Source organism: Lactuca sativa, chromosome 1 (assembly GCF_002870075.4).
Source record: "Lactuca sativa cultivar Salinas chromosome 1, Lsat_Salinas_v11, whole genome shotgun sequence".
NCBI classification, from domain to species: Eukaryota; Viridiplantae; Streptophyta; class Magnoliopsida; order Asterales; family Asteraceae; genus Lactuca; species Lactuca sativa.
This window is the reverse complement of record NC_056623.2, coordinates 1,345,406-1,417,494: the sequence shown is the minus strand read 5'-3', so window position 1 is coordinate 1,417,494 and position 72,089 is coordinate 1,345,406.

Below are 72,089 nucleotides of genomic sequence, written 5' to 3'. Positions count from 1 at the left end.
AAAGGTAAAGATGACACCATACCCCACCCGATTCATAAAACAAATATTAATAAGAATAACATGTGGCATCATAGAGAAAGCCCTTGATATGAATAATAACTCTCGGTTTGGTCCTACTTGTGATTCATTTTGGTAAAAATAAATAAATAAATAAAAACAAAGAAACTTAGGACCAATTACCAAATATTTGGCAATCATTGGTAGTTGATAGATAAAAATAACACGACACCCTTTAACCTAAAATATCTATAGATCTTGCAATAATACTTGCTCAACATTCTAGATATTTATGGGATTCCACCTCCAAGATAAGGATATTAAAAAAAATATTGGCAAATATATGTCATCCATTACAAATATTTCTTTAGATCTTATAGAAATTTGTTATGATATCATATCATATCTAATCAGTGTTAAAATATCTTATCTTTGGTGGATTTTTTATGGTGTTTTTTTGTTAATGTACAAATCTCTAATATGATCAGCAAATGGGTCCCTTGTACGACATTATTGGCATTGCAAATACATATAGATATGAGCCTTGTATGGTGGAGGGTTTAGGAGTTCAAACCATACATGATTGGTTTAAGATCGAGTAAAGACAAATACGTACAAAGACGATCATACGAAACTTTCTTTCTATGTGTCTCTTTGTTGGTCGAGGACATGAATATGTGCACAAGAAAATGTTCTGTTAGTGCGTTATATACGAGCTTATATGTTTCTCTGCCTATGAAAAGAATTGTTTTGAGTTTTGAATAATTGATATTTGACTATTAACCTTTTTTCTATTATAAATCCTTCTTTGATGTCTCATTGGCAGAAAGAAAGAAAATATACCATTTTAAGTTTTTAACATATAACTATTGTTGAAAGTTGAGACGTACAACTCGACCATCTCGTTTTCAAAACTAGTTAACATATACCGGTTTTGGACAATGTCTATGGGTTTGAAGTTCATCATTAGCATGGGCCGACTTTAATAAGCTTGGGACTAATTACTTTGTCGTCTCAAGTTTATCAGTGTGACGTCCTAATAACACGCCCCGTAAGTATGTTTAAAGTTCAAAAATCATTATTTGTCATTATCATCGTTTTTTATCATTCTTATCCACTTCTGAGACGGTCTTAGTATAAATATAGACATAATTCACCACTTTTTGGGACTCTTTTTATGTGCGTAAAATTGGAAGTGTCTCTTTGGGATTAACCTATATTTAAATTCGTTAAATGACGTTCAAAGTTCAAAAAATGTTCTCTCAAAATATCAATAGTGATTCGTAATTTACTTACATGTGATGGGTCTTACGTTAGTTTGGCGTGAGCCGTCTAAAGGATATGGCTTATCCTCTGTTAGGATCAAATTATCAGTTAAGAATTCAAAAATATGATCCACCAAGATGACAGGAACAATTTGATTATGAAACTGGCCATATCTTTCTAATCGTATATAACATATTGTTTATTTAGAAATTATAAAATATGAAAAGAATGAGAAAAGAGGGTTGCGTGGGGGGAATTTGTCATCATATATCTGCCTCTTAAAAACAGTAAACAGATTGTCATCCCCATCTATTCCTATTCCTAACACAAAGACAGAATAGCACCGAATCTTTGGTGTTTTCCACCTCCAACACACATTCACACTCTTGTCTCTCCCACAAAAACTCACTCATTATAACTTTTGAGTTTTTTTTTGGCTTTGTTTACGTTCATTTTATCTTTTTATTTTTTGTAATTAATGCGTAATGGGGAATAGTTGTGCGCGTATTTAATTTTTTATCCTAGTTTGTTCAACTAATAGATGGCCTTCACTCTTTCGAGAATTGATAGATCACATGCCGAAAATCAAACCTCAAACCTCGTCATATATATCAGAAACCAAACAAAATGAACCAACTGAAAGTTGCTATTAAAAGAAAATTTATGGCTTTAGGGAAATTAATATGTAACGCCCGTTTTTCCTTAGGCATCAGTTGTAGAAAATGTATTTATGTTGGTCAACAAATATAGCCAAATAAAAGAGAAATATTTGAGTATATGTGATTCCTTTATATATAACACTTACAAAATAACTTAATAAATAGGACTAAAATATACCTTAAGAATAAAAGATTAATCAGGACAAATAATCTAAACAAAAGTTATAGTAATCGTAAAAGCGAACTCGTGCACATAAAAACGCTTAAATCTGACTGCGTATAAAGAAGTTATGATTTTCGAAATTTCAGCATAGTTGTGTTAACACACAAAACCGAATTAAAACCGGTCGATTGTTAGGCAAAACAATCTAAACGAGAGTTGAAGAACTCGTGAATAGGAATACATCGATGTAATGACAGTCGATAACGGAATTCGTATGAAATTTTTTTTATTTTTATACGGATTTTAACGGTCTAAGTCTCTCTAAAAAATAAATTAAAAATAAAGTGAGAATTAGCCGATGAAGTGTAAATGAAAGTTGTAGTACTCGTCGATAGCTACGTATGGATATAAAGAATGCCGAAAACAGAGATCGTATGAGAAAGATACGATTTTAGAAGAACAATAAAAAATCACACGCAACGCGCATACCTTCTAGAAGGGGTGGGTGGGGACGCAGACCATGTAACGTCTCGAAAATACTAAGTAAAAAGTTTCTTTTAGTCAACTCAAAACATTCATTCATTTATTCCAAAAACTATCAAAGTATAAAATGTATCAAATAACCATCAGAGTATAAAGCAATCATAAAATGCAGAACACTGGTGGATGTTCTGTGATCATATCCGGCTCATCTCTTTCGAACCTGAAGTACTTGAAACATTAAACCACAATACCGTAAACACAAAGCTTAATGATTTTCCAAAAATACCACATACCACATACATACAAACGGGCCCCGCCCAAATTACATAACGGGCCCCGCCCATACATAAATGCATAATCGGGCCCCACCCATATAAAATATACAAACACATGCAAGAGTCATAAAGATAGCTAGCATCCTACAAACATATTCCAATTGGTCGGCATTGGTGCCTTCGACCCATAAGTACATTGAAGAGACTCACCTCAATCGGTCAATGAATAAATCTCACACATAGGCCGGTGGTGCTGAAGTCTCTCTCACTAAACATATCCAAACCAAACCCTAATTAGCAATTAGGATAAATCCCCAACTGAAGTCTAAATATTAACATACATCCTCATTTTGGCAAAAGACCATTTTGCCTCTCTAAGTCCTTAACCCTCACAGTTGACTAAAAGTCAACTGGTAAAAAAGTCAGCGGTCAACCCCTCTTTTAACTGACCCTCCCTTTGTGACCAGCTTTCGGTCACGTTGTGAAAACCGATTCCCCTCGAGACCCTAACTCAGTCATGAGTCAACTCAGCTCGGCTTCGACCCTAAACAATATGAACCACTATCACGTCGTGAGGATCAACTCCTCACCTCGTGACAGCGTCAGGCCAAAATAATCGAGGACTTCCTTCCTCATTTTGTGACCTCCAAATGGTTACATAGTTAGTTACACACAGTGACATATTAACGCATTCAACCCTAATACTTTCACTCATTCATTCCAACTTTCCAAAAGGTCATATAACTCCCAAATTAACTTAAACATTTATGCTTTATTGTAACGTCCCAAAAACAGTAATAAAATTTTTCACTTTAAAGTCTATCAAATCATTCATCAATTGTTCAAAATCAACACTGAGTCGATATATTCAAAGAATCAAAGTACAATTATTCATAATGCGGAAATCATGAGGGCAGGATGTTGTGTCATCACGTCAGGCCCTTCCCTTTCGAACCGAAAGTACCTGAAATCATAAATATAAATTGTAAGCACAAAGCTTAGTGAGTTCCCCAAAGTAACACATACCAAAACATTCAAGTTCCATGGGCTACCGCATGGTCTTTCCTTGCAATGTCGAGGGCCAAATCCCGGTCTTACATACAAGTGTCATGGGTTACCCCCATGGTCTTTCCTTGTAATGCCGAGGGCCAAATCCCAGTCTTACATACAAGTGCCATGGGACAAATCCTAGTCTTTCATACAATTTTCATGGGTCAGATCCTGGTCTTTCATGCAAATATCACAAAGACAACTAACATTCCTACATAACAAGGTAATAGGCCGACATTGGTGCCTTCGGCCCACAGATCTAGTAAGGAGACTCACCTCCAAAAGAAGATAACCGAGCCACACACTCGAGCTACTACCAACAGATCTCCTTACACTAATTATAACCCAAAAATAACCCTAATAATTAATCCGGGTTTTTTATCCCATAATAAATAGCCCAACATTCTAATATTCTAATTAGGGCAAAATGGTCTTTTTGCCCTTCCCATTTGGCCCAACCTAGAAAACCCTACATCTAATGGTCCAAAACCCAAAGGAATGTCCCAAATGCTGAAATTGGGCCATACACGCCGCGTACCATCTTGTACACCCTACATACACGTCCGATGTGAAAAGGGATCGGGAGCGAGGTGCAGTACGCGCAACGTACTAGATTCTACGCCCATCATATGCACCCTATGATAAAACTCCCATTAAGGTATTAATTCCTTAAGACCTTACGTCCAAACTTCAGATATGAACTTATTAAAACCTCTAAGGCCATACAGTTGCAAACTTTATGCCTTTGCATGGGTACAAGGAGCCCAACACTAAAAACCTAACTTATTCAATCATTTGCTACACCATAACTCTTGCATCAGGACAAACCAAGATCCAAGCTTGCATTTTTATGACTTAGAATACTCGAAAATGTCTAAAAGGACAGCTTAAAGGTTTTGGAATATCTTATACTCACAAAGGCCTAGGTTTTTGGGACAAAAGGGATAAAAATCTAAGCTTAACCAAGATCTAGAGAAACATGAGTCAAGGTTGGATCTTTATACCTCCAAATGGTGCACAATGAAGAGAAAATGTTGGATCCAAGGCATTTAGAGCAAAGCTACTTCTTTGATGATCTTCCTTCATAAACAATAATGCGCACAACTCACTCAAAAGCTCAAAATGCTCAAAATAGGTCAGGGTTTGCAAGGAGGGATGATATTAGGGGTGGAGGCTAATAAAAGGAAGGGTTTGGGGCTATAATGATGCTTATATAGTGCACAAACCCTAAATGTTAGGGTTTGGACCAAACTATGTACGCACGCGAGACCAGGTACGCCCAATGTACCCATGCAACTCTCAAATTACAAAAATGCCATAAATGGCCACTTTGCAAAATAATTACATACTAGGGAAGAAAGGGTAAATACCTGGAAGAACAAGATGTTACATTTATGAACATGGATGTCCAATACATGTCTTGATCCCATATTGGGTCAAATTGTAGAAAATCTCACTAAAGTTCTCATGCAATGATTCAGAACTCACCATTTACTAGATTTGAACTATATATCACTCTAGGGACCCTTAGAATCCATAAATTTGCCAACTTTATGGTTTAGTTTCATACAAGCTTGCTCAAACATAGAGAAAATGGGACAAAACCTAAATCGAGCAATATAGAACAATAAAATTTGAAGCTTTGGCACTTACTGTGACAACCCGTAATTTCAATCTTGTAAAAGTCAAAATTGGTCAACTAAAGTCAAACTTATCCAATAAAGGTCAAACTTATTTCTTTAATTATCATAAGGTTAGATTAATAGCCTTTACATGTTAAAACACTTAGTTAAAAGTGCTATAGAAATTTTAAATTTAAAACACTTAAAATCCGAGGAGCCTCGCAGGAACCGAAAACCCTTCGTAACTGTAAACGCCTCGCAACCGAGAACCTTGTTCTCAGCTGTGAACTAGCTTCGGACTGTAAACCTTCGGTTTGCGGCCGTGAATTCCTTCGGACCGCAAACTCTACCAGACACACACACACACACACACACACATATATATATATATATATATATATATATATATATATATATATGTATGTTTGACTGAAATATTCCTCACTTCTACACTTCTAGCCGAAAACTCAAGATTTCTCTCTCAAGATCTTCAACCGAAAACCCCTAGTTTTCTCTCAACCATCATCCGAAGATCATTTGTTTCACCTTCGGATCTTACTAAGAACATCTAGTGTTATTCTTTTCATTGGTGAAATACCCTTCATTTTTGGGCTTACAGCCGTAAACCCTTGAATCTCCTTGGTTTCACCAAGAACACCAAGATCACACACTTGAGTTTTGTAATATCCCGGAATATCTGAAGTAGAGTTGAAGGGCTAAAAGTGTAAGTGAGAAAGGGCAACTCGGCGAGTCCACGAGTGGACTCGGCGAGTAGGGTCGTGACTTTGGTCGCGTGTTAAGTGACCAACTCGGCGAGTAGCATGGGTGGACTTGGCGAGTTGGTGCTGAGTGGAGAAAACCCTAATTTCGGAGGTTGAGCCCTATATAAAGAACATGACACTTCTTCCCCAGCCTCTTTACCTTCCCTTTGAGTTCCAGAAACCCTAAATTCGTGTGAGCCTTCCTTGGTGAGAGATTAGAGCCTTGGAGGAGGTAATCTTGGAAGGAAATTGAAGAGCAAGAACAGTGGAGCAAGGGGCTTTGCAGAGAATTGGTTCATTCATCAGTGGGAGCCTTCATTTGAGGTAATAATCTTCTGTTTGAGCTTTTGTGCATCTAGATCTATCATTTGTGGGGGTTTTGGGGCATAAATGAGGTCCATCTCAAGTTTGGTGTAAGATCTGAGGTTGCTACCTCAGATCTAGGTTGTTAATGATCCAGAAAGCCATAAAGTCTATGCTCAAGAGTTTTTGGTGAAGTTCTTTTCTCCTAAACCCGAGCTCTAGAGTGTAAAATGTCTAGATCCCTTTGGATTCATGTAAAGTTTGACACTTTACGTGATGGATGGCTTGCAGAAGGGTAGATCTATGGTTTAGAGCTTCTGCATGGCTTGGAAAGCCTTTGTATGGTTTCAGATCTAGGGGTACTCGGCGAGTCACAAGGGTGTACTCGGCGAGTTGCTTGAAGATAGACTGAAACTCGACGAGTTGGAAGAACAACTCGGCGAGTTGGTTGAAGATGGGCAGGAACTCGGCGAGTTGGAAGAACAACTTGGCGAGTTGGTTGCAGATAGCCTTGGACTCGGCGAGTCTGTTCTTGGACTCGGTGAGTCTGGTCGTGAGGTCCTAACCTTTCTTCTGGTTGAGTTGTGAATCAGTGAGTCAAGGGATGACTCGGTGAGTCGAGTGTGAAAGGACTCAGAGTTGTTGGACTCGGCGAGTCTCGGGGTGACTCGGCGAGTTGAGTCGCGGATTGGGGGAAGTTCTGAGCACGGGGACTCGGAGAGTCATCGGGTTGACTCAGCGAGTAGAGTCAGTCAGGGGTTGACTTTGACTTTGACTTTGACCAAGGCTTGACCAGTTGACTTCCAGGGGCATTTTGGTAATTATTGGATATTGTTTTGAGTTCAGTGTTGGTGTTGGCTAGTGGTGGAGATCGTGTTAGTGGTCGGAGCAGCTTGGGCCTATCTGTTCAGTCGGCAGAGGTGAGTTATCCTCACTATATCAACAGAGTCTACAACACCAAGGCCGGCCCTTTATCGGATTCAAATCCGAGTATCGTTGTTATGTTATTGCTTTGCTATGTTGCATCATGGTAGTTAGGATGGTATAGGTTATAGACCTGGTTAAGGTTGGAATCCTAGTATATAAGATGATGCTATGCTAGTGACCGGTTAGGTCGGTATCCTGGTTAGGACGATGTTATGCTTTGTGATATGCTAGATCAGTTTGATTGGATGCGAATTGTTATATGTTTGAATGTTTATGTGCACATGATTGTTTGGACTGGGGTTGGGTTGAGGCGGGTCCTACTTTGTGCTGTAGGCCAACATATCCAAGGCGGACCGGTTATCCCGAAGGCCCAGCGAGCGATTCGGATAGGCTGTAGGCCCCAAAGAGGGCGGACCAGACGTGCCGAGGCTCGGAGAGTGGACCAGGCTGAATGAAGGCCCAATGCGGGCGGACCAGTCATACTATAGACTCAAGGATTGGACCAGGTGTATTAAAGGCCCGGTGTGGGCGGACCAATCACACTGTATACTCGATGTATGTGGTTAGACTCGGAGGGTGGACCAGGTGGACTGAAGGCCGGTGCGGCGGACCTGTCACCCAGTAGACCCGAAGTGCATGGCTGTTCTGTGTTCTGTTATGATATGGCATGTTGTGCGTGTATGGTATTTGTGGTTGGTATTTTGGGGATATCTCACTAAGCTTTCGGGCTTATAGTTGTGGTTTAATGTTTTTCAGGTTCTTCAAGAGACCGTGGCAAGGCAAAGGCGTGATCGTACCCCTCCTCATGATTATGTTTTGTGATGTGATTCTGGGAAGACTCTGAAATAATTGTATTGAAAACCTTTTTGTAATAATTTTATGAAATCGGGTTGTTTTTGAAAAGTTTAAATTGGTTGGAAATTTATGGTCGTTACAAGTTGGTATCAGAGCCTTCGTTTGAGTGAATTGGAGGAACATTCGTGTGAATCTAGTCTCAAATCGAGGAGGGTTTTCAAAAGAGAATTTAAAATGGTTTTTAAAATGAGTAAAGGAGGACGCGGAGGTACGATCAGCCGGAGCCAGTAAGTAACCCCAAAATACCATACATGATATTTGTTTATGAGCTTTGATAGAACAGCATGCTAGTACTAGGCTAGGGATCTTCGGGATTTCATGATAATGTTGCCTGATTTATGATGCCTGTTAGCCTAGGGTTTCCTTGTGGGAGACTTCCAGTGTTCCTCTAGGAGTGAGGGGTGAGTGCTTGTTATGTATGTTCTTCACTAGGGTGTTGTGGTATAATTGATACAAATATGGGTAGGTGTGGAAGGTAGTATGGGCCCGTACTACTGAAAGCACAGGACCCATACGCGTATCAAAGAAACCATAACCTCTAGGGATGGGTTGGGGGTTGGTTCTCGGGTTAGTGGGAAGTATCTGATATCTTGCGATGTTTTCAGTATGGAGGTTTCGAGGCATGCTAGGAGTGGATCCGGATCGGGATCGAGAGTAGGAGAGGGCGGTCAGGGTGGGTCAGTACCGCCCGAAGTAATTGGTCAGATGAGCACATGCGACTTGGATGCTAGGATTCATGAGATCCTACATGATGAGGTTGTTGCGTTGTTTCTGTTGGATATAGTGTCTAAGTCCATAACTATATTTGGTATATACTTGACCTGACCCGGCATGGTCCATTTGGGTTGCACTTCACCCGAACAATTTATGGATAATATTTGAGAATGGTACAAGTTATGATTTCTTAATATATTATAAGTTCTAATATATTAATATAAGATCATATTATTTAATTAGTAGTGATCTATAATTAATCTAGGATTAATTTAGTGATCAAAGATATTACTAATTAAATATGGGCTTCTATATTTATATAGTGTGGGCTTATGCTTATTTGGAATGGGCTAGGCTTGGATGGAGAAGTCCATGGATACTCCATGGAGCTTTAACCCATGGATCTCATGGAAATGAAGAGACATGGGTATTAGGGTTTACATGGATGTAACCCTAATCCACCACACTATATAAAGGAGGCTTTGGCTCTTGAAATCATACTAGTTGACACATGTTGAGGTGAGGGCCGATTTCAAGAGAAGTGTGACTATTCTCTCAAAGTTCCAAGTTTGTGGTGATTTGTGACTTTCATTTGAGGCATCCACATTATTGGTGCTAGGCTCCAAAACTCCAAGGAATCAACTACAACTACAAGGTAAGTGTTTCTACTAGCTTTATTTGATTCAAGTTCCCCATGCCATGCTAGTTAGGATATAAGCCTTGGAAAAATAATTATTTGCATGTATCTTAGACAAACATAGATCCAAGGTTTATTAGGGTTGCATGTACACTTAGGAAGTGTTAGAATGCTCAAAACCCATCAGTGGTATCAGAGCCTAGGCTTGTTTGTTTGATACTTGTTGCAATATGCTTGAAAAAGTCGAAATCTTGCTGTCTGACTGATGGACTCGCCGAGTCCATGGGGGGACTCGCCGAGTCCACTTGTATCTTCAACCTACTCGCCGAGTAGGTTCATGCACTCGGCGAGTATGGTCGACAGAGTGCAGTTTTTTGACTTTAGTTGCTGGAAATGGATTAGAAACATTACCCTAAACTGTTTTGGTACTTGAAAACTTGTTTTAGAAGGTGTAATGTCTTTTCTAACTCATTTACAACAACTAGTTATCAAAAATTACAAAGATTAAGTGTGATTTTGATATATGAAAGTGTTCATGTTCATGATCTTGTTCTTATGATGTTTAGATGATCATAGGAATTATTTGTAACCTATGTGGTAGATTAATTCTTGATCATAATGTTATTTAATGGAGTCCATAACTTGTCCTCAAGTTATGGAAAACCAAAAGTCTCTTGGATTGAAAACCATTAAAAGAACACAAGAGTTAGAAAAGTGAAGAGTCTTCATTTTATTACTCTATTAAACTCATAAGTTACAAGATATGAAAAGTTTTGAAAGCTTACAAAACTTGCCCTCAAGTTTTGGAACAAGTAAAGTCAAGTTAAAACTTTAGTTCCAACCCTTAGAATTTTAAAAGTTAAAATTCAACCCTTATACTTATATTATCATGATTTAATAATTATATATATATATATATATATATATATATATATATATATATATATATATATATATATATATATATATATATATATATATGTATAAGAACAAAAAGTCGTCTTACCGCTAGTACGCCTCATTCACGAAGCCGGTCTATAAGGTGGGTATAAGGTTGTTGCCTATAAAATGGTGACTTAATGGGTGTCCACTCTCACCAACCGCTTGCTTAACTGGTGGAGGGTCGTTAGCCGAACGGGTAAGACAAGGACTTATAAATTCTCATTCAAAGTATGATGAATATTATAAAGTAACTAAATGTTTTATTAAATTCCCAATCTTAGTTACTTTAGGAAAAATGTGAATAAGGTGCTAATCCATGAAATTACACTTTACACTTTGTTTAAGTCGTTGGTGGAGCGTGTGTGGTTAACCGGCACACTAACTTGGACTTAACAAGGTAGGTAAAGGGTGACTTAGGGTTTATTATAGTATCGATGGAGCGTGTGTGGTTTACCGGCACATCGATTGAGTGATAAACCTTAAGGGTACCAAGTGATTTGCATGGTTACTTCACACCTCGTTTTGTGATCCTCGGCATCCCAGTCACAAAACCTAGAGGGCACACTCGAGATTGAAACATGCCTTTGAAAAGTTCATTGAATCTCAAAGAATCTAGGAATTTCTAAGAACCAATCAAAAACCTAATACTTAAATATTTCGGTTTTCGTGGTGGAAATTGGTGAATCGTCATTCACCTACCTTTCAAATATGGTATAGCTTAGATTACGGCATACCTCTTCTAAGTTATATTATATTGTGATTGGATCCTAGCCTTAATATTACATTTGGGTGTTTTATTAAGGACTCTCTTATATCTAAACTAATCTTGTCCTCTTCTTTCAGATGTCTTCAAACAATGCTGCTTCTGGCTCTAATCCTAATGGCTCCTTTACCCTTATGAACTTGTGTGGGAAAGTCACCTTTGATGGATCCAACTTCAATGAGTGGATCAGGAACATCAGGATGATTACCCGCTACGAGGACAAAGAATATGTCCTTGACAAGGAGCTTAAGGAGATTGATGAGACCACTGCAACTCCTCAGGAGATCGCTGAATTTCGGGCACATGAAAGGGATGCTACGAAAGTGGCTTGCATCATGATGGCCACGATGACAGCGGAACTCCAAAAGTCTTATGAGGATTTCTACCCTTATGAAATGCACCAAGATTTGATGGAAAGATACCATTAAAATGCAAGACAAGAGAGGTATGAAATCATCTGCTCCATGATAACAACCATGATGAAGGACGGGGAATCCGTCACGAGCCACATGCAGAAAATGCAAAGGTATATGGATCGTTTGCTGAAGCTTAATGTGAACTTCCCTGAGGATCTTGCAACAGATATCATTTTGCACTCCTTACCATCGTGCTATGATCAATTCCGCATGACATATCACATGAATAAGGAAGAGGTCACACTCAGCAAATTTCAGGGACTTCTCAAGACCGCAGAATCAGGTCTTAAGGGGAAGTCGGTTGCTATCACTCCTACTCCAAACTCAACTCCAGTTTTGGCAATTGGGAAAAATCGATGGAGGAAGAGAAAGAGATCCTCGAAGGGTACCAAGGCTCGGACCCTTGATGGATCTTCTTCAAGTGGAACCAAGAAAGGTTTCGTCACTCCTTCTTTTGACCCAAAAGAGGCTGAATGCTTCTATTGTCATGAAAAATCTCATTGGAAGCGGAACTGCCCAAAGTACCAGCAGGATGTGAAGGATGGGAAAGTCAAACCCAACCATGCAGGTACTTACACTATCATTTCTAATAACTCACCCCATTCTAAATCTTGGGTCCTTGATACCGGTTGTGGTATTCATATTTGTTGTGACTTGCAGGGACTAAGAAGAAGTGAGAATGTGGAGCAAGGAAGAATAAACTTGATCATGGGGAATATGAAAGCTTCACCTGTTACCAAGATTGGAGTTTATACTTTATCGCTAAGAAGTGGGTTTAATTTAGATTTGAATAAATGTTGTTACTCGCCAGGAATGGCAAGAAATATTATTTCCTTTCATGCTTTGTACAAACAAGGGTTTACCTTTTCATTTAATAATGAAGTTGGTTCTATAGATGTTTTCTATAATAATGTTTTTTATTTTAAAGCATTACCTTGTGATGGTGTGTATGAAGCTGTATCTGTTGTAGATAACTTAGGAAATAATGTTTTGTGTATTGATTCTACTAATAATAATAACTTGGATAAAGCATCATTATGGCATTGTCGTCTTGGACATATAAGCAAGAAACGCATAGGCCAACTCCAAAAGGATGGAGTCTTGGATTCGTTTGACCTAAATTCAGATGATAGTTGCGAATCATGCTTACTTGGAAAAATGACAAAGTCACCCTTCACAGGCTCGTGTGAGAGGGGTGAAGGTTTGTTGGACCTTGTACACACGGATGTGTGTGGACCATTCAAACATGCCACAAGGGATGCTAATCGTTATTATTTGACTTTTACTGATGATTACAGTAGATATGGATATGTCTACTTAATCAAGCATAAGTCAGAGACTTTCGAGAGGTTTAAGGAATTTAAACAGGAAGTCGAGAATCAATTGGGCAGGAACATTAAGATGCTTCGATCCGACCGAGGAGGTGAGTATCTTAGTTCAGAGTTCCTCGACTATCTTAGGGAATGTGGGATTGTCTCACAATTGACACCTCCCAGGACACCACAGTTGAATGGTGTGGCTGAGAGGCGTAATCGAACCTTGTTGGATATGGTTCGTTCCATGATGAGTCGAGCTACGCTACCAATCTCATTATGGGGGTATGCCTTAGAGACTGCCGCCCATATTCTTAATCTTGTCCCTACAAAGAAAGTTGCCAAAACTCCTCACGAGATGTGGACTGGCAAAGTACCTAAGCTAGACCACATCAAGATTTGGGGCTGTGAGGCTTTCGTGAGACGCGAGACTCATGATAAGCTCGAACCTCGAAGCGAGAGGTGTATTTTCATCGGCTACCCACAGCAATCCTTTGCTTATCTCTTCTACAGACCTAGTGACAATGTGGTCTTTGTAGCAAGAAGAGGAGTCTTTCGAGAGAGAGAATTTATAAGCCAAAGAGACAGTGGGAGGCAAATTGATCTTGAAGAAATTCAAGAGTCAAGCGGTGAAGGAACTTCGAACCCTAGCCCTCAACTTGAGGAGGAAACTCCTGTTGAGCCAGTTGATGTGCCTGTACCTCTGAGGTGTTCCACGAGAGTTAGGAATGCACCTGAGCATTATTATGGCTTCCATATTACTGCGGAAGGTGAGACACTTATTAGTGATGAGACACTAGTAGGTCTGGATGAACCTAATAGCTACACGGAAGCCATGGCAGGCCCTGAGGCTGCTAAATGGAAAGAGGCCATGGATAGCGAGATACAATCCATGTATGACAATCAAGTTTGGAACTTGGTTGAGAATGTACCTGGTCGTAAGACTGTAGGGTGCAAATGGGTCTTCAAGAAGAAGACCAACATGGATGGTAAAGTACACACTTATAAGGCGAGACTGGTTGCAAAGGGCTTCTCTCAAATTCCTGGAGTGGACTATGATGAGACCTTTTCTCCAGTAGCCAAGATTAAGTCTATTCGGGTTCTGTTAGCCATATCTGCATTTCATGACTATGAAATATGGCAAATGGATGTCAAAACCGCTTTCCTTAATGGAAAGTTGGCTGAAGATGTTTACATGAGTCAGCCAGAGGGTTTTATCAGCAACGAGTACCCTAATAGAGTGTGTAAGCTCGAGAAATCCATTTATGGATTGAAACAGGCACCTCGCAGGTGGAATCTTTGCTTTGATGAGAAAGTCAAGGAATTTGGCTTTTCGAGGAGTGAAGATGAATCTTGCGTCTATATCAAGGCTAGTGGGAGCATAGTCAGTTTTTTGGTACTGTATGTGGATGACATACTACTCATAGGAAATGACATCCCAACCCTGCAGGAAGTAAAGTCCTGGCTTGGGAAGTGTTTCGCTATGAAGGACCTTGGTGAAGCTGCCTATATCCTAGGGATAAAGATTTTGAGAAACAGGAGTAAAAGACTAATTGGACTTAGTCAAAGTACCTACTTGGACAAAGTGTTGAAAAGATTCAACATGCATAACTCCAAGAAAGGTGAGTTACCCATTCAGTGTAATGCTAGATTGAGTAAGACACAAAGCCCTAGTACTGAGGCTGAGATAGCAGAAATGAGTCGATTTCCTTATGCTTCAGCTGTAGGATCGATCATGTATGATATGACGTGTACTCGACCTGATGTAGCCTTTGCTTTGAGCATGGTTAGCAGGTATCAGGCGAACCCTGAAAAGGAACACTGGACTGCGGTAAAGAATATCCTCAAGTACCTGCGAAGGACTAAGGACTGGGTCCTTACCTTCGGTGGGAGTGATGACTTGAGAGTTGTAGGGTATAGTGATGCTAGCTTCCAGACTGATAGGGATAATTTCCGCTCTCAGTCAGGCTGGGTCTTTACCCTAAACGGAGGAGCAATTTCTTGGAAGAGTTCCAAGCAGGACATAGTGGCTGATTCCACTTGTGAATCAGAGTATATAGCAGAAAGCGAGGCAGCAAAGGAGGCGATATGGCTAAAGAACTTCATCGGAGACCTTGGAGTTATACCAGCTATAAAAGAGCCAATGGAGATTTTCTGTGACAGCAATAGTGCGGTTGCCTTAGCCAAGGAACCAAGGGATCACGGGAGATCCAGACACATCGACAGAAAATACCATTTTATCAGACATCGAATCGAAGAAGGACTCCTCATGGCGAAGAGGGTATCATCGGATGAGAACCCAGCAGATCCCTTCATGAAGGGACTGAGTAGGGTTAAGCATCTCCAGCATGCTCGGAGCATAGGGCTGAAGGATGATATAAGTTTTAGTAGTTAGATAACCCAGAAATTTGTAAAGTGTAATTGACATTTGATGATGAATAAAAGGTGTTTTATATATGAGTAAAGTGTTGCTATCACTTGTGGATCTTTTACTATATTTCTTTTGCATGTTTTGACTTCCAGAATAATTATGTTTGGTATATCATATTATTCAAACCTCCACAGTTGGTCATATGTCGGAAGTAGGTATGAATCAAGACTGTCATGGTTGGTTGCAGAGGTCTAAGGTGTTGGACATGGCTACAACAATCATGAGTGCTCATAAGTTCTAAGCATTGGACTCAACCCACGCTCACTGGAATCACTTCATGGAATTTTATCTTGAGTGATCGTGAGACGGTAATATCATATAAGTCTTCAAACCTAGAGATATGATTTGTTACTTACGAGTTGGTTATGCATTGATTGTACGTAAACGCATTGGTAACTCGATGTTATAAAACGTGCCTTTGTGTGTAATTCAATGAGTGGTAGAACAAACATATGAGTCGAAGTTTATCTGTTGCTTCTTGGATTAGAAGCTGATATCTGGGCCCCTCGATGATTTTGTTTTGACCTATGTACCGGGCCCGGTCAGAACTAAATTGATGTGTTCAGTTGATTTCTATGTCAAACAAATCGGAAATCGGGAAACAAATGCTGGACAATAAGCAAGACAATGTTCCATGTATTTGTCCGGCTGATATCTAGAACAGAGGATTATATGATCACTTATCTAAATGGCGCGTTCTAGTTCAACAGAGTTTGAAGAGCTACGATTGCTGATCGGTTCCTGAAGTTATACTTGCAAATATAGTTACTAGACTTATCCAAGTGGGAGACTGTTGGATATAGTGTCTAAGTCCATAACTATATTTGGTATATACTTGACCCGACCCGACATGGTCCATTTGGGTTGCACTTCACCCGAACAATTTATGGATAATATTTGAGAATGGTACAAGTTATGATTTATTAATATATTATAAGTTCTAATATATTAATATAAGATCATATTATTTAATTAGTAGTGATCTATAATTAATCTAGGATTAATTTAGTGATCAAAGATATTACTAATTAAATATGGGCTTCTATATTTATATAGTGTGGGCTTATGCTTATTTGGAATGGGCTAGGGTTGGATGGAGAAGTCCATGGATACTCCATGGAGCTTTAACCCATGGATCTCATGGAAATGAAGAGACATGGGTATTAGGGTTTACATGGATGTAACCCTAATCCACCACACTATATAAAGGAGGCTTTGGCTCTTGAAATCATACTAGTTGACACATGTTGAGGTGAGGGCCGATTTCAAGAGAAGTGTGACTATTCTCTCAAAGTTCCAAGTTTGTGGTGATTTGTGACTTTCATTTGAGGCATCCACATTATTGGTGCTAGGCTCCAAAACTCCAAGGAATCAACTACAACTACAAGGTAAGTGTTTCTACTAGCTTTATTTGATTCAAGTTCCCCATGCCATGCTAGTTAGGATATAAGCCTTGGAAAAATAATTATTTGCATGTATCTTAGACAAACATAGATCCAAGGTTTATTAGGGTTGCATGTACACTTAGGAAGTGTTAGAATGCTCAAAACCCATCAGTTTCAGGCTGAGTTGCCGGAACTGTTTGGGTCGATCAAGACCGCCATGGTTGAGTATTTTGATGAGCGTTATGCAGCTCTGATAGAGATGGCTGCCCTGGTGGCTACAGCGGCTGTAGCAGCGGCAGGGGGAGGAGCCGGTCGAGGTTTTTAGTATCGGGACTTCGATAATACGATGCCTCCTATCTTCGACGGGGTTCAGGACCTGATTGTTGCTATGAGATGGTTGTCGGACGTGGAGGGGTGCTCATGCCCTGCTGACCAGAGGGTGAGGTGTGCTCTGAACCTGTTAAGGCTCGGGGCGAAGGATTGGTGGAGATTGACCACGGGGTCGTATTCGGATGTGCAGAGAGATACAGTTTCATGGGATCAGTTCCGGGAGATGTTCAGCACTCGTTATGTTCCGCGGGTTGAGAGGGAGAGATTGGCTCAACAGTTCCTGGAGCTGAAGCAGGATTCGGAGTCGGTGACGGAGATCACCAGGATGTTCACTGAGAGGGCAATGTTTTGCCCTGAGTTTGCTTCAGAGCAGGCTCAGATGTCCCGATATCTGAGTATGCTCAAGAGGGATATCAGGCAGTTTGTGTCTACGCAGAGGTGCGAGACCTTGTTGGAGTTACAGGAGGCCGCCAGGCGGCGTGAGTTGGAGATTGAGTTGCAGTTACAAGAACAGAGGCAGGCTCCGGTGCAGTCGCAGCCGGCGCCGAAACAGTCCAAGACCGTTGATTCTAGATTGGGAGATCAGGGCAGCCACACTTGTGGGAAGTGTGGGAAGGGTCACACCGGAGTTTGTAGGTCCGGTGGTGCATGCCGCAAGTACGGAAAGGAGGGGCACTATGCGAGGGATTGTCGGCAGACAGCCCCGGTTCGGGATCTGAGGATTTGTTATCATTGCCATCAGGTTGGACACTTGAGGTTCAACTGTCCACAGCTTGCTGCAGGACCGGTGCAGGCTCTAGCACCGGCCACTTTGAGGATTACGGGTGGAGGTCAAGGTGGAGCAGAGCCCCCAAGGGCTCAGGGTCGTGCTTTTCAGCTTACAACAGAGGAGGTCAGGGCAGTGCCGGATGCAGCTACGGGTATGTTTCTTCCTTGATGTCTTGTTATTTTGTGATTATTTTAGAGTATTGTATATCTGCTAGTCTCGTTGTGTGGTTTCTGGTATTGTATTCGTTGTTCCTTGAGGGTTATGGTAGGTTAAGGGTTTGGTGTTGGTAATTTCGTTGGTTATCTTTCATGACGGTTATTAGTGGGAATCTGGCGTTTGGTCTGAATGTTGGGCAACATCTGCAGTCTGAGGTCTGAATGTTGGGCAACATCTGCAGTCTGAGGAGTGGTTGGCTGAAGTTCGGGTTTCTTTCGAGCCGTAATGATCCGTGATAATATGTGATTTTGTGAAGGTTGCTCGTTCTAGTGGGAACCAGATCGCGTGTAAGGGATTGTGTTGTGTAGGGTTGATAAGGGAGGTCGGTGATGGCGACCGGTGGTTGATAGTCAGTGCTCTAAGTGGGAGAGAATTGGAAAATTCTCCGGAAGATCGATGGGCATGAGAGGTTGTTTAGCTGCTTGGGATTTAGCAGTGGTTCTGTCAGCCAAGAGTGTAGGTTGGTATGAGTAAGTGGCAGGCATGCGGGGCGGGATATAGACCAAGGGTGATAGATTATGGAAGCCCTGGGATCGGGCCGATATTGAGTATGAAGGGTGGAAATAGAGTTCGGAACCCCTAGAGGGCTAGAACAATATGCCTGGGAGAGTTTTCCTAGAGGGATAATTCAGGATGTTGGATGTTGGTTGAGCGGTCCGGATAGACTGAAGGCCGGTGGACGTACCAATCAGGCTGAAGGCTCGGAGAACGGTCCAGACAGGCTGAAGGCCCTGGAGGGCGGTCCAGACCTGCTGAAGGTTCTGAAAGTGGTCCAGATGGGCTGAAGGCCTGGAAAGGCGGTCCAGTCATGCTGAAGACTCTGCATGTGTTGATAGATCAGTAAGAGGAAATGAATTGAGTATGTCGCGACGTGTTAGCGTCAGAAGTTCTGGCCCCAGGTATTGATCATGGTGAGTGAAAGGTAGAGCTTGGACTTGAGAGTCCTTGCGAGCGGATCCAGAGCATGTGTGGTGCATGGGATAACTGTTATGCTATAAGAGAATGGTGTAGTATTGGGTGACCACCGTGGCACTTGTTGTAGTGACAAGACGGCCAAGTGGATTTCCTTGGTAAGGAAAGGTAAAGGAATGTAGCTCTGAGATGGAGTGTAAGTTCATGGAAGTGAAAGCAGCAGTGCAGAGTTATGATTGGGGTGTCCCAATCATGGTTGATGAACAGTGTGTCTGCGACTGTGGTATAGGATCACATCCGGGTTGTATGTTTGTTGAGGTCACGGAAGGAATTTCCGAGGGTAGAGCCAAAATGCTCGGAAGGAATGCAGGGATGGAATCTTGGATTTCCAGCTTGATTTTGATCAAGGGTTTATGTATGTGGTCGAAATTCATCCTGGGGGATGTTTGGAGGTGTCTTCAGTGTATCGGGTTTTCCCAACCCGTAGATGCTAGAGCCAGTTCAGCATGGGTATGAGATTGCGGTGGAGAAACTCATGGGAGTTGCTCTGAGGCTGAAGGATGTGTCATCCTGTCAGCATGGAATGGATAAAGTTGGGCTCAGACCGGGAATTCCGGTGGTTCATGGTTATTTCTAGCTCGTATGGGTCGAGTGATTGTTGTGAATTAGAGCAAGTAAAGTATCATGGAGTGTTACTCAGTTGATAAGTGTGATTATCAGAGGATGAGGCCGGTGGCCGGCTTAAAGCGGTGGTCAGAACACCGTGGGAAGGAAAATTGGGTTTGGGTTTCGGTGGTTGTGCTTTGAGGAACCTGGTGTGGTTAATTCCAGGTGGTGCATTGCGAGAGTAGTTCTGGAGTTGTGTTGCCGTAGGCTTCGAGGACGAAGCCTAATTTAAGTGGGGGAGAATTGTAACATCCCGGAATATCAGAAGTTGAGTTGAAGGGCTAAAAGTGTAAGTGAGAAAGGGCAACTCGGCGAGTAGGGTCGCGACTCTGGTCGCGTGTTAAGTGACCAACTCGGCGAGTAGCATGGGTGGACTCGGCGAGTTGGTGCTGAGTGGAGAAAACCCTAATTTCGGAGGTTGAGCCCTATATAAAGAACATGACACTTCTTCCCCAGCCTCTTTACCTTCCCTTTGAGTTCCAGAAACCCTAAATTCGTGTGAGCCTTCCTTGGTGAGAGATTAGAGCCTTGGAGGAGGCAATCTTGGAAGGAAATTGAAGAGCAAGAATAGTGGAGCAAGGGGCTTTGCAGAGAATTGGTTCATTCATCAGTGGGAGCCTTCATTTGAGGTAATAATCTTCTGTTTGAGCTTTTGTGCATCTAGATCTATCATTTGTGGGGGTTTGGGGCATAAATGAGGTCCATCTCAAGTTTGGTGTAAGATCTGAGGTTGCTACCTCAGATCTAGGTTGTTCATGATCCAGAAAGCCATAAAGTCTATTCTCAAGAGTTGTTGGTGAAGTTCTTTTCTCCTAAACCCTAGCTCTAGAGTGTAAAATGTCTAGATCCCTTTGGATTCATGTAAAGTTTGACACTTTACGTGATGGATGGATTGTAGAAGGGTAGATCTATGGTTTAGAGCTACTGCATGGCTTGGAAAGCCTCTGTATGGTTTCAGATCTAGGGGTACTCGGCGAGTCACAAGGGTGTACTCGGCGAGTTGTTTGAAGATAGACTGAAACTCGACGAGTTGGAAGAACAACTCGGCGAGTTGGTTGAAGATGGGCAGGAACTCGGCGAGTTGGAAGAACAACTTGGCGAGTTGGTTGCAGATAGCCTTGGACTCGGCGAGTCTGTTCTTGGACTCGGTGAGTCTGGTCGTGAGGTCCTAACCTTTCTTCTGGTTGAGTTGTGAATCAGTGAGTCAAGGGATGACTCGGTGAGTCGAGTGTGAAAGGACTCAGAGTTGTTGGACTCGGCGAGTCTCGGGGTGACTCGGCAAGTTGAGTCGCGGATTGGGGGAAGTTCTGAGCATGGGGACTCGGCGAGTCATCGGGTTGACTCGGCGAGTAGAGTCAGTCAGGGGTTGCCTTTGACTTTGACTTTGACCAAGGGTTGACCAGTTGACTTCCAGGGGCATTTTGGTAATTGTTGGATATTGTTTTGAGTTCAGTGTTGGTGTTGGCTAGTGGTGGAGATCGTGTTAGTGGTCGGAGCATCTTGGGCCTATCTGTTTAGTCGGCAGTTGCGAGGTGAGTTATCCTCACTATATCAACAGGGTCTACGGCACCAAGGCCGACCCTTTATCGGATTGTGATCCGGGTATCGTTGTTATGTTATTGCTTTGCTATGTTGCATCATGGTAGTTAGGATGGTATAGGTTAGAGACCTGGTTAAGGTCGGAATCCTGGTAGATAAGATGATGTTATGCTAGTGACCAGTTAGGTCGGTATCCTGGTTAGGACGATGTTATGCTTTGTGATCTGCTAGATCGGTTTGATTGGATGCAAATTGTTATATGTTTGAATGTTTATGTGCACATGGTTGTTTGGACTGCGGTTGGGTTGAGGCGGGACCTGCTTTGTGCTGTAGGCCAACATACCCAGGGCGGACCGGTTATCCCGAAGGCCCAGCCAGCGGTCCGGATAGGTTGTAGGCCCCAAAGAGGGCGGACCAGACGTGCCGAGGCTCGGAGAGTGGACCAGGCCGACTGAAGGCCCAGTGCAGGCGGACCAGTCATACTGTAGACTCAGGGAGTGGACCAGGTGGATTGAAGGCCCGGTGCGGGCGGACCAATCACACTGTATACTCGATGTATGTGGTTAGACTCGGAGGGTGGACCAGGTGGACTGAAGGCCGGTGCGGCGGACCAGTCTCCCAGTAGACCCGAAGTGCATGGTTGTTCTGTGTTCTGTTATGATATGACATGTTGTGCGTGTATGGTATTTGTGGTTGGTATTTTTGGGATATCTCACTAAGCTTTCGGGCTTACAGTTGTGGTTTAATGTTTTTCAGGTTCTTCAGGAGACCGTGGCAAGGCAAAGGCGTGATCGTACCGCTCCTCATGATTATGTTTTGTGATGTGATTCTGGGAAGACTCTGAAATAATTGTATTGAAAACTTTTTTGTAATAATTTTATGAAATCACGTTGTTTTTTAAAGCTTAAATTGGTTGGAATTTTATGATCGTTACAAGTTTTCAGCCGAAAACACTTGAATCTTCAAGTGGCCGTGAACTGTTTACAGCCGTACACACCGAAGCCAGCCGTGAACTCCAAGTAGTCACTCAATTTCGCTTCTATCACTTCTTTTGTAAGTATTCCTTACATCCTAGGTTGTTTCCTTACCATCTTTGAGGTTATATTCACTAACTTCATGCCAATATATCACGTGAATTGCTATTTAGGACTTGGTTTTGTCCCGGGAGCTAACTAGTGGAAACAATCATCCTATATCGAACATTCAATCGAATCACTCTCTTAAGGTGAGTTGATACCCCTACAATTTACCTTTTTAAATGCTTTTTTTTTGGGGGGGGGGGGATACAAGTAAATCACAATATAATTGTGTTAATCATTTATATGTGGAAAAAACAAACAAAAGGATTTTCTTAAGCTTATATATTGTTAAAATCACTTTAAAAACTCTTTTAAACTATTTTTAGATTTATGTTTATATCAAAATCATATACGTGTACACATTTATGTATAAGTATGCTTTAACAGACTTAGGACTATTGCTAAATACCGTAACTCTTATTCCTTGTTTGGCTGTGGGCTTAGGGTAGGATCACTAGTCCGACTGTCGGTTAAATCATAGTTATACTTGCTAAATATATGCGTAAATATTAAACCTCATTTTCAAGGAACATACCTAACTTAGTTGCATAAGTTGATCAATTGAGTCTTTTCTTCAAATCAGTAACAGTTCAAATAAACATACTAGTAAAGTATAATAGGTATAGTTTAGAGAATCACTACATACTAATTCTAGAATAGAGAAACAATACATGAGTCAATACATACATACTATTACTATTCATTACAAAGTATACTATTCATTTAAAAGAACAAGAAGGAACTTACATACTATAACAAGAACAAGATAACTAAAATGTGAGGTACTATTTCATGGCATGGTAATATTCTTGCTATGTCACGTTTTGTAACCAAAGTCTCCTGGAGGGAGAGCGTGAGTTTGTGTATAGATCTATACGGGATTGACCATCCCACACCTTGCTGCTAGCTACAGTAGGACCTGCAGGTCTACGGGTGACAAATGTCATATCATTTTCGACGCCTGAAGAACATCATGTTTTATACTAGTCTATCAAGCATGGTTATAACCTAATCACATTTTAACCTTAATTAACAGTTTGGTTTTAAGGTAGTTAATGCATCCGTAGTGTATTTTATACAATACTACTATAAATCTTCATTTTCCATTACATTCATACAGTGATATTCTCACATGAGAAATGCATACTATTTTTGAGTAAAGATAGTTTTACAAATATGGAAAACATACATATATACTATTTCAAGTACAAACATTCATTTTATACTATTTTAAAGAGAACAGAACATACAAACAGTTGAGTCTTGGTAGAAGACTACTTTTCATTTAGTGCATAAAATATAGGATTTTCTAGGAAAGATACAAACATTTTCACTAGTCAGATACAAACATTTTCACTAGTCACATACAAAAATTTTCACTAAACAAATACAAACATTTTCATGAAACAACTGCAAACATTTGACACGAAAATACTTATGAACTCACCAACTTAAATGTTGATACTCTCTTTCAAAATAATTTGTATTCTAAGGGAACCAGTAGACAGGTACACTGGACCTGGTTTTGAGAAGACGGAGCATGTTCAAGTCTCATCTTTTATTTTCGCTATACATTTTTGGTGTCTTACAACTATTCACATAACACACATGTATTAACTATTCTATTAATGCAATGGATGTTGTTGCTTGTTTTACTATTGTGCATTGTTATGATATTATACATGACATCCTCCGCCTTCGAACCTTTCCATTGTTCTGGGTTTAGGGGTGTGACAGATTGGTATCAGAGCATTGTTTATAGTGAACTAAGTATATCAACCCATAAAAGATATACAACAATAAAAAAAATTAGGATTAAAACACTCTGACCAAGAGTTATACTTTTTAAATAATAAAATATTTTAATAAAGTATACATACATGCATTCATACTAGAACACTATCATACTAGAGTAGAACAAAAGTATTGTGATTGTTGAACAGCACTAGTAGGCTTGGGGATATATCATCAAGTCTGGGATTGATATAGCCTGATCAACTATATTTATCCGTGAAGTAATTAGCATATGCCTAGGACTGGTTGTGGTGTTGCAACAAGTCTAAAAACTTACCAACTATACTACAAAAAAACACTAGAACATAACATAAACTAAAAATACTATAGGAGTATTTTGTGGTACTATAATTACTTATGTGAAAACTAAAAGCGACCCTTACTAGTAGGTCTATAGTTGCTGAGTGGATACGCTCACTACTAGAAAAACAGCCTTTTATGACGCGCAATGCACGTGGTAAAACGCTCAGACGACACGCAAATACGCGTCAATAAAGGCCCTTTCATAACGAGAGACGACGCGCATTTACGATGCGCTCTTACGACACGCAATGCGTGTCAAGGAAGGCCATGTCATAAAGAAGACGAGACACATTTGCGTGTCGTAACCTTACGACGCACATTTACGATGCGCATTGCGTATCATTAAAGCCACTATCATAAAGAAAGACGACACACATTTTTGCGTGTCATAAAGTTAAATGTTTTAAAAAATATATATTTTGATAGATTTACTAATTTTCAAATTAAATAACACACTAAAAATCTCATAATACAAAATAAAATACCATAAATAACGTAGAGAATTCATTTCACTACTATGTCAAATACAAATAATTATTCCAATAGTAAGTAAATGTTAAAAAAAATGAACTCAAGAAAAGCAGAATTTGTATACAATTGCATTATCTAGCTTACTATGTGCCAATAACTCTTTGTGTGTTTGCTTTTTGCTTGAGTCTCGTTTCCTCCAAAGCTTCCAGCCATGCCAAAGTATGATGTTTTGAGTTCATATCCAAATCAAGAAAAACATTGCTAGCTTAAATTCATCAAGTCCTTGGCGTGAAGTCTTAAATAGAAGCTTAACTGCAATCTCCAATCCTTCTAGTAGACCCTAAAGATCAGATTGGCCATGTAGCAGGATCAACCAGCCAAAATTGGATAAGTTAAGAATATGCAACAAGATTCGTGAAAAGACATAAATGCCCCTACCTTGTATTCAACAGTAACAATGTTTTGGCAGGATATGGAATTGAAGAAGAATTGGAATCTGTCACGCGTTTTAATAGCAATAGGTGGCTGATTGGACCAACAAAGACCGAGACAGTTTCAACTCCAAGCTGCATTACAAACAACCAACCAACATATTAACAAAAAAAAGATTACTAAATCTTGTTTAAAAGGAACTTAATTTAAATTTATATTACTTGTGTAGGGAATTAACACAACAGTAAGTTTGCTTCATTTTGGATCTGTAAAGAAAGAATTGACAAATGGCATGATCTCAGGAGACTTGTTGCGAACAAACTTCCTCAATCTATGCTCTGCATATTTTTCACCTTCCACAAAGTTATCCAATATACCAGTAGCTCTGTTTTCCTTAGTCACTCTATATATCCTAATAAAAAAATAATTTATATAACAAATTTATACTCAACATCCATATTTACATACACATACAACCAAAATTTAAATTCACAAGGTCTAATAAGCAAAATAGAGTCGTGTTAATTCCCTACACAAGTAATATAAATTTTACCTTCCAACCATATTATATTGTGATTATGGATATGTGCATTCAGTGATTATTACGACTTTTCCCATGTCACATACAAGCCCTAGAGCCTATCAAAACCAAATAAGTTGGTCAATATGATTAAAGAAACATGATTTATATGTGATATGTGATTATTATTAAAAATAATAATAATAATAATAATAATAATAATAATAATAATAATAATAATAATAATAATAATAATAATAATAAGCAATAGCTTTATGTCAAAACTCCTTCAGTTCCTTTCCTAGTGAATCTAAAACACCATTTTGCTTTCTTCTTGACCCAACTAGTTGCATGTGTGTGACTACAAGCTACATGAGGTCCCCACTTGTAGACTAAATTGTATCAACATCTTCACCAGATTTAATCTTGAATGCTATTTTAGGGTCTTGTAATTTTTCACCAATAAACTTCATAGCAATTAGCAACTGTACAAACAGTTGTGGGACCCACGTACCCATCTCTATCTTTTGAAGCAATGCCACAAGTGAAGGAAGCCATACCATGCATGAATACTGCTGACATACTTGTAAGGCAAAAGTGTACTCCCACTCTATGGAGAAACTCTCCAAATTGTTGCTTTTTGAAGCCACCGAGTGAAAAAGTAGGAAAAGTAATGAAGCTAAGATTCCATTCTCCCCTAAAGTACTCAAAAGATGCACAATGATTGAAAGCCCTCTATGTTCAGTAACATCAGGTAATATATTCAAAATAACTTGTAACATTTCTTCTAGATTTTCAGCCATTGATAGCCAACATGGGACAATAGTGGAAATCAGGTCTTCAAATACTTTCTTGGAGTGACTATCCCACTGTAGAAAACAACTTGTATTAAAAAAATGACACATTTACAGATTATAAATACAATTTATCATAAAGATTAATATATTATTACCTGTGTTATAGCTGATTCGCAAATGATAGTAAGAATATCAAGAATGTGATCCAAGATTCTGTCTGGTAAACCTTTTGAAACTGCTGGCAACAATGAGAAGACATGATTACGTGTGGTTGGATCATTTATAGACCATGTACAATTAAGCAATAGCTTTATGCCAAAACTATTAGCAGCTTCATCATTTGGAATAAGGGAATTTGAGATGTCTTCAAGGATTGATAAAAGATTTTGTTGAATATAACACATTGTGACATCTGTACTTTGTGAAACATCAGTAGGAGCTTCTAGAAGTTCCTGATCCTGCTTCACAGCTTCTAGTATCCACTCTTGGTCCATGAAAACTATGGTTAAGTGATTGAACAGTCGCTTGATGCATCGGGTATGGCCCGCATCATTAGGCTTCTAGTATCCACTCTTTGTCCATGAACTCGTGTGTTTGTTTCGAAGCTACATCATTAGGCTTCTAGTATCCACCATTGTAGCTTCAAAATAAACACACAAGTTCTTGAAAAAGAAGCTCTTGTGTTTCAGACTTGAAACTACCATATAGAGAGCTATTCAGACATCTTAATACAGTCACACATGGTTGTATGATGGATTGATCTTCAGAGTATGAACGATCAACCTGAAGAGCCTTCAAAATATATGATTCAACAGTGTGCATACCAGTTGCTGAGGTAAGCTTTGTACAGCACTAAGAAGAGGGAGAAAAAATGATTCAGTGAAAGAATGAGATTTTAAAGGCTTATCATTATATAAAGTTTTTAGAGAAATTAGCTCTAGTAGAAGACATAGGATTTGAACTTCTGTCTTTGACAATATTTGATGGGATTTATCATGAATGTGTATTTCTAACAGTTCATTTAGCAAAGAGTTGACTTCTTTAACTAGCATAACTTGGCTTCCCAAACTTTTGATCAAAGATAGTACTTTCAGCTGACAAAGTGTAAAAAATATAAAAAGTCAATATGGAAAACTGCAAAAGGGATGAAAGTCAAATGCAAGTGAATTAACATTCTGCAAGAAACTTACCACTCCATATGGACACAAGAAACTGTAGAGTGGTCCTTGTGTGTTTGTTTATTGATGTTTGAGGATGATAAGATGACCAATTTCTCATAGAGCAACAGTCTCTATGACCTTTTGGTGACTGGTCAGTTGAACTTGCCCTATATGAGTTGTTGCAGGAGGAACCTGATTTAAAGGACCTGAAATTGGTCCATATCAAGACCATGTTCGTGAAAAACACGATATAATCTGACTTTTATGATCAAAGTAGTTACCCCTGTTTTAAAGAAATTTAATAAAATAATATAGTCTTTTCATTTTTGAACTCGGATAAACTAAAAAAAGAAACAAATATTACCATGTTTTGCATTTTCGAAACCAACATTGTGGCTTTGTTATGGGAGGAATCAAAGTACACAGATACACCTTGTATGAAAATACCCTAAGTTGTCGATGTTTGAGATTTGATACCTTGAACCAAGAAAGCCCTAAATTGCTATGAGATAGGAGCGACGACACCTGGATCAATTTTGTTGAGAAGCATCAAGAATAACACTAAATCTTTTGGGAGTCGCAGTCTCATGCCAGGAGAGGTGAACCTAAGGTCGCCGACGAGGTGAGGTAAGACAGAGATTGTCGGCGACGTTAGGCGAGGCTGATCAGGTCATCGATTGCGAAGCGTTCGTATGGAGCGGAAAATGGATTTGATTGATAAGGTGTTTTGAGTGTTCTTCGAGAAGGAAGGTGCATCGCCGCATGAGGATAGAAGAGGCAATGAGGATTGGAGGCGGTGGATGTGGGGAGGGGTGGAGACGAGGGAGAAGAAGGAGGTGTTTTAAAAAATTTGGGGATTTCATTTTTCCTCTAGGGAGACGCACGTTACTTCAAAAAATATATAAAACGACATTTACAGAGGACGCACATTTTAGATAAAGTGCCCTCCGTGTTTTTTATTTTTTTACATGCGGCACTAATTTAAGGGCACACAATAATGCGTGACCTAAATCCTTAAATTTTTTGAAGAGATGACACTTTTTTAATGTCACTCTCGTTTGCGTAACATAAATCAATGAGTGTTGTGGTTTGCACGTCGTAAAAGGGTCTTTTTCTTGTAGTGGCTTAGGTTATATGTGACCAAGATGTTATAGACTTAGAATCTGTGATCTTCTCTTTACTTCTTGTTCGTTGTTTGGTTGTGGTCTTAGAGTTGGATCACTTATTCGAAGGTCTATTCTATCATAAGTTATATATAACTGGTATGCACTATGTAAGTATAGAAGTAACTGGTGAGGATCATCTTATAAATATCTTTAGTAATACATCTATTATATGTTTCTTACACCCCTATTGTCGCTTAGATAACATGGTTGGATTTCATCTGCAGGGAGACCTGTACTTTCCCGATCAATGGAACCGTGGATAGCTAGGAGTTGAACCAGAGGAAGATAACCCTATTTTCCCAGAAGAAGAAGACTTCGAGGAGAGTTCTGAGGAAGACAACGAAGAGGAAGTTCAGGAGGACTCCGACTCAGAACTAGATTTCTATAATCCACCTTAAGTTACCCAAAATCCTAAACCTCGATAGGATTTTCAAGGCCCGCCGCCTTTGTAGGCAGTAAACTTGGGAAGGTGGAGCCACGAACAGGGACAACCACCTGCTTACAATGGAGACCAAAGCTTTTACAACTTGAGCGAGGGAGGCTCAGCTGACAGAATCCTCCTTATCTTTGTACGTCGTGTTGCTCGTAATGCTAAACAAGGAAGAGCAACCATCGACTAAGTCATGGAAATTGGTGCTAACTCAGGAGTCAACACAGTTCATCTCCGCCATCTGACCGATGACCAGGAGTTAACAAGGAATCACACTGATGCACTACAAATGGAACTGAATGCCAGCCGATCCCAATTTAGAGAACTTCGACAGAGCCAAGTTACATTGGAAAGGCGTGTGTGGGAAACAGAGCATCGGTTGGATGAAGCCAGGGCATAATCTAGTACTAAACAGAACAACACTTCTCGCGAGTAGAGCGTAATCTACTCTCTATTTTTGATATAGATTATGTCTGCTTTTAGACTCTAGTATTATTTTCCTACTTATGTTTTGTAATGCCCGTAAATCCGGGCTAGTCAATTAGAGGCAATAGGGGTTGAAAGCGACTTTTCGACAAAAGATTATTTAGAACAAATAATCTTAACCAAGTTGTAGAATATGTCACAAGGTTTCCGTACATATAAAGAACGCCGAAATCTGAGTTATAACGAAGAAGTTATGACCCGTTGAAGTTTCGCGACGGAACCGACACGATACCGGGAAGCGTAAATAGTGAATTTACAATAGAGCAAGATTTAGCCTTAGCGATCTAAATGAAATTCGTAGAATATGTTAAACTAAGAGCATCGATAAAAAGAACGCCCAAATCTGACTTCGTATGAAGAAGGTATGATTTTTCGAAGTTTCGGACTAGCAGTGTACTGCCCGAAATTCGAATATCAGATCGAGCGATTTTTAGCCGACACGACCTAAACGAGAATCGAAGATCTCGTTAAAAGTAGCGTAACGAGAAAAAGATGGGCGAAAACGGACGTCGGATGAAGAAGTTATGAGGATTTGACGGACTAATCATGTCCCGGCCCGTTAATAATATAAACTTTAAAATCGAGTCAAAATTAGCTGACAAAGTCTAAACGAAAGTTGTAGAGTACGTTCCCACCTTCGCGTGGATATAAATAATGTCGAAAACGGAGGTCGTACGCGAAAGTTACGAATTTTTAAAGTTTATGATCAAATTTGCGAAGGCTGATAAGGACTAGATGACGTGGCCTCATCGCAGCCATCCATCGTCGATTAACAGAGCGCCCTTCGGATCACGCCATGTCACCTCGCTTCGCATTACGCCCTGCGTCGGACTTCGGTACGCCCAGCGTACCCTCGGTCCTTATCCTCTTCCGAAGTGCGAGCCAGCTGGTGCGAGTTGGCGACCCTATCCGAGACTACGCCCAACGTAGCTGCTGGACGCGCAGCGTAGTCCAAGGCTGCTGGGAATATAAATAGCATGCGAGCCATTTCGAGTTTTTCACACCAATTCTTCTTCTTTCTCTCACTACTTTCTCTCTCTAGCTCCCCTAAACCCCCCCCCCTAAACCCTAGAAAAACCCCCTAGCACCCTAGGGAATCCCCAAGGCTCCCGGAGTCCCGAGAAAAAGGAGTTTTTCGGTTTCGAAACGCTGCTCCAATTAAGTTCCGGTTTTCGATAAAATCCGCTGTAAGTGTGCTACGCTTACGCAATTTTTAATATAGCTTTCAAATAATTATAGGAATGTTATTAGATCCTTAAAATAATTATTTGGGCTATTATTATGAGTTATATTGAGTGTTATTAACGCTTATATAATAATAATAATAGTCAGACTAATTAATTTGTTGCGGTTATCGTTAGACTAAACCCTAGTGGTATTAGTACTAGGTTTTATCGAAGGAAAATCGTTTTGAGAGTATCGAAGGGCTGTCTGAGTGCTGAGTCGTCACCTTTCAGGTGAGTGCATGGTCCCCTTCAACTTACACATAGATATGAAGTATTTACTACGTGCTATGTGTGCATATTGTCTGTTTACTTGTTGTGTATGCTCGATGAAAGATTTTATACATGTTTTAAATGATTTAAACTATATATGTATTTTATATCTACGAAAATGTTGGGGTAAAACATGGGTAGATATAATAGATGAAATATGAGTTGGACGATGAGTTGAGAGGTGATATAGACTATGAGGTGCGGGTGAGAGGTGTACGATGTGAGAAGCCTTTTTCCCAAATGATGGCCCTGTCATTCAGCAGAGTATGGATGATAACCACGGACTATTCTAGACAGTCCAGTGGAACACTAGCAGGCTCGCAACCTGTAGGTGTTGTGAACGATGTGTTCACTCGGTGTACTCTAAACCTTGGTGATCATGCAGACTTGATACCTAGACCCTGGTGATCATGCAGACTTGGTGCAAAAACCCTGGCGACTATGCAGACTTAGTGCCTATTGTATAAATTCTGGCGACTATGCAGACTTAGTGCCTAAACCCCGGTGACGATGGACTTCGTGCCGATTCCTTAGGATGATCCTTAGGAATGTATGAACGAGGAATGGTTGATTCTTAGGGTAGATCCTTAAGAATAAAGAAGATAATGGGGATGGGTAATTGGGTTGATTGTTTGATTGTTTGAACATAATAATTATATTATTGTGGGTTGAAAACCCTATGTACTCACCAGGTTTCCCAACCTGACCCACTCAGTTTATTTATATCACAGGTGTTGATATGAACTCACATTGCACTGAGAGATTTAAAGAGATGTAGATCACTAGTGTAAATAAATGTAAGTTATGTTTATGCTTATGTTTCTGTATTAACGAATGACATCCCAAACGTTTTAAAATGAATAAAATACGTTTCTTCGAAAATGTTTTAATAACGTATTTATCGTGTTTTTCTGGGAACAAATTCCGCAAAATTTTTATTAAAAGAAGTACTTTGATTTTTATAAAGCATAAACAAAATCGGTCTTTTCTGGCCGTGAAAATGGGGATGTCACAGTTGGTATTAGAGCATTAGTTTAAGCAAACTAGGAATATGGATTTATTTCTAGACTTAAACTTAGAATGCTAAGCGATGATTGTGAGGTGTGAGCACTAGCTTATTTTAGGAAAGATGCCTAAATTGCTTTTATGTGCTAAATGATTTGTTATGCTATAGTTTGATCGGATCTATGGTCTGTTGCCGACCGGATCTGGAAACCTTATGTGTTTAGGATTCTAAACGTACGAATACGATATTAGAACTAGCATGTAAACGTTTCAGAGTGATAAGGATGATTTAAACGTCAATCCTAAGAAAAGGTCTAGATTCACCTCATTCGGTGTATAGATCAAGATGGTAAGAACACATAGCAGAATCATGAATGCAAATGGGAACCAAGATCAGCCCCCAGTGATTGAGCAAATACCAGTTGTGGTAGCCGCTGCTGAGCCAATCACGATGGCCGGAGTTCAAGCGATGTTGGATCGTCAAATGGAGGAAACCAGACATTTGCTCCGGCAAAACCGAGAGGAAGCAACCATACAGATTGAACAGCCCGAGTTGAGCGAAGGGCAGACTGAGGGAAACTATAGTGGGACTGTTGGACAAGCCAACCTACCGATAGTTAGGCAAAACCACCAGGATGGAGGAAATGATGGACGTGGATGCAAATACAAGGATTTCATGGCGTCCAAACCACCGAGTCTATCTGGAAGCCCGACGCCGGTGGAAGTCATGAACTGGATCTCCGAGATGGAGACGATGTTTGAGAGTTGCGAGTGTAGCAACAGGCAAAAGACCGCTCTTGCGGTTCCTTTATTGAAATATGGAGTACTAAGTTGGTGGAAGCTTCTAGCTGATTCGATGCCCAAAGGAGAAGCGAGCAAGATGTCATGGGAGGATTTTCTGGTGCAGCTAAAAATGCAGTACTGCTCTGAACAGGATCTTCTGGAGATCAACAACGAGTTTTAGAATCTAAAGAAGGGAAAGATGAGTGTCATCGAGTATGCTGCAAATTTTACGGAAAAAATGAAGCTTGTTCCTTATCTAGTTCCAACTGAGCTCTCCAAGGTCAATAAGTTTGCCCATGGATTACCAGCAGACTTTGGACCAATGGTCAAGCAAGCAACCACTTTGAAAGGAGTCATCTAGGCAGCCAGGAATGTTGAGACCCAGATTAGGGAAAAAGGTCTGGAGAGAGCTGAAGTTGGCGAGAAAAGGAAGCATGAAGGATCTTCAAAATCCAACAAGGAAAAGAAATTCTCGAAAACGGAAGAAGGAGGAGGAGGTGAATCCAAGTGGTGCGAGAAGTGTAGAAACAAGCACTTCGGGAAATGTGGCGAGGAGGTGACTTGCTACAAATGTGGAAAGACAGGGCATTACGCCAGCAAGTGTGCGTCCAACAAGAAGGTGTGTTATGGATGTAACAAAGAAGGGCATATTTCTAGGGACTGCCCGGGGAAAAATAAAGTGGCAAGACCAGAAACGCCACCAAGGCCAAGGGCATTCCACATGATCCTCGACGAAGCAGAAAACCGTGCGAGGAATCAAGGATGAGGACTTCATATTCGAAGATCAAGTTATGCAGTATCCATATTATTGTATGATGTAGCCTATTAGAGGCATAGTCTAGGGTGAACTTGAACACCTATGTAATAGTTTCAAGAAATAATAAAACCTTTGTTTTGTTATCTGATGTGTTAAACTTTTATGTGATTTTCTTGAATGGTGACTTGGGGACTGCGAGACAATACTGGGGACGAGTATGAGTAGGTGTGAAAGGTAGTAGATGCATATACTACCGGAAGCACAGGACTCACGCTTAGATCAGGGAAAGTCACAAGGTTACCAAGAAGCTAGTAAATGATTTCGTTTTATTCAAGTAGGTTGTTACCATCGTTTCGGTAATGACTAAAAATATTTTTGATATTCCGACCCAAGTGGTCATATCAAATTAAGTCCGATTACGATAAGTATGAGAACCAAGTTTGATGTAGCACCGACTTAAGCCAGAAGAATTAATCAAAGCAATCAGTAGAGGTATCACGACGGTTGCTAGAAATACTATGTTTTTAAGATGTGATCTAGAACATGAAGGAAGGTATAGTTTGTTCTGTAATTTGACTCTAAGAGACTTGAGTCTAAGCTTTGCAACATATGATGAGAGGTCATTAGAATATGACACATCAGTCCATTGAAATAATAAAAGAACTTATCTCAAGTTCGTATCAACTGAGGATTGACATTGTGGCTTGAAGGTCATAATTTAGAGTCTAATGTGAGATAGAGAGCGGATGTAGGATCGAGCACCGCCTGTGGTCAAGGAGTCCAAGAGTTAGATACTCATTCGAAGAAACATCGAAGTTATGAATTAGGATGAAGTGATAACGTATGGAGTCATCATGTGAGCCCTGGTTTGTTGATGGTTCCGGGACGTAATCATCCTAAGGGGGAGATTATCGTAACGCCCGCAAATCCGGGCTAGTCAATTAGAGGCAATAGGGGTCGAAAGCGACTTTTCTACAAAAGATTATTTAGAACAAATAATCTTAACCAAGTTGTAGAATATGTCACAAGGTTTCCGTACATATAAAGAACGCCGAAATCCGAGTTATAACGAAGAAGTTATGACCCGTTGAAGTTTCGCGACGGAACCGACACGATACCGGGAAGCGTAAATAGTGAATTTACGATAGAGCGAGATTTTGCCTTAGCGATCTAAACGAAATTCGTACATTTGGGGACTGGTACCTCCATTTCAGGGGAACGTGTTGTCTTCGAACCCCTCTACATTCGACAGGGCCAAACAGTTGGAACAGAGACTCATTGACCATGGAGTCCATCCACAAGCAACTACCCCTGCTGTCCCAGAACCGGCCAAAGCAAACGATAACAAGAGGAAGTTTTGGGACAAGAAGAAGAACCAATCAGCGCAGAACACTACCAAGAAACAACAGAGTGTGGTTGTTCATGCCACAACAACCCCTGTTGTCCCTGCACCAGCAAAGCAGTACGCTGGGAGTCAGCCAAAATGCAGCAAGTGCAACTTCCATCATAATGGACCCTACCGGAAGATGCACTGTGCTAACTGCAACAGGAAGGGGCACACTGCCCATTTCTGTAAGGAACCGACAAGACCAATCTCCCAGGTCCCAGGTACTGGAACAGGCCAGGCCTACTACAGGTGCGGTGAAGTTGGGCACTAGAAACGGAACTGCCCAAAGGCAGGGAATATTGGCGGAGTAGGAAGAGTTTTGGTTATTGTCCATGAGGAAGCCGTGGCAGACCTTACAATGGTCATAGACACGTTTCTCCTCGATAACTCTTATGCATGCATATTATTTAATAGTGGAGCGGAGAGGAATTTCGTGAATCAAAAATTTGCACACTTACTTAAACAAAAACTACAAGGACTAAAAGAAGCGTTCACCGTAGAAATGGCTAACGGGAAGACTGAGAGCACTAATGATATATACATAGGATGTAACCTCTCTCGAGATAGCTATTCATTTCAAATCGACTTCATGCCGGTCTCAATTAAAAGTTTCGACGTAATTATCAGCATGGATTGGTTGAGCCTTCATCGTGCTGACATCCTATGTTTTGAGAAAGTCGTTCGTCTTAATTTTCTGGATAGCAAAACCCTAGTTATCTATGGCGACAAACCAGGAATGAACCGTTGAATCATCTCGAGTATTCAAGCCCAGAAGTACTTACGAAAGGAATATCATGTGTTCCTTGCTCACGTGGTTGATGTGAACCAAAAGGTGAATGAAATAAAGAGCATCCTAGAAGTCTATGACTTTCCCGACATCTTTCCTGAAGAACTTCCAAGATCACCACCACAACATCAAGTTGAGTTCAGAATCGACTTAATTCCAGGAGCTACCCCTGTAGCCAAATCGCCTTGCCAACTAGCACCTGCTGACATGCAGGAATTTTCTGATCAACTGAGCGAACTACTCAGCAAGGGATTTATTAGACCGCGCTTTTCACCCTAGGGAGCACCGGTCTTGTTTGTAAAGAAGAAAGATGGATCGTTCTGTATGTGCATCGACTACCGAGAACTAAAAAAAACTTACCGTTAAGAACCGATACCCTCTACCACGGATAGATGACTTGTTCGACCAACTTCAAGGAGCAAGCTATTTTTCAAAGATTGACTTGAGATCCGGGTATCACCAGCTACGAGTGATAGAGGAAGATGTTCCCAAAACAACTTTCTGAACTCGTTATGGTCACTACGAGTTTGTAATGATGCCTTTCGGATTAACCAATGTGCCCGCGGTATTCATGGACGTAATGAATCGGGTGTGTCGTTCTTACTTAGATAAAATCGTGATAGTATTCATCGATGACAGTGTTAACACGCTGTCGCATGCGTATTAAGCAAATAAATTATCACTGCTGGTTGCACTAAAAATATAGCACAGGGAAGTAGAGTTGAATCCTCAGGGACATAGCCTAATGGTCAATGCCTTTTTGCATCAGGCACAATCTAGTCAATAAACAGAAAATAAAAAGGGGGATTTTAAATTTAACTAAAAACTAAAATTGCGGTGATATTAAATTAAACTAAAACCAATAATAAAAACGGTTTCAGTTCTGCTGCGACTTTCCTAATCATGTAACCGATCCATATCTGATTATTTAAGATGCGTTCTATCTAAACTGACACTGAGAAAAACTAACAAGCTCTAGGAATTTCTCTTTTACCTTATTTGGCTAACCAAAACAAGCTCTTCAATTAACCCTAACTTTTACTGTTCAATTAAACAAGCTCTTAATTAAATCAGAAAAATAGCTTTATGATCTGTGTAAAATTCCCAACAATACCCAATACTTCTCACAAGCTTGGAAGCATAATGGTATGATTTTTCAGTTTGTAATAAAGTCAAATCCCAAACACATAACCGATTTATTACTTGTTACTTATTACCAGTTGACAAGAACAATTATGTATTCTATAACTGATTAGCTGGAATGATAAAACCCTAGCTAGGTGATCAGACTAACAAGAATTTAAAACCGAACATTCATTAAGAACAAAACTGAAGAATCTAGATAGAAACACAAATCAAAAATCAGATCCGAAAACTAATCACATGAGAAGTACTAATCTATGTAGAATTGAAAACTAAAGTTTAGCCTGACATGGCCCAAAACGAAATCAAACTAGATAAAAGAAACATTATAGATCAATCTAGATAAACTAAATGTGTGAGATGATTCACAGTCTTCAGATCTCCAAAAGTCGCTGAAAGAACTCAGAAATCGCCTTATGAAATGGTTTTCTTCGTCTGGAATCGTCCAAGCCTTTCAACTAATTATGAGGATTGTATTTATACTAAATTTGGAAGCTTCCGGGACAAAAAAACGGATAACACGCGATCGCATGTATTGAGGGTGCGATCGTAGGTTTTGAAATAAATGTGTCACAAGCCTTTTTAATGAAGTAGAATACTATTTTGACACTTTTTGGCCAACCTGCGATCGCTTGTACACGACCTGCGATCGCAGGTTTTCATTTTTCATTTCCGGGGTGAATTTTTGGCACTAAAAAACCTTGAATCCGTGTTGCGACCTAACTTGCGATCGCAAAAAGTCCCCATTCAATCGCATGAAGGCAACCTGCGATCGCATGTTGTGCCTAATACGTCCAAAATTTTGTCTACTTTTTAGATGATTTTGAATCGCATCAATCGGAGTTACGGTTCTTAAGATATGGTCAAAATACTTACAGGAGGTCAAAGTTGCCAGCAACATCCTTTAACTTTAGATTGCATATTCTATTTTCGTGTGATCAATTCGATCAAATGTTTCTTGACCAAAGCATCTTGCAATCATTCCTCAACATACTCCATAAGTCCCCAAGAGGTCCATTTCAAGTTCCAAACGCGCATCTAACTGCTCCCAAAGCACTACTCCACTCGAACTATCTGAAATTGACATAAAAACATGAGTAGTACGAGAATTCTAACGAAATACACAAGGTGAACATTATTTAAATAAATGACATGAAAATGTACAAAATATGATCCTAAATGATAATGAAAACTACCCTATAAGATGCATAAAATGGCATCTAACATACATACTTATCTATTAATGCAGTGAGGAGGAACATAGTCAACACTTGCGACAGATCTTGGAAACACTACGAGCTGAGAAACTTTATGCGAAGTTCTCTAAATGCGAATTTTGGATTCGAAGAGTCGAAACATGGTTAGAAAAGAGGGAATTCACGTGGACCCTTCCAAGATCAAGGCCATCGAGAACTGGTCTGCACCAAGGACGCATACAGAAATCCGTCAATTCTTAGGCCTCATTGGCTACTATCGCAGATTCATTCAAAACTTCTCAAGGATCGTGAAACGACTTACCACATTGACCTTTGATTGGGAATAAAAACAAGAAAAGGTGTTCAAAATGCTTAAGCAATCCTTATGCAGCACACCGATATTATCCCTCCCAAAAGGGATACAAGATTTCCTGGTATACTACGATGCATCCAACCAAGCGCTTGGTTGTGTTCTTATGCAACGAGGAAAGGTCATCGCCTATGCCTCAATACAGCTTAAGACATACGAAGTCAACTACACTACACATGATCTTGAGTTAGGAGCAGTGGTATTTGCTCGGAAGATCTAGAGACACTACCTCTATGGTACGAAACGCACTATCTTTACAGACCACAAAAGCCTTCAACACATATTCGACCAGAAGGAGCTCAACATGAGACAATGACGGTGGGTCGAACTACTCAATGACTACGAATGCGAAATTCGTTATCATCCTGGTAAATCCAACGTAGTAGCTGACGCTCTAAGTCGGAAATAGTACTCAGGTCGTAGAGTCAAGTAATTGACTATGACAATCCATTCACATTTGTCCACACAAATTAAGGAGGCTCGACAGAAAGCCTTAAAACCTGAAAATGTGGCAGGTGAAACCCTGAGAGTGATGGATAAGAACTTAGAAGTCAAGGGTGACGGAGCCTTATACCGCATGGATCAGATCTGTACACCGAAACTTGATGGTTTCAGAGACGTTTTCATGAACGAGGCGCACAATAATCGATACTCCGTTCATCCAGGCTCAGATAAGATGTGTATGGATCTCAAAAAGTTATATTGGTGGCCTAACATGAAAGCATAAATTGCTACCTTCGTGGGCAAGTGTCTTACTTGCGCCAAGGTTAAGGTCGAATACCAAAAACCCTCAGGTTTACTACAACAACCAGAGATACCTGAGTGGAAGTGGAAGCGCATTACAATGGATTTCATAACCAAGTTTCCCAATACAACGGGTGGTCTCGATACCATTTGGGTGACCGTTGATAGGTTAACTAAGTCCGTACACTTCCTGCCAATCAAAGAAACCAACAAGATGGAGAAACTGACCAGAACATACATTAGGGAGATAGTACGATTGCATGGTGTTCCCATATCTATTATCTCCGATAGAGACAGTAGATTCACCTCAAGATTCTAGTAGTCACTACAAAAATACCTGGGAACTAGGTTGGACATTAGTACAGCCTACCACCCACAAACTGATGGACAGAGTGAGAGGCCGATACAAACGTTGGAAGACATGCTGAGAGTTTGTGTAATCGACTTTGGTAAAGCATAGGATACCCATTTTCCATTGGTCGAGTTTTCATACAACAACAGATACCATTCTAGTATCAAATTTGCTCCATTTGAAGTCCTCTATGGCCGGAAGTGCAGATCCCCTCTATGAAGGGCTGAGATGGATGGCAAGCAACTAGATAAAGGATAAGTTCTTGATAACACTCTCACGGGTCCAGAAATCATCCTGGAAACGACAGAGAAGATTGTTTAGATTCGTGAACGATTGAAAGCCTCTAGAGACTGACAGAAAAGCTACGCTCACAAAAGACAGAAACCTCTGGAATTTCAGGTTGGTAACCTTGTTTTATTGAAGGTATCACCCTAGAAGGGCTTAATACGTTTCAGAAAGCATGGTAAGCTAAATCCAAGGTACATTGGACCTTTTGAGATTCTTGCTAGAATCGGCCATGTAGCTTACGAAGTCCAACTACCCCAAGAACTTAGCAATGTACACCCTACCTTCCACGTATCGAACCTAAAGAAGTGTCTATATGATGAGACTCTTGTTATCCCACTCGATGAAATCGATATCAATGAGAGTATCAACTTCATAGAAGAACCGGTAGAGATCATGGATCGGGAAGTCAAGCAAACCAACGAAAGTTGTATTCCGATAGTGAAGGTTCGTTGGAATGCAAAGCGAGGACCTGAATTCACTTGGGAGCGGGAGGATCAAATGAAACATAAGTATCCTCATATTTTCCCTTAGTCCACGTGTATCTCTTAGACTTAATTTCGGGACAAAATTCCTTCTAACGGGGGGATAATGTGACAACCCGTAATTTTAGTCTTGTAAAAGTCAAACTTGGTCAACAAAAGTAAAACTTATCCAATAAAGGTCAAACTTATTTCTTTAATTATCATAAGGTTAGATTAATAGCCTTTACATGTTAAAACACTTAGTTAAAAGTGTTGTAGAAATTTGAAATTTAAAACACTTAAAATCCGAGGAGCCTTGCAGGAACCGAAAACCCTTCGCAACCATAAACGCCTTGCAACCGAGAACCTCGTTCTCGGCTGTAAACTCGCTTCGGACCGTAAACCTTCGGTTCGCAACCGTGAATTCCTTCGGACCGCAAACTCTACCATATATATATATATATATATATATATATATATATATATATATATATATATATATATATATATATATAGGTTTGACTAAAATATTCATCACTTCTACACTTCTAGCCAAAAACTCAAGATTTCTCTCTCAATATCTTCAACCGAAAACCCCTAGTTTTCTCTCAACCATCATCCGAAGATCATTTGTTTCACCTTCGGATCTTACTAAGAACATCTAGTGTTCTTCTTTTCATCGGTCAAACACCCTTTAGTTCTGAGTTTACAGCCATAAACCCTTCAATCTCCTTGGTTTCACAAAGAACACCAAGATCACACACTTGAGTTTTCAGCCAAAAACTGTTGAATCTTCAAGTGGTCGTGAACCATTTACGGCCGTAAACACCGAAGCCAGCCGTGAAATCCAATCAGTCACTAGATTTCGCTTCTATCACTTCTTTTGTAAATATTACTTACATCCTAGGTTGTTTCCTTAACATCTTTCAGGTTATATTCACTAACTTCATGCCAATATATCGCGTGAATTGCTATTTAGGACTTGGTTTTGTCTCGGGAGCTAACTAGTGGAAACAATCATCCTATATCGAACATTCAATCGAATCACTCACTTAAGGTGAGTTCATACCCCTACAATTTACCTTTTTAAATGTTTTTTTTGGGGGGGGGGGGGATACAAGTAAATCACAATATAATTGTGTTAATCATTTATATGTGGAAAAAACATACAAAAGGATTTTCTTAAGCTTATATGTTGTTAAAATCACTTTAAAAACTCTTTTAAACTATTTTTAGATTTATGTTTATATCAAAATCATATACGTGTACATATTTATGTATAAGTATGCTTTAACAGACTTAGGACTATTGCTAAATACCGTAACTCTTGTTCCTTGTTTGGTTGTGGGCTTAGGGTAGGATCACTAGTCTGACTGTCGGTTAAATCATAGTTATACTTGCTAAATATATGCCTAAATATCAAACCTCATTTTCAAGGAACATACTTAACTTAGTTGCATAAGTTGATCAATTGAGTCTTTTCTTCAAATCAGTAACAGTTCAAATAAACATACTAGTAAAGTATAATAGGTATAGTTTAGAGAATCACTACATACTAATTCTAGAATAGAGAAACAATACATGAGTCAGTACATACATACTATTACTATTCATTACAAAGTATACTATTCATTTAAAAGAACAAGAAGGAACTTACATACTATAACAAGAACAAGATAACTAAAATGTGAGGTACTATTTCATGGCATGGTAATATTCTTGCTATGTCACGTTTTGTAACCAAAGTCTCCTGGAGGGAGAGTGTGAGTTTGTGTATAGATCTATACGGGATTGACCATCCCACACCTTGCTGCTAGCTACAGTAGGACCTGTAGGTCTACGGGTGACAAATGTCATATCATTTTCGACGCCTAAAGAACGTCATGTTTTATACTAGTCTATCAAGCATGGTTATAACCTAATCACATTTTAACCTTAATTAACAGTTTGGTTTTAAGGTAGTTAATGCATCCGTAGTGTATTTTATACAATACTACTATAAATCTTCATTTTCCATTACATTCAGTAATATTCTCACATGAGAAATGCATACTATTTTTTGAGTAAAGATAGTTTTACAAATATGGAAAACATACGTTTATAGTATTTCAAGTACAAACATTCAGTTTATACTATTTTAAAGAGAACAGAACATACAAACAGTTGAGTCTTGGTAGAAGACTACTTTTCATTTAGTGCATAAAATATAGGATTTTCTAGGAAAGATAGAAACATTTTCACTAGTCAGATACAAACATTTTCACTAGTCACATACAAAAATTTTCACTAAACAAATACAAACATTTTCATGAAACAACTGCAAACACTTGACACGAAAATACTTATGAACTCACCAACTTAAATGTTGATACTCTCTTTCAAAATAATTTGTATTCTAAGGGAACCAGTAGACAGGTACACTGGACCATGTTTTGAGAAGACGGAGCATGTTGAAGTCTCGTCTTTTATTTTTGTTATACATTTTTGGTGTCTTACAACAATTCATAGAACACCCATCTATTAACTATCCCATTAATGCAATGGATGTTGTTTCTTGTTTTACTATTGTACATTGTTATGATATTATACATGACGTCCTCCGACCCCTAATATTTCTGTCGTTCTGGATTAGGGGGTGTGACACTTACACGAGTCCAATTTAAGCACAATAGGATGCTGATGACGTTCCCATAACCTCTCGGATATCAATATCTGCCAATTTCTTCCGTAGAGATACTCTCCAGTATGGGGATAAAATGTGCACTCTTGGTCAACCGATCCAAAATAACCCAAATCGAATCTACCGCTCATGTTGTCTGCATTAACTTCGTGTTAAAGTCCATGGTGATCTCCTTCCACATCCATTTGGGAAGGGGTAACAACTACAAGTTACCATGGGGTCTCTGGTGTTCGGCCTTGACTTTCTGACAAGTCACACACCGCTCTATAAAGCACACTATCTCCCTCATCATGCAGGGCCACTAATAACTTAATCTCATATCCCTATACATCTTTGTGGCCCATGGATGGATCGAAAACTTCGACTTATAAGCCTCCTCCAACAATGTCTGTCTAACCCCACTAAGAACTGGGACCCCAGACCCTCCCGTATTGGGGTAAATAATCCATGACTATCCCTGGAAAATAGCGGAATCTGACCTCTTATCCTTTCCACCTTCTAATTTCCCTTTTTTAACCCTTCCACTTTAGCCTTTTTAATCATATACAACAGTGGAAAAATAATAATCATCCTCAAACATTGATCTCTGATAGGCGCACTAACTGACTTGCGGCTCAAGGCGTCAGCTACAACATTTTCCTTCTCGGGGTGGTATAAAATCTCGCAATCTTACTCCTTCGCCACATTAACCCACCTACGCTGCCTCATATTCAGATTTGGTTGATCCATCAACTACCTCAAAACTCTGTTGATCTGTGTAAATGGTACAACGGACCTCATAAAGGTACTGTGGCCAAATCATGAGGGAAAAAACTATAGCCCCTAGCTCCAGATCATGCGTATGGTAATTCACCTCATGAGGCTTTAGCTGCCTCGACATATAAGCAATCACATGACCCCGATGCATAAGAACTGCACCCAAACCCGTGATTGGAGCATCACAATAAAACACAAAGTCATAAACACCCTCGAGTAGGGATAAAATTGGAGCCTCGCATAATCTCTGCCTCAGCGTCTCAAATGTCGCCTGCTGCTCAAGCCCCCAACGGAAGGTAATTGTCTTCTTCATCAACCTGGTCAACAAAACTGCAATCCCGGAGAAATTCTCGATAAACCTCCGATAATACCCTGCTAAGCCATGAAAAATCCAAATCTTATATGGATATCTCCAATCCTCCCACTACATCACGACCTCGATCTTGGCTGGATCGACCAGAATACCCTTCTGATTGACAAGGTTCCCCAAGAAATGCACCTTGCATAACCAAAACTAGCATATGGAGAATTTAGCAAAAAGCCTCTCCCTCCTCAAAGTATCTTGAGCCTCCCTTAAGTGATCCTCATGTTGATTCTTGGTCGTACAATAAGACAAGATATCATCATCGAATACGATCACCGACCGATCCAACATCAGTATGCACACCCTGTTCATGAGATCCATGAATGTTGTTGGTACATTAATGAGCACAAAAGGCATCACCACGAACTCGTAATGACCATAAAGAATTATGAAAGCTATCTTTTGAGCATCCTAATCCCAAACCCTCATTTGATGGTAGCTTGAGTGCAATCAATCTTGGAAAACCAAGATGCACCCTGCAACTGATCGAACAAATCATCACTCATCGGGAGTGGATAATGGTTCTCTAGTGTTAGATTATTCAACTCTTCATAATCAATGCACATCCTGTGTGAATCGTCCTTCTTCCTAAATAGGATCGGTGCTCCCCAACGAGAATTAATCGGTCTGATGAAGCCCTTGTCTTGCATCTCATGTAGCTGTGTAGATAACCCCTGCATCTCAGGTGGTGCTAACTAATAGGTTACCTTGGCTATTGGAGTAGCACCTGGTACCAAATCAATCTGAAACTTGACTTGCCTCACCAGAGGCAACCCAGGCAAAATCCTTAGGAAATACATTGGGATACTTATGTACGATCGACACATCATCAATTTTCTTATTTCCCTCTTATCTAGCATCCAACACATACCCACAAAACCAGAAAAACCCTGATGAAGATACCTTCTAGCTCTCACAGTTGAACAGAGAGTTGGTCCGCACTGGGCACCATCGCCGTGAATAGTTCTCCCCCACTAGGGGTTCGAACCCTCACTATCTAATGATCGTAGTCAACCATAGCCCCATTAGGCCTCAACCAATCCATCAATACAATTACTTTTCTCTCACGCAAAGGAATAGGAACCAAGTTGATTAGGTAAATCTCTCGAAATAGATCCAGAATACAACGCCGATGAACCCTCGATACCCTAACTGGACAATCGTCGGCTATCTCTCCCTCTAACGGATAGTCAAGCTCATAGGGAGCATCGTCAAACCTATTGTTGGGCGCAATAGACATAAATGATCGAGTAGCACCCAAATTCAAAATAACCAGAGCGCGCAATTCGTTCACTAAGAACGTCCCTAAGCATCATGATAACAAAAATAAGCATAAACAATAATGAAAGCGAGAATAAATAGAAAACATACATGTAACCACTCTAAGAGTCGCATGCACCTCATCGGGCGATAGCTGAAAATCCATGCTCTTCACCATAGGGGTCGCCGCCTTGCCCTCACGACTATCTTTGATCCTTAATGTAGATGGAGCGGGTACCGGAGTCGCTCCTCTCGTCAATCTTAGGTAACTGGCCTTTTTATGTCATGTCAGATTATAATGGAAGCAAATCACACCACTGGATCCCTGGGGGAAATCCATGATTAAATGTCTAGTCTTATCACACTTGAAGTAGCTATCACCCTTCTCTCGACAAATCCCCTCATGCACTCTCCCACATCTATCACATCGCCCACGGCCTGGCTGGCCTCTATATCACTAATTAGTTCCTTGGATTGAATATAAGACAAAGTCAGGAAGGTATCTTTATCAATCAGGAGGCTTATACAAAGACCTTACTCTTTAAGTTTGGAATGGTGGGAGATTCGAAGGTGAAGATTCCAATGGCATTCGGAACAAAACTAACACCATCTCTGGACAAGCCAGGTGATGATATGACTCTCTATAGTTAAATGATAGGTTCATTGATGTATTTGACTGCTAGTCTGTGACATCCCCATTTTCACGACCAGAAAAGACTGATTTTGTTTATGCTTTATAAAAATCAGAGTACTTCTTTTAATAAAAATGTTGCGGAATTTGTTCCCAGAAAAACATGATAAATACGTTATTAAAACATTTTTGAAGAAACGTATTTTATTCATTTTAAAATGTTTGGGATGTCATCGTTAATACAGAAACATAAGCATAAACAGAACTTGCATTTATTTACACTAGTGGTCTACATCTCTTTAAATCTCTCAGTGTAAAGTGACTTCATATCAACACCTGTGATATAAATAAACTGAGTGGGTCAGGTTGGGAAACCTGGTGAGTACACAGGGTTTTCAACCCACAATAATATAATTATTATGTTTAAATAATCAAACAATCAACCCAATTACCCATCCCCATTGTCTTCTTTATTCTTAAGGATCTACCCTAAGAATCAACCATTCCTCGTTCATACATTCCTAAGGATCATCCTAAGGAATCGGCACGAAGTCCATCGTCACCGGGGTTTAGGCACTAAGTCTGCATAGTCGCCAGAATTTATACAATAGGCACTAAGTCTGCATAGTCGCCAGGGTTTTGGCACCAAGTCTGCATGATCACCAGGGTCTAGGTATCAAGTATGCATGATCACCAAGGTTTAGAGTACACCGAGTGAACACATCGTTCACAATACTTACAGGTTGCGAGCCTGCTAGTGTTCCACTGGACTATCTAGAATAGTCCGTGGTTATCATCTATACTCTGCTGAATGACGGGGACATCATTTGGGAAAAAGGCTTCTCACATCGTACACCTCTCACCCATACCTCATAGTCTATATCACCTCTCAACTCATCGTCCAACTCATATTTCATCTATTATATCTACCCATGTTTTACCCCAACATTTTCGTAGATATAAAATACATATATAGTTTAAATCATTTAAAACATGTATAAATCTTTCACCGAGCATAGACAGCAAGCAAACAGACAATATGCACACATAACACATAGTAAATACTTCATATCTATATGTAAGTTGAAGGGGACCATGTACTCACTTGAAAGGTGGTGACTCAGTACTCGGACAGCGCTTCGATACTCTTAAAACAATTTCCTTCGATAAAACCTAGTATCAATACCACTAGGGTTTAGTCTAACGATAACCACGACAAATTAATAGTCTGACTATTATTATTATTATTATATAAGCGTTAAATAACACTCAATATAACTCATAATAATAGCCCAAATAATTATTTTAAGGACCTAATAACATTCCTATAATTATTTGAAAGCTATATGAAAAATTGCGTAAGCGTAGCACACTTACAGCGAATTTTATCGAAAACCGGAATTTAATTGGAGCAGCGTTTCGAAACCGAAAGACTCCTTTTTCTCGGGACTCCGGGAGCCTCGGGGCTTCCTTAGGGTGCTAGGTATTTTTCCTAGGGCTTAGGGGTGGTTTGGGAAGCTAGAGAGAGAAAGAAATTAGAGAGAGAAAGGATTTTGGTGTGAAAAAATCGGAAACCTTCGCATGCTATTTATAGCCCCAGCAGCCTCGGACTACGCTGCGCGTCCAGCAGCTACGCTGGGCGTAGTCTCGGATAGGGTCACCAGCTTGCATCAGCTGGCTCGCACTTCGGAAGGGGATAAGGACCAAGGGTAAGCTGGGCGTACCGCACTCCGACGAGGGGCGTAAGGCGAAGCGAGGTGATGTGGCGTGATCCGAAGGGCGCTTTGTTGATCGAGGATGGACGGCTGCGATGAGGCCACGTCATCTAGTCCTTATTGGCCTTTGCAAATTTGATCATAAACTTTAAAAATTCGTAACTTTCGCGTACGACCTCCGTTTTCAACGTTCTTTATATCCACGCGAAGGTAGGAGCGTACTCTACAACTTTCGTTTAGACTTCGTCGGCTAATTTTGACTCGATTTTAAATTTTATATTATTAACGGGCCGAGACATGATTGGTCCGTCAAATCCTCATAACTTCTTCATTCGACGTCCGTTTTCACCCATCTTTTTCTCGTTACGCTAATTTTAACGAGATCTTCGATTCTCGTTTAGGTCGTGCTGGCCAAAACCGCTCGATCTCATATTTGAATTTCGGGTTGTACACTGCTAGTCCGAAACTTCAAAAAATCATAACTTCTTCATACGAAGTCATATTTGGGCGTTCTTTTTATCGATGTTCTTAGTTTAACATATTCTACGACTTTTTTTAGATCGCTAAGGCTAAATCTTGCTCTATCGTAAATTCACTATTTACGCTTCCCGGTGTCGTGCCGGTTCCGTCGCGAAACTTCGACGGGTCATAACTTCTTCGTTATAACTCGGATTTCGGCGTTCTTTATATGTACGGAAACCTTGTGACATATTCTAAAACTTGGTTAAGATTATTTATTCTAAATAATCTTTTGTCGAAAATTCGTTTTCAACCCCTATTGCCTCAATTTGACTAGCCCGGATTTGCGAGCGTTACATAGTCGTCCAGATATCATGTTTTTTGTTTGGTATTATGCCAGGTTTCAAGAAAATCCTTGCTAACCACACATGACCGTTGTTAAGAATATCTTCAGGTATCTCAAGAGAACATCCTCACTATGAATATAGTACCCTTCAAGTTTAGGTTTCTTTGTGCAAACATTTTCAGATGTTGATCTTGGAGGTTGCGGTCTAGATCGAAAGAGTACAACGGGAGGATGCCAATTCCTTGATGGCAAACTCGTAAGTTGGCAATCTAAAATGTAAACTTGCGTCTCCCTATCAACTGCTGAAGCAGAGTACATAGTCGCTACCTCTTGTACTTCACAAGTAATCTGGATTCAAAGTCAACTTTGTGACTACAACATCAACATGAAGCGAATCCCTTTGTATTGTGATTCTCAGAGCTCCATTTGCATTTGTCACAACCCAGTGCAACACTCAAACACGAAACACATCGCACTGAGGTATCACTTCATCAAAGATCATGTGGAAGATGGAAATGTCGAGATACACTTTGTTAGATCCGCTGATCAGCTAGCCGACATCTTCATGAAAGCCTTGCTTGAGCAAACCTTCAAACACATTCTTCAAGGCTTAGGAATGATAGAGGTTGAATCTGCTTCGAAACCACCTTCACAGTCATAAGTTTTTGATAGACCTGCGAATTGGTGCGAACACTCGCAGTGACTCGCAGTCAACTGTTCACACTACGAATTAGTGTGAACGCTCGTAGTAACTCGTAGTCAACTGTTCACGCTGTGAATCGGTGGAAATGTTCATTGTGACTCGTAGTCTACTGTTCATTCGTGGTTATGAACTTCATTTATCCATTGTACATTTTCTCTATTTCTTTTTACTAATTTCTATTTTTATTTCTTTTTTAGAAAATCGAAAATCCAAAAGTATTTTATTATGTTTTTGTTTCTTTTTCAGAATATTGAAAATCCAAAATATTTTATTTCTTTCTATTTTATTTCCTTTTCAGAAAAACAAAAATACAAAAGTATTTTCTGTATTTTCATCATTTTTAAAATAATTAAAAAAAATACCAAAATTATTGGATAATTGAGCAGGTTTCAAAGCAAACATCTTGATGATCTCAATTACGAATGATGGGGCAGGTATAAATTTTCTAATCTATGCACTAGTTAAGTGTCCCTAGAAGCATGCTACTGCATGTCGTCAAAAGCCTCAAAGACTTTCTATGTTGAAGCCTTAATGAATCGATAACACCAATCGTTTCTTCCCAATAAGGTTGTTCATTCACATAAGTCATAAGTCAAGAGATACCTGACTCTTCTCACATTGAGTTAAGAGTTAACTGCTTAGTCACTTTCGCATAGCAGAGGTACATTATTTCTTTGGAACCACCTCATACCGTTTAACCATCACTTTCGCATTCTTAATTGTAATGCTTAAGACTATTAGATATTACCACTGAGGTTTATGGTTATAACAAATTCTATGTTTATGATCTTAAATTCGTTATTACCAAGAATTGAGTGAAACACAAAATCCAAAGCATATATACGAATTGACAGTGAATAATATACAAGTTCTAGCTTTTTCACCTTGGAATTAATGAATGTCCACCTTCGTGGTCAGTACCATGAAATCTCTTTTTCTTTTTATATGATCTTAAAGAGACGTTCTAGACCTAAGATGTTTCTTCCCAATAGATCCAGTTTTTATTTTTTCTTGAGATTTCTATGCTTATCCTAGTCACAAAAAATAATTCCAAAGCATACTTGTTTTTATGGCTACACCGGTTACACAAGTACTTCATCTAAACGTTCAAACTTATATCAAGTTTCGTAGTTTGGTTGAAGATAAAGCCACCCTTAAATCTTAATGAAAAGATGCCTTTCACTGTTTCTCAACAAACAGGTGATCATAATTCATGGGAAACCACACAGACACTTTAGAGTCTCTCTTGACTCCGAAGGAAGAGATCATTGCTCGGGATCCATCTGCTTCATGTCTTGATAGACATCACTAGAATCCCATAGTATACTGTTGATTTATTTATTTATCCTTGGAACACTCTCGCACGAAGATCCTTGTGATTTTCCAAAGTCTGGTTCGTGGTACTCATGTTTACTTTCTGTTTCGTAGAACATTTGATGGATATTAATTGTGAAAGTTCATATCTGGATTAACTGCGAAAGGGCATAACTGAAACAACATCTTAAAGGATAAGATTTGGACGTGAGAATTTGAACGAACACTAATATGACGCTGCATGACACATGTCATGGCTGTGTTTCACGCCTTTTTAGGCGACTTTTCAATAACCGATGCAACCAATCGCCGGATTTCTCTCACCTACTATACAGTATACAAGGATTTTGGCGATTCAATAATTAATTACCACTTTTAAAAAGCAATCAAAATCCTCCAGCGATTATACTCTCTACTGTTCATCGTCTCCTTCCTCGAGCTTCCATGGTGGCCGCTTCAGAGACTCCCTCAGTTACATAACAGATGGCCCAATCCTCGATCCTCAACCTCAAGGCAAATCAAAACATGATTCTCGATCTTGAACCAGCAAAATACGACGGATTCCTTCAACCAATCGCCGAATGCTTGAGGTATTCTCCACTTTTCATTGCTCTTACCAAGTCTGGAATTGTTCCCTTGGTTCATCTGTCAAAATCCTATTCAACCGCCAGCTACCAAAAGGGAGAAGAGCTCATCACGTTTGAAATCTTCAACCATAAATCCCAAATCACCAAATCGAGGTTTTGTAACCCCCTAGGGCTTCCTCAGGGTCGTGACCTGGTTGACCCTGAGAGCGTCTCCAACTCTGCCATCTTGGAGATGTTCTACCAGATGGGATACAAGGAAGTGTTGAATGCAGTTTCCTAGTTCAAGAAGCCCAATTTTCCACCAATGTGGAACGAACTGTTCACACTTCTATTCAAAAGCTTCTCGGAGAGAGTTACAGGCTTCGACTGTGCGAGCAAGTTTTTTATGACGATGATTTATGGTATCTACTCTGGCGTCAATCTGGATTTGGCTCAGTATTATGGGCTCAATTGGTCCAAAGCACTCTTTCCACAACACAACACATTGAAATCTCCTATGCTCGCTTCTGGACTATCGTTTTTCAATAGGCGACCAGCAAGCTCAACATCCCCGTCCTCAAAGATTCATGTATGGATACAATCCAGATCTTCCACACCACCAACATTATTCTCGCAGATAAAGTCCACTAATCATATCTTGACTTGGTGCCGAAATCGGATCCCTAATAGTTCCTGAAGTTATGCTTAGAGATGTTCCGGCTGCGAGTGACGTACTGTGAACCTATGGCAATCTTCCTGTCACTGGGTTTCACCCTTTGTCCGATGAAATGAGAAAGGTCCTTGACGAGGAGGACAAACCCAAGAAAGGAGGCAAGAAAAGGAGTGTGAAAGCAGGTCCATCTGAACATCCTCAAGCTCCTAAAAGGAAGATGGTAAAGAAGGTGGCTCGCAGGCCACGAACTCTAACTCCGAGTGACAACAAGGACTCGCATTCACACACAGTTTCAGAGGTTCCTGTTCAGGAAGAGATTCATAACGAAGATGATACTTCTACAACATCTCAACCAAATGTTTCGGAGCCTATTACTATGAACCTTGAGGTAACTTTTGAGATTCCTACCTCCATTCCGATCACAGATGAATTTTTCCAAGATTTTTCTGTTCCTTCACCCACTTATATTGTCACAACCCCAATCATCATTGATCCTTCCCCACCGGTATCTATGGGTGTTTCTCAAAACCAAACCCCATTCTTCATAGATTCCACCACCACCACAACTACTTCCACTGTTGAACCTCCGGTCACTATTAATGCATCTGATGCGGGGGCAGGTGCTTCAAGTTTTACAGTTGGTCGTTCTACTCCACCCATCTTACCTTTATGCCAAGACGATCTACATACCGTCTACGGTGGTGATGATGAAGACTTTGGAGGATTCACCTACAATCCTTTCAACATTTAGACTGAAAGTGGTGACGAAACTCCTGTCACAAAAGGGCAAATAAAGGCTATCAACGAGAAGCTGGATTCGCTGCTTCAATCCTCTAAATCATCAACCATTGAAGACTATTCTCAGGCTACAATCGAGTCCTTCCTTGAGACCCTCACCAAAGAACATTCCGCCAATCTTGAGAAGACAAATGAGGTTGTGGATGCTTCAGCTTCAGTATGCCAGGAAACGACCGAAAAAGTCGATAAACTAATTGTTGATTCCCGTTCCTTCATGAGCACTTTTCAAAACTCGTTTGAGTCCAACACTACGAAGGCGAACAAAGTTATTTACATTCTTGGAGAAACACTTCGCACAGAGAAGGAAAAGCTCGAAGAGGTTCGCACTGGCCTCCAATCCGAAAACAACGAGCTCAACTCCTCCATTTCATCGGAGATAGAAAATCTTCAAGATGACCTGGCAACAGAGAGCAAAATAATGGATGCTCTCGCAGTGAAGAAGGAAAAGATGAAGGTTCTCACAGTCAAGCTAGAGAATGCTAAGAAACAGATCAACGATCTCCTTTCTGAAAAAGTAGTTATGAAAAGTTGTGTAGCAGATGTGAATGCTCTGCTTTTGGACATCATCGAGACTCATGACTCGATGATCACAATCACAGTTAAAGAGCATCTATCTGAAAAGCTTCGCCCGGTGTTCGCAATGCTCAACAGATTGGAAGGTGTTTCAGAATCAACCTCAATTCCAAAACAAGGGCGAAAATGTTGCAAAGCCATCCAAGAAGGAAAACCCCAAGCCAACTATCAAGCCCACTGATACGACAAAGAAAGAAAATGAACCGAAGGATAATGTATATTTAGATTCAAACACATCATACTGTTGATGTCTTTTTAACATAGTTTTGTTTGAATATAAATTTGTTAACTTGCAAGAACCGGTTATACTAAAGAAAATACTTTATGCTCTTAAATATGTTGTCATAATATCATGGTTACCAATAGTTTTGTTTAATGACTTTTTTTTTCTTCAAACGAAAAAACATGTAGATGATCTCTTTTAGTAATATTGGTACTTATTAATGTGTAGTAAGGTGTTGTACTAAAGAAAAAATTATTAGATTCATAGTATTTTTTATCAATGTTTTACATTATGTATTAAGTGATCAATTACATTACATAATACATTACATATGGTATATGACTACTTACATTTACATTGCATAGTACATTGTTATGTTCTTTGATTACTTACATTACTATTACATATTGATTTCAATTTTAAATCTTTGATTGTATAATCTATACTTGATTCTAAAATTCTTTCATTTTTTTTGTAGATAATTTTATCTGATGAAGCCTAACTTGGAAGGAACTTAAATATTTCAAGCTACAAGTTTTGAAAAACGAGCGCTGAGATTGATGAATATGTAATATATTTTATATGTTACGATCATGGAATATATTTTTTTATGTTCTTTGGTGCAATATTATCTTACTATAATAATGTAACAATTTAATAGATTTTTTTATGGTACACGACTTAAAATGTGGTTTTCAAACTCTCATGTTTTTAGAATACCTTTCATCATTTAGATACAAAGTTGATATCTAACCTAAAAGCCTTTATTTCAATTTGTAAACTTGTATGGTTCTCATTGGTTTGAAAAGTTTGTTATTTTGGTTTCTTATATAGTTAAAGAGAAGGATGACCTATATTAGAATATTGTACCTTATAACAGAATATTAAAGCTTATAACATAATTTCAAAATGTTACACATTAATATTATAATATTGTACATAATTTCATAATATTAAACACTAACATCGAAAAAAAATACAAATTGTTTTGGTTTCCTATAAATTATTTTTGATATTCCTGTAACATTATATAAATTATTTTTGATATTCTTGTAACATTATAAATTATAAATTTAGAATAATATCATAATAATATTACATGTATATATAATATAAATTATTTTTACACATTACAACATAATTATATAATAGTATAATTTTATGTATATTACATATAATTTTAGACTATTACATATTAACAACAAAATATTTAATATTCAACATTTAGAATAACTAAAATAATAACATTTAATGAGTGTTAAAAAGCCTAAGTTTAATTAGACATTGTTATATTATAATATTCTATATAGAAGTCAAAAAGATCTTATAATATTAGAATATTCCATATGTAACTCATGAAAACAAACAATATATTATTATGAATATACAAATAAATTTTAAAATCATGTAATATGTGGGAGGTCTTATTAACATTACACACTATCCATAAAATACGTGGAAGCTCTTATAAAATGTCTATTAGAATTTTATATATATATATATATATATATATATATATATATATATATATATATATATATTTACTTTTCTAAAAAAATTATTACCTATATACGCATGAAAACAAACAATATATAAATTTATACTACTTAAATATTCTAAATATACATAAACTTATAATATTATTCTATCAGAATACTCAATTGACAGTCATGATGTCGTAACAATAACATATTAAATATAAGTTCATTTTACACATTACAACATAATATTATAACATTACACTTTAATATTAGAATATTACATTTTAATATTAGACTATTACACACAATTTCATAATATTAAATATTAACAACAAATTAAATATAAGTTCATTTGATCCACTCCTTAAAAACAATTTTACTAAATTATTTTTACAAGATCATCTAATTACTCAAACAAAATAACACATGGAATCAAATTAGAAAGTAACATTTAACTAAAAAGTCAGAATACTTAGAATATCAAGTTATCAAAAACTATTTTACTAAATTTTTACTACATCATCTAATTAATTAAACAAAATAACTTTTGGAATCTAATTAAGAAGAAATATTTGACTTATAAACTCATAATACCGTTATTAAACACTATTTTATTCAATTTTGCCTAGATCATGTAATCAATTAAAAAAATAACTTCGAAATCAAATCATATTCAAAATACCTGAAATATTATTACATGATAAGTTAGATTAGAAACAAAATCATATCACAGCAACTTTCTAGGGGTTTAGCTGTAGAATCTGAATCATAATATGTTGAAGAATTTGTTCTTGAAGATAGATGTTGGGTAAGAAAGCTAGAAAAGGATGTGTTTGAGTCGAATTCAAGATAGATCAGTACGATTCATATTTTGGGTTTTTGGTGTAATTTCTAGATAAATATATAGATTTCTATGGTTTTATGGATTGAAATTTAGAATATTTATTGATGATTTGGATCGATATCAGGCTTTAGAGGAATAAAATAAGAGAAATTTTGATCTAGAAACATTTATGGGAGGAGATGAAAGAAAACATGATGGAGAAGGAAAAGACGAGATTTATTCATTTTGCGTGAAAATTTACACTTATATCCCTCTGTGTTTCTGAGTTAATCTGGAAGCTCATGAATATTTGAAAATTTTCATTATCTCCTTTCAGATATAATGGTTTAATCTCAATCCTTGATCAAATTAGATGAATAGTTCAGATATTGTCCCCACGTCTCACAAAATTATTTTGTCTCATATGAACCTAATTATATATATATATATATATATATATATATATATATATATATATATACACACACACACACACACACGAAAAAATTATAATAAATATATTAAAATTTATGTTTTTTAATCTCCTAAAAAAGTATTATATATATATATATATATATATATACACACACACGAAAAAATTATAATAAATATATTAAAATTTATGTTTTTTAATCTCCTAAAAAAGTATTATATATATATATATATATATATATATATATATATATATATATATATATATATATAATATCAAATGAAGTGAAAGGTGATAATTTCTTGAGTTTTTAAGGGTGAAATGGAACATGACACTGAAAAAAAAAAGTAGAAGATAGAAGGTAGTACAACTTTGGGTCTAAGACAACTTATTTTAACACTAATGCTCTAGGGATTGATAACACTCCTAACACCCTGCCACATCATAACACCCTGCCACATCATTTTTTTTAACTACCATGTCATTTTTGTCTTTCACCTTGTTAGTGCATTTTTCTTACCTTTTCATAGGTGTGGTAACACCCTTAGCAATCCTTGATTGTTTTTTTCTTTTTTAAACTATAATAAATTATATTTTTTAATACACAAACATTTCATATTAAATATATAATATATTTTTAATACACAAAACTTTCATATTAAATAAATTATTTTTTTAAAAAAACACAAAACAATTAATATTAAATAAATTATTTTTTTTTAAACACAAAAATTTCGTATTAAATTAAAAAGTTACAATAAATTAAAACATCAAATACCTAGAAACACGATTTAATATTTCAAACCACGACTTAATACCTCGAAATATGACTAGATACCTAGAAAGACGACTTAATACCTAGAAACATGACTTAATACAAGAAAAAACTTTTCTAAACTAAAGCACAATTCATGTAACATACCAAAATTATGAGGTAAAAATTTCATTTTTAATTCAACCAAAACATTAATTATATTTGAAGTCAACATTCAACATCCTTTTTCAAAATATTCAAAAGTACTTTATAAGAAAGCAGGTTTCAGAGTACAATCCCAAAATCATCATAATGTGGAAACATGGGTGGATGCGTTGCGATCAAGTCGAGACCTGAAACCATAACCTTAAAAACCGTAAGCAAAAGGCTTAGTGAGTTCTCCAAAATACCACATGCCATACAGATCAAAATATAATGGGCCCCGTACGGCATCAGGACCCGCTGGCATACAGATTTGTCAATCAACGAGCCCGGTCCAATGATTGTAACGGGCCTTGCCCTAACTCACATAATATGCCCCGCCCACTGAGTATAACGGGCGTCGCCCTAACTCGCACAACGGGCCCCGCCTAGCATACAAACTTTCAAGTATAACAAGTAATATCATATAGAATAACCTTCGGGCCCCGCCCACTCAACATTCGAACATATACACATGCAAGAGTCACGTAGACATCTAGCTCCCTAACATAATAAACCCTGGGTCAGCATTGGTGCCTTCAACCCGCTAAACATGGTGAGGAAGACTCACCTCAAACCGTCGAATATCTCAGATAAAAGCTCGGTCTGCCAATCCAAAGAATCCTCGTGTGTTGGCACTAACAATAATACCAAATTAATAATTGCTCCACAGCCCATAGCTAGGATCCAAGTCCGATTGTTCAACACTCAGGGTAAAAGTCCATTTTACCCTTTCCTCACTTAGACTAAAATCTGAGGCCCGCCAATACCATCAAAAGACCACTATGGAACAACTTCTTAATTGGCCCAAAACCCATCTTCTGCTAAATCCATGGAGGCCAAATTCCTAAAAGATACCCAAAGCTTCAAATGGGCCCAAGAACCCAAAAGGCCCACATACAAAAACTAGGGACTAAAAAGGACCAAAAACCCAAAAAAACCACATCTCACGTCGTGACTAGCTTTCGTCACGTCGTGAGAGCTCACTCAATCAGATCTAAACTCATCATGACTCAACCTAGCCAAAATCAGTCAACGAAAAGTCAATGGGTCTGCCCTCACATCGTAAGAAGCCTTTCTCATGTCATGAGCCCTTATCAGATGACGACAAACAGTACCAAACGCTTCGCATGTCGCGAGACCTTGTGTCTCACATCGTGAGAACAGACTGGGCTAAAAAATAAATTTTAACTTCTTAATCCATTAAGCCTTCAATCCTACTTCTTTCGAAAGCTAACAAGGACTTCAAAGGCCAATAAAAATGATTACTTGATGGACATGCATTCCCCAAGCATGTCCTAAACCCATCTTTGGTCAAAATGACAAGAAATGGCCCCAAACTCAAACAAGATTCATAAATTATAACCACACTTTAGATTCATCAGACTAAATCATATAGAATGACTCATTGATCCATAAAGTTGCCAACTTTATGGATCCCAAGCATGAAATCCCACATAAACATGAAAAGAGGAGCTTAGAACTTAGATCTAGCAATTTGAGCTTATAAAGATTGGATCTTGGATACCTACAATGGTCCAAAATATGCACAAGATGATGATGATACAACCTCCTTGCTGAACCAACACTCTAGAACCTCTTCTTCGTCCTCTAGCCACCAAAACGGCAAAATGGATCTAAAATCACCAAGATGGATTAGGGTTAGAGTTTTCCTAAGTTAGGGGAAGGTGGAGGCTAAGAAATAAACCCTAAAACCTAGTTAAGGGGGCTTAAATACATGGTAAACCCTAAAACTTGGTGGGCTTGGGCTGAAACGATCCTCACGTTATAAGCTCTTATTGCTCACGAGCTCAGTCCTGGATGGACTTCATGCGGCCCTCCTCACATCTTGAGCCTCCATACCTCACGTTGTGTGGACCTCTTTTTCACCAAAATCCAACCTTTTGACCCTCTGAAATCCTAATTCGATTCATCCTAGAAAACAGATGTTACACTTCAAGTGTTTGTGTCTCGGGGATGACCTCATTCTCATCATACACACATATCACATTTCATTCACGTTCTAGTATCATATTATGCAATATGATACACGTATACATCACCTATATCATAGTAGAAACGTCATGAAGCATAGATGCTTTGGCAAATAGTTTCCAACACTTTTTAAGAGCTCCAAACGCTCGTTCAATATCTTTTCTCACTTCTTCTTGGACTCTCTTAAATCTAAACCTTTAAGGGTCATCTGGAAACACAAAGTTTTAACAAAAACAAAAATGCCAGGATGGATCTCATCAACAAGATAGTACCCAAATTTGTATTCCATTCCTCGAAGTGTAAATGCTCGAAAATCACAACAAATTTAAAATTATGTCGTGAGCTCTTATTGCTCACGTCGTGAGGTTAGTCCCTGATGGAATCTTCATGCGGCCCTCCTCACGTCGTGAGCCTCCATGCATCACGTCATGAGAACCCCTTTTTCCTCCAAAATCCAACCTTTTGACCCTCTGGAACCCTAATTCGATTCATCCAAGAAAACAGATGTTACAACTCTCCCCCACTTAAATTAGATTTCATCCTCAAAGTCACTCCTTCTTACCTCCCATCCACACCGAACAACTAAAACACTTCTTCCACTACCCTGAAGAATAACCATTACTATTCTACACAAAATCCGAAATTCTAAACCGTGTCTGACCCCCTAACAGACAACCCATTGTGAAGCATTGACATTATAATTCCATTTCGTAATCCAACTAATCATAACACTTCCATTCCTTGATTATGTTGTTGTTTCCACTGAAAAAAAATCACCGAACGATCCATGTTGTTGAAACTTTTCACTTGGTTGAAGGCTCAGATAATCCTTTGAGTAAAAGACTCATCCTGAAGTCCCATAACTTCCCAGACCTACACACAAGTAGAACCATTCCAAAGCCCAATCACAAGGTCCTTTTCTGCCATCCGAACCCTAAATCCTTCAGTTGATGCCCTTGGCATACAGATTTAATTCATATATTGTTGTAATAAAGATCTTATACATATACACTTACGAACGCGAGTCTCGACCAAAAACCATCTCAATGCATATTCAAAACCTAAGATCCAAGGATTTACACTTGCATTTCACCTAAAATCTTTTAATTCACGACAACCATTCACTAAACCGGGACATAAAAATCCCCAAACCACCTTTGAGACTGCCAATCTTGCACCTGGTCCGGCCACCAGGTTTCTGAGAGTCCAACTGATAATGCTACCCTATCCTATGCTTCAAACTTTGCCACTCATTGACCAGATAATCATCTCATTAGAACCATGATCCAATACCTTGACCCAATCGGTCTCTACCAAGTCTTACATGTACTGCCATAAACATGTGGGCCTCGCTCATGGGTCTCACCCAGTCTATACCAATGAACGGGCCACGCCCATGGGTCTCGCCTAAACGAGAGCTACATAAGCCTAACCTCGACTTGGACCCCAATGCTCCTCCTCCTATAACAAAGAGATGCTATTTGACAATCCTGTCCGCCTTGCCCAAGGCACAAACTGATCCTCCTTCATTCCAACGACCCCTCCAACGATGTTCTATCTCAATATGGTCATTGTTACGATCCCATCGCAAAATTATAACACTTCCATAATATCTGCCAATCCAATGAACTCTACGGCCACCCTGCAGCCTTATGACACGTCAAACCCACTATGATTACCATCCATACACATATATCATATCAACCCCAATCATCCTGAGTCGAACTCACATCCAACTGAATTCCAATCAGGTGTTCGGGTCATGGTTCGAAACCCAAAGCCTTCATCAACCAAGAACAAGCAGCAAGGCTCAAAAACATCCCTCAACCTGGATCCATCCACATGCATGTTATACATCACAAAGAAGATGCCAACTAGCTATTGGAAGTTTCATGAACTTGCAACTTATAAAACTTCAATCCAGACGGCCACGTGAGTCGTCTCCCCTCCCGACTGGGATCTAAAACTTACCTTAGTTTAACACCTGATCTAGCTCCCAAAATTCTGAAGGATACTCCCCCACTTAGATTCACTGAAGCTCTCCCAACTCATAAAATTTGATGGATCCCCAACCCATCTTACCTCCTTATAATTCGAACCGTCAACGACATGTGCTTATCAATACTAGTGTTCCATTACTAGCCAATCTCGATGACCGCACAACTCTTGAAATCCAAATGAATACTCCCAAATCTCAGTAAACCCGTTAACCCCAATCGATTCCCATGATACAGCACCAAATCCTTAAGTCCTTGCTAGGTCATAAATAGTGGTTTATACTTTGCTTTTCATTATCCTTTAGAGTTCTCAGTCTAGGGCCGAAATCCCCTTGAGTTCCTTGTAATTGGACCGAAATCGTGTGTGATTTTTGTTAGGCTTTGTATTGTTTTGTTTAGGTTTTGGGCTTGGGCTTGGTTATTAGGCCTAGGTATATATAGGGTTATTTAGGCTTGAAAATGAGTAAGAAAGAAGGGTGGGACATTCTAAGGGCTACCATATTTCCTAGAACATGTTTTGGAGAGAACTAAGAGAGAATAGTGTGTAATCAACATCTTATGTACCCAACTATTGAATGATAATAGTGTGCATTTAAGATTAATCTTTTTTTCTTATTTCATCTTACATCTTGCACCATTCACTAGATTCGGATTCCGCACCATCAAGTGAATCCGATTGATACATCATAGCAATTTCGGGACTTAGAAGTGGTATCAGAGTTTGGATCCGTATCAATCGGATTATTGCAGACAGTTTTTCTTGGAGTTTCTTGGTGTTTAGGATTTATATTTTTATGAATGTTTTACCATTGTTCTTCGTTTTCTTCATATTTTTGAAGTTTTGATCGAGTTTGATTTTAAAAATTAAAATTTTCATGTTTTTGGCAAATTTTGGATGATTTTTGGCTAAAATTTGCGAAATCTCACGGAGATCCTCGGCCTCGGTCAAGATTCCTCGCAAATCTCAGACATGGCTTCACAGGTTCTCGGTCAGCAACCGTTCTCGGACGGGGCGAGTTCACGGTGCGAAGCGAGGTTCACGAAGCAAAGGTTTACGGCTCGCACGTTTCTTGTCTCACCGGTTTTCGGTCGGACTCCAGCAGCCTCGTGTTTACGGCCCAACTCGTTTGCGGCTTCGAACGTTTTCGGCCGCACACCTCGCACGTGTTTGGTCAGCAGCCTCGTGTTTACAGTCCAACTGTTCTCGGTTCAGCCTCGTTTTTGGCCAGCAGGTGTCTAGCCCTCGTGTCCAGTCCTCGCAGGTTCTCAGTAGCAGCAAATATTCAAAAATCTAGGGGTTCAACGTTTCGAACACGGGTCTCTTCCCTCCTCCCTCTAACGCCTTACCAGTTGATCTAGCAAGTCACTTGTTAAACATCTTCCTTTTTTAAATCAAATAGCTTCGTTATTTCGATTCATAATTTCGGAATTTTGACAAATTTAGCCCAAAAATCAATTTCTCTAATTTTAAAATTCCTGTTTCTACCCAAAATTTTGGTTTTTAATTTTTTATTATTATTTTTGACTTTTGACCTTAAAATTTTGACTTTGACTTTTAAGTTTGACCTTTGACTTTAAACTTTGATTTTCTCGTTTAACTTTTAAATTTTTACTTTTAGCTTTTCGGCTTGACTTCTAAGTTGGACTTTTCAAGTTTGACTTTTAAGTTTGACTTTTTAAGCTTGACTTTTAAGCTTGACTTTTGAGTTTTTAGTCAAAGGGTATTTTTGATAAACAATGAGTTCTTCAAACATTCCCGTCAATGAAGTTTCATGTTCTCAATCATGTGAAGCTACAATAAAAAAAATTCGCGAACAAATTGATTTGCTAAAAAGAGAAAATGAGGACCTTAAATTTGAAGGATATACACTTAGGAAAGGTAAAAAAAAAAAAAACCTTAAAAGAACAACTAGATGCCAAAATCAAGGACTTCCGAAAACTTCAAGAAGAATATAGCAATCAATGTGAAAAATATAACTATGTTAAGAGACAACTTGCCGAATTAACTACCGAACTTGATGCATTAAAAGATAAATATAAAGATGCTGAATTCAACTTTAAGAAATTCGATGTATCAAGTGAGGTAGTTGCTTCTATGTTAGAAGAACAACTAAAACATAAAGATAATCAAAATAAGGGTCTGGGGTATAATAGTGTTCCACCTCCCTTTAATGACAACTATAACCCACCCCTTGAGACCAACGAGGAAGAAATGCTCTCAGTATGGCCAAACTCCTGCACCAGCTTCTGTAACATCCCATTTTAAAGAGAGTAATTAAATAATAAATTAGGATCCCCAAGAAGTAATTATTATTATTATTTTATATTATTAGAGCTCAGAAATTAAATAATAATTAGTGGGGTGTTGGTTTTGGGAAACCAAATGGCAAGAATTGAATCTTTGGGGGTTAAAGTGTAATTTTGGGACTTAATTTGTAAACATTTTCATAAGTCAAGGGGTGTTTGGTAATTTTTGGGCTTATTATGAAAGGATTTTGAAGACTAAGGGTTGTTGGGTAAATTATGGATTGGATTTGAAAGAGACTTTAGAAGTTAGGGTTTAGATGGTAAATTTTGGGATTTAAACTGAAACAATTTCATGAGGAGGGACCGGAAGTGCTAATATGGCAAAGGGTTTAATATGTGACGAGGTTATATAACCTGTCACCCATGCCTCGTTCAAACCTAACCCTAGAAGATACAATAACTTCCACCTCTCCATCTTTCTTCGCTAGTCGTCGCCGCCTGTAGCATCTCCAGACGTCGGGTGTCGCCGGGAGGAAGCACTGAGACCGTTGTCGTATCGGGGAGGACTACTTGAAGGTGTTGGGTTGAGTCTCATCGCTTCCACTACCGCCATACAACTATCTCACCGAGTTTTGTAGCCGCCACCTCCGTTTCTACGATCTCCGACGACTCCTTGTGATTCCAACAACGGGCCTAAAGGTCGGTACCGCTGCTGCTGTTACGTTTTCCTTCCTCCATCTCCTCTTATTCTCCTCTCTCTTCTCCATTTTATGCTGCTTCCACGTCGCCAATGCCACTCTGACGGTTGTTCCGATGCTGCCATCCAACGTGTTTCAGTCATGGGGATCAAGGCCGACAACCGTGGAGACCATGGAGGTTTACGGGTTATGACGAGGTTATGAGTGCGTGTATGGTTTGCTATCCAGTGGAGGGCGTGAAGAACCACCATGGCAGTCGGCCATGGTGATTGCCGCCGATGACGAGGTTGTTGCTACTATTCCTTCATTTACCACCCCGTAGGGCCGCCGTGTTCATGTTCACGAGGGTGCAAGTGTACTGCTACTTCGAGTTTGTGTAGTGTGTATGCGTTATTTCATGAAGTGGTGTTTAGGTGTTTAGTTGACCGGAAAAGCCACAACCACAACCATGAGGTGGTGGTTAGCACCTCCGACCACCACCTGCCGCCATAATGTGACTGTGTGCTTGTGTGAATGTTTAATTAGAGAAACTCCAAACCACCACCGTGAGGTGGTGGTTCCTGCCTCCTGCTGCCATCAGTCGTCGTGTAGGGTAGCAATGTGCTTTGATTGCGTTTGGACCTCGTTTGGGGGATGTTTGGACAATGTCGGACCAACAAAACCGTAATGGACCTAATAAGCCCTATTTGGCCCAATAAAGCCCTAATAGACCTAAAAGCCCAACCATTTGATTAATGGGCTAGTATTAGGGTTTGGAAAACCCTAATGCCTTGAAACCCTAATTTTGGGAATCGATTGAGACACACACACGAGAATTATTTAATAAGCTTAAAATATTAAATAATAATCATTTGCAAATTAACTTAGAAATAATGGACTTAATGGATTAAGTCCTTAAGGGGTTAAGTAAGTAACACTTAACCCTAATGATCATTTCATGTGACAGCCCTAATCTCACTCGGGCCTTGAATTGAGCCTTCCTATTGGGCTTTGGCGATTGGACTATTGATGGGCCATCCAAGAACAAGCTAATGGACCAAAGTAATTAGATGGGCTTTAGGATAAGGCCCATGTGAGGACTTGGGCCTAATTTGGTAAATTAGGCCATAGATGGCCATAATTGGGCCTTTATGATTATGTGATAATGGGCCATGGGAATTGGATTGGAATAATTAGATGGGCCTTAAGGAAAGACCATGTAGAGGTCTGGGCCCAATTTGGAAAATTGGGCCATATGTTGGGCTTTGGCCCATGATTTGACTTTTGGGCTTTTGTAGTGTGAGTTGGACCTTTGGCTTGGAACCCAATTATTAACTGGGTATTGTTTGATGTTGACAGTTCAGGAATCTGTCAACCAGCAGCGGGAGCTTTACTTGCGGGACTTCAGCAGTGTCAGGTGAGTTATCCTCACTATACTAAGGGGTCTAAGGCACCAAGGCCGGCCCATTGGATATGTTATCCTAGAAGTGTTAGATGTTGAGTATTAGTTAGCATTACATGCTAGTGGTTATGCCAGTTAGGTAGGCCTGTAGGATTACCTGTGTTGTTATATGTTATCTGCATGCTCGGTAGTTATGTCATTATATGTTGATATGTTATGTGGGATGGGTTGAGGTTGTACTGCTCTGTGCGGTAGCCAACAAACCCCAGAGTATTCCATATATGAGTTGAGGGCCTGGTAGGCATTCTAGACTCATACTGAGGACTCTGAAGCAATCCAGATACAAGTTGAGGGCCCGGTAGGCATTCCAAATTCATACCGAGGGCTCGGTGGCAATCCAAATGTGAGCTGAGGGCTCGGTAGGCATTCCGAACTCACATTGTAGGCCCAGGGGTATTCCATTCTGTAAAGTTGTGGACCCGTTACGCGTTGTCCTGTTCAGTTTGTTATGTTATGATGTTGCTGACATGGTTATGTGGACTGTATATGTATCGGTATTTTAGGGGTAACTCACTAAGCTTTCGGGCTTACAGTTTCAGTTTATTATTTCAGGTACATCAGGGGATCGTGGCAAGGCAAAGGTGTGATCATACAGCTCCTCACTTTTTATGACATTGTTTCTGGGATACTCTGATATGATACATTTTGAAAACAAGTTTGTAATAGTTAATGGATTTGAAATGTTTTTAAAAGTTTAAACTGGCTTGAATTTTTATGGGTGTTACAAGTCGGTATCAAAGCCTTGGTTTGAGTGAATTGGAGGCACACTCGTGTGACTCCAGTCTCAAATCAAGGAAAAGATTTTCAAAATGGTTTTCAAACGGTTTTCAAAATAAGTAAAGGAGGATGCAGGGTGTACGATCAGCCGAACCCAGTAAGTTGACCCCAAAATATCATACAGTTATTTGATTATGTGATATGTTAGAACAGCATGCTAGTGCTAGGCTAGGGATCTTCAAGAATTGCATGACAAAATTTCCTAATTATATGATGTATGTTAGCCTAGGGTTTCCTTTATATGAGATTGACATCATTACTGTATTTGCTTAGTGTATGCATCACGGTTATACATAATTAACATCTTATAGCCTGAGAATGTTTGATTTGACCTTATGTTCTGTTCTTGTTTGATTGGGAGCTTAGGGTAGGAAAGTCTATAGGGTCCAACATTATGTATGGCTAGCATACACTAGTACTGTAGGGTTGGTGGAAGTTTCATGGATAGGTGGGTTGTGTGAGCCCGGTAGGTCAGTTGTGAGACAGTTATCCTCCCTCTAGGAGTTAGGTTGAGTGACCACCAGGTGTATGTATAGTGTTAGGGTGTTGTGGTGATACTTGAGACAAATATGGGTAGGTGTGGAAGGTAATAGGGGCCCATACTACTGAAAGCACAGGACCCATACGCATAGCAAGGAAGTCACAACCCCTAGGGTTGGTTTGGGAGTTAGTTCCCTGTCTCTATATGGGTTATCAGTGATCCTTCTGGTGTTTTACCAGAATGGTGGTTACGAGACGTCTTGAGATCGGATTCATGTTAGGATCGGGAGTTGGCAGCCAGGATAGGCCAGCATTTTCTGGGGACCGTGTCAGTGAGATCATCCGGGAGGAGGTGATCGAGTTTGTCTGGGGACAGTTTTCTAGGGCTGTTTCGGTCTATTAAGGCCACCATTGTTGGGTATTTCGACGAGCGCTATGCACCAATTTCCGAGCCAGTTGCCGCGTCGGGTATATCAGCTGTAACAACGGCGAGGGGAAGAGTTGGTCGAGCTTTTCGGTACCGGGACTTGTTACTGGGACATTCTGACGAGCTGAGGACTGCAGTTACTTCGGATCAGGGAGATGTTCTGTACTTGTTACATTATGCGGGTTGAGCGGGAGAGTCTAGCACATGCGTTTCAAGATTTGAGGCTTCGGGGGTTTCGATCGAGGCCTGAATGTGAGTCGCGGGGACTCCGGAAAGGAGTAATGATTATGTTTAGCTGGAGTTATGCAGCTGGAATTAGAATGGTTAATTGATAGGATAGGAATGTTGTTTTCTAGGGCAAGGAATGTGCCCTTTCAATTTACAAGCTCGAAGGATTAAGCAGGCTTGTGACCCAGGATCAGGTTGTATTCCAGCTCGGGGTCAGTTGGTCGTCGGGATTGGTGACAGTAGTTCAGCGCCGGTGAGCGCGAGTGAGTCGAGGTGGCATAAGTATCTTTTGAGATCCGATTCGCCTTGGATTTCTTGCATCCGATAGTAAGGATTGATTGTACGATATATTGCACTTTTGGGATTGAAGACTGTGTTTTGGGAATAGTTTGTAGCCCGGTTTAGGGTAGAGGTTGTTTCAACAACTGCAGTTCAGTTGTGGATGATCGATCTAGTGAGTGAGTCAGGGTGCGAGACCCTAAATGACATGGTTTCTAAAGCCGAGAGCGGGAGATTTATTGGAGCATCTATCTTTTGGACTTCAAGATTTATGTGTGGGATCATTCAAGAATTAGGGACTGTCGGTTTCACTGAGATTCAGGAAGTCTTCAGCTAGTTCTTAGAAGTGTGTGATCACTTGCGATTGGCTGGTAATGAAGCACTAGTTGGAAAGGTTCGGTTGTCATCAGATCGATCGTTGGAAAGTAAGAAGGATGGGTAATTCTCAAATTTCCATGTATTGTGAAGACTTAGTTGAATCTAATTGGGGGAGAATCGACCCAAAATACAGAAGAAGTATCAATTTTGAAACTGAGATAAGTTACACATCACTTTCGGGAAGGAAGAAAACCCTAGTGGTTGCTTGGTTTGAGTGTTGTATGAGTTGGGAGTTCGGTAAAACTCCTCAGCATGTAAATCGCGTCTTCTCGGTGCTTGATAGCAGAACGCGGGAAATCAGGTTGGGATTCTAGCCATAAACTAAGTTTAGTGGTGTATTAGGTTGAGCGCGTGTTTGACTGGTACGGAAAGTGTTGTAAGACTGCGGGGGTAGCCGTAGCATTCATTAGCGATCAGTTGGTATGGAAAGTGTTATAAGACTACAGGAGGTAGCCATAGCATTTACTAGTGATCAGTTAGTATGGAAAGTGTTGTAAGACTGTGGGGGTAGTCGTAGCATTCACTAGCAACAGATAGTGCTAGACTGATGTAAGTTTGTGGGTGTAGCCACAACATTCACAAAGTGAAACCCAAAATCCAACTCCATTTATTTCTAAATTGACGGTGAACATTTTATATGTTCTAGATTTCACACATGGATTGAAGGATAATGGCTCATACCTGGTGTGACAGTGTACAAAATGCCAATCAGGCAGTTTCTTTTTAAGAATTGTCGTATCTAAGGAATTGAAAGTTTGAAACAGTACAAATTGTCAGATTGGTCTTGTCAGCTTTCAGTACCTAAGAACTGTCACAGCACCAGGGCGCTTCACCAAACAGGGAAACAGGTATCATTGAACGTCTCGCAAAGGGCCAAGTTAACTCGTTAACTTGATAATTGTATTGAGATCTATGATCAAGGATATACAGGGCCTAACATCACAACTAGCCGAGAGTAGTTCTCTGGTACTCAACAAATCGTAGTGCGTTCCTCCGAGTTCACACAGATACAGCGAGAAGTCTCTTTTTGAGCCAAGGATTCATCCTTGAACAAGTGTGGTGAGAAGGATCTTTATGATTCTTTCTATGATCCACAGGGACTTTTTAGTCAATGGTTACTTCTCAAGATGCATTGGTGATTGTTAAAGAGCATTCATTATATCTTTCTCCTTTCTATTTGTAGATGTCGAATGTGAACAACGTTGTTGCTAGCTCGTTCACATTGATGAGCCTTTGCCAAAAGGTGACTTTCGATGGGACGAACTTTAGCGAATGGATAAGATACATTCGCACGATTGCTCGCTGTGAGGACAAGGAGTATGTCCTCAATGAGAAGCTCGAGAAGATCAACCCAGAAATCTCTACTCCGGCTGAAATGACTGCTTTTGAGACTCATGAACGTGATGCAACGAAGGTTCATTGCATCATGATAGCCACAATGAACGTTGAATTCCAAAAGTCCTACAAGGACATGTATCCGTATGAAATGCACCAAGACTTGTTGGAGAGATACCACCAAAACGCAAGGCAGGAACGTTACGAGATCTTCACTAGCATGATCTCCGCTAAGATGGGTCATGGAGAATCTCTAACCGTGCACCTGCAAAAGAAGCAAAGGTATGTCGATCGTCTTCTCAAGTTGAATGTTGACTTTGGGGAAGACTTGGCTATCGACATGGTGCTTCACTCCTTGCCTCCGTGTTACAATCAATTTAGGATGACCTACCACATGAACAAAGAGGAGGTCACCCTAAGTAAGCTCCAAGGTCTCCTTAGGGTTGCTGAGAGCAACCTCAAGGACAAGTCTGTTACACCCACTCCCAATCCACCCGCTGCTCCTGTTTTGGCCATTGGGCAAGGAAAAGGCAAGAAGAGGAAGGCTCCGTCTAAGAGCCACCGCAAGGGAAAGTCCCGAGATGGTTCCTCTTCTAGTGGGACCAAAGTTGATCCCGCTAAGCCTAACTCTAACCCAAAGGAGGCAGAGTGCCACCATTTCCATAAAATAGGGCATTGGAAGAGAAGCTGCCCAGACTACCTGCAAGCCATCAGGGAAGGAAAGATCAAGCCGTCTTTTGCAGGTATATACACAATTAAATCTAATGATTCAACTCATGCTATTTCTTGGGTACTAGATACCGGGTGTGGTTACCACATTTGTTCTGAATTGCAGGGACTAAGAAGAAATAGCGATGTGGAGCATGGAAGAATAAATCTAATCATGGGGAACAGAAGATCGTCTCCTGTGACCAAGATTGGAGTGTATTCTCTAGTGCTTAGGAATGGTTTATGTTTAGATTTGAACAATTGTTGCTATTCGCTAGAAATGGCAAGAAACATCATTTCATTTCATGGTTTGTTTAGACAAGGATTTAGATTTTCTTTTAATAATGAGAATGGTTCTATTTGTGCTTATCTAAATGGTGTCTTATATTTTGAAGCAATACCATGTAATGGAATTTATGAAACTGTTATGATTGTAGATAACCTAGGAAATGATGTTTTATGCATGGATTCTTCCAATGGTATGGATAAATCATCCTTGTGGCATTGTCGTCTTGGACATGTCAACAAGAAGCGCATAGCCCAACTCCAAAAGGATGGAGTGTTGGAGTCATTCGACCTTAGGGAAGATGACACATGCGAGTCTTGTTTACTTCGAAAGATGACCAAGTCACCCTTCACTAGTACATGTGAGAGGGGTAAGGGTCTATTGGACCTCATACATACCGATGTATGTGGACCGTTTAGATCAACCACGAAGGATGGGAACCGCTTCTATGTGACTTTTACCGATGACTATAGTAGATATGGGTATATCTATTTAATCAAGCAAAAGTCAGAAACGTTTGAAAAGTTCAAAGAGTTCAAGAATGAAGTGGAGAATCAATTGGGCAGGAAAATCAAGATGCTTCGATCCGATCGAGGAGGAGAGTACCTAAGTCTTGAATTCCACGACTATCTCAAGGAGTGTGGAATAGTTTCACAATTGACGCCACCTAGGACACCGCAGTTGAATGGTGTGGCAGAAAGGCATAATCGAACCTTGTTAGACATGGTCCGCTCTATGATGAGTCGTGCTTCACTACCTATCTCATTCTGGGGGTATGCCTTAGAGACTGCCGCCCATATCCTTAACCGAGTCCCTACTAAGAAGGTTGCCAAAATTCCTCACAAGATGTGGACAGGGAAAGCTCCCTCGTTAGCACATATCAAGGTTTAGGGTTGTGAGGCTTTCGTAAGACGAGATACTCATGACAAGCTCGAACCTCGTAGTGAACGATGTATTTTCATCAGCTACCCGCAAAAATCCTTTGGATATCTCTTCTATAGACCGAAGGACAATGTTGTCTTTGTTGCGAGGAGAGGATTTTTCCGAGAGCGAGAACTCATAAGCCAAGGAGACAGTGGGAGGCAAATCGAGCTTGAAGAGATTCAAGAGTCGATTGATAAAGGAACCTCTACTGCTGGCACTCAACCCGAGGAGGAAACTCCGGTTGAACCGATTGACGAATCATTACCTCTTAGACGTTCCGAAAGAGTTAGAGTTCAACCCCAGTTTTATGGTTTTCATATTACTACCGAAGGGGA